General features: G+C 43.0%; 1 protein-coding gene across 1 annotated transcript; it reads right to left on the bottom strand.

Annotated features, from left to right (window-relative positions):
• Positions 1 to 6299: 6299 nt before the first annotated feature.
• Positions 6300 to 59873, bottom strand: LOC137095572 (TLE family member 5-like). Its single transcript, XM_067462353.1, has 7 exons — positions 59802 to 59873; positions 56410 to 56507; positions 44748 to 44811; positions 31326 to 31370; positions 30474 to 30536; positions 9142 to 9216; positions 6300 to 6522 (listed from the first exon to the last, which is right to left on the bottom strand). Exons 1-7 carry the CDS (start codon positions 59871 to 59873, stop codon positions 6301 to 6303), a joined length of 639 nt encoding a protein of 212 aa, XP_067318454.1. The 3' UTR covers position 6300.
• Between the last annotated feature and the right edge of the window lie 12216 nt (positions 59874 to 72089).

The following is a 72089-nucleotide window of genomic DNA, read 5'->3' on the forward strand; positions in this document are numbered from 1 at the left end:
TCATCTAATGACCGATCAAGACCGCACTTGGCACACAGAGCCCCATGACCCACTCTACATCCCGATGCTGTTTGGAGGATGATGGACAATGGATAATGGGACTTGCAGTACCTTCACTCACTTCCTGAAACCACAGTGACACTCATCTAAATACCAATAAAGACCAAACTTGACAGAGTGAGCCCCCATGGCCAACTGAACATTCTGGCGAGGTTTGGCGGAGAACAGACTATGGATGATGGGACTTCAAGTACCTCCACTCACTTCCCAAGACTGTTGCAACACTCATCTAATGACCAATCTAGACCAATCACAGAGCCCCCTTGACCCACTCTATATCTTGCTGCTGTTTAGAGGAGGGTGGATCATGGATGATGGGACTTCAAGTGCCTTCACTCACTTCCTGAAAACAATGCAACCATCATCTAATGACCAATAAAGACCAAATTTGGCATACAGAACCACCACTACCCACTTTCCCTAATAACCCGGGTAGCGCTGGGTCCCCAAGCTAGTATATAATAAAAATCAGTGTTTGTATGATTGTGGGTATGTGGCAGCTTTGATTGGCTGCCACTTTCACAGACATTGTGACCAGCACAGGTGATGGACCTGGACCAAATTTGGCACACATAAGCCCCATCGCTTCCTTTGCATCCTGGTGCCATTTGGGAGAGGATGGACAATGGATTATGTGATTTGCAGTATTTTCAAACGCTTTGGTTCCCACAGACCACAGTGATGCCAACCAATCACAGATCTGGACCAAACCTGGCACACAGAGCCCCCATGAGCCACTGTACATTCTGGTGTGGTTTGGAGGAATATGAACTACGGATGATGGGACTTGCAGTACCTTTAATCATTTTGTGAGACCCTTGCGACCAGTATGAATGAAGGACTTGGACCAAATTTGACACACATAACCCCCACAACCCACCTCACACCCTGGTGAGGTTTAGAGGAGGATGGACCATGGATGATAGGATTTGCAGTACCTTCATGCGATTTGCTTCTCACAGAACACTGTGGCTGCCACAAATCACAGACCAGGACTGAACTTACCACACAGATGCCCCATGACCCACTTTATGTCCTGGTGCAGTTCGGGGGAGGATGCACTATGGATGATGGGACATGTAGTACCTTCACTCATATCCTGGCACCACTGTGACCTCCAGTAATGACAGATCAGCCCCAAACTTGGCACATTAAGCCCCCATGAGCCACTACATCATACTGCAATTTGACATTGGATGGACTATGAATGATGGGATTTACAGTACCTTCATACACTTCCCGGGATCACTGTGATTCTCACCAATAATTGATCAAGACCAAACTTGGTACACAGAGCCCCCATGACTAACGACATCCTGGACCATGGATGATGGGACTTGCAGTACATTCACTCATTTCTTGAGACCACTGTGACCCAAACCAATGATGGATAATAATAATAATAGTCCATCCCCCTCGATGGACTGTCACCTTGTCGTGGTGAGGGGGCTTGCGTGTTCCGATGAACCCGTGGGCACAACAACTGGAGTCCTGCACTCCCAGGAGTGGCCGTGGGGGAGGTCCCAGACCAAGCACAGTCTGAAGACCCAAAGACCTCAACGGCGGAGCAGGCGGAGGATAACATGGCACATGTTACAATGGCTGCAAAGGCAGAAGAAGGCTGCAACAGACTGAGAAGCCATGGTCATTGTGTTAAACTACATCACCAGTGGAACCTCACTCTGTGAAGACTGTGTGTTGATCAGTTGTGCACTGACCTCCACACATTAAAAAAACCCACGCACAGGCGTCTTCCAGAGAAAATAAAAAACAAACCAACAAAAGTCCCATGGCGATCAGTGAGTGGCGACGGGGGCAGGACTGAAATCTGGAAGCCCCTAGTCACAGACTGGCACATGGGTGGTGGGTACGGACTCATTCGTTCTACCTCAAGGTCCGAGGCAGTTGAGTAGTTCGGCAGCTGTATCCGCGACTGAACAGTCCTTTTTAGGACCCACTCTGCTCATCCCACATGGGGAGGGGGCTAGAAAAGGTGCCCTAAACATAATCTGCCTCTCTTATCCCTGACTGGACTGCCGCGTCCAGTGGGGTCACCATCCTGCGGCCAAAAAAGAAAAATGAACTTCGGTACGTGGAACGAATGGACACTGATGGACAACAGTGACAGTGAATGCTCCAAACGCAGAACTGCCATCATTGCAAGGGAGAAAAAGATCTATGCTAGTGCAAAAGCTGAGGTCCAAAGAAGAACAAGAGAACTCAAGAACATCTGGTGGACAAAGAAGGCTGAAGAAATCCAACACCTGGCAGATACCCATAATGCTCAAGGATTTTTCAAAGCCACAAAGGTCATCTATGGACCAAGAAACCATGGCATACAGCCTCTATGCTCATCAGACGGAACAAAACTCCTGAAGGACCAAAAGTCAATTGCACTACGTTGGAAAGAACACTACCAAAGCCTCCTAAACCACAGCTCCAATGTGGCCGAAGAGGTCCTCTCACAAATCCCGCAACAACAAACCAGGGATGAGCTTGCAGCACTGCCTAGTTTGGAAGAAGTCAGCAATGACATCAGCCAACAAAAGAATAAGAAAGCCAGCGGACTGGATGGAATCCCTGCTGAAATCTTTAAAGAGGGAGGACCTGAGCTGACACAACAACTCACCAGCTCATAGAAAAAGTGTGGGTGACCGAGAAAATCCCAGCAGACTTCAAGGATGCCACCATCATCACCCTCTTCAAAAAAGGGGAAAGAACAGACTGCGGAAACTATCAAGGTATCTCCCTTCTAACCTCTGCTGGGAAAATCCTCGCAAGAATCCTTGCAAACCGCCTTCTGCCCCTCTCAGAAGACACCCTCCCAGAATCCCAGAATGGCTTCCGCCCCTCCAGAGGAACAGTGGACATGATCTTCACTGCACGACAGCTCCAAGAAAAATGCAGAGAACAAAATCAACCTCTGTACATGGCATTCATTGACCTTGCAAAGGCATTTGACACAGTGAACCGCAGCGCTTTCTGGACCATCCTCCAAAAAATTGGGTGCCCAAGCAAATTTGTGAACATACTGCGGCTCCTCCATGATGACATGATGGCAACAGTCTTGGACAGCAATGGCTCCCAAAATGACCCATTTAAGGTGGAATCGGGTGTCAAACAGGTATGTGTTATTGCCCCAACTTTATTCTCCATCTTCATTGCTATGATACTTCACCTTGTTGACGGGAAGCTTCCCACCGGAGTGGAAATCATCTATCGGACAGATGGCAAGCTGTTTAACCTCAGCAGACTGAAAGCCAAAACCAAAGTTACAACAACATCTGTTATAGAACTCCAGTATGCTGATGACAATGTCGTCTGTGCGCATACAGAAGAAGATCTGCAAGCCACTCTCAACACCTTTGCAGAAGCATACACGAAGCTTGGCCTGTCATTGAACATCGAGAAAACCAAAGTGCTGTTCCAGCAGTCACCAGCCATCCCCTCCCCAATGCCAGAGATACAGCTTAATAGTGTAACATTAGAAAATGTTGACCATTTCCGCTACCTTGGCAGCCACCTCTCCACCAAAGTCAACATCGACGCCGAAATACAACACCGCCTGAGCTCTGCAAGTGCAGCATTTTCCTGAAAGAAGCAGAGAGTGTTTGAGGACCGGGACATCCGTAGAGATACCAAGGTGCTTGTCTATAAAGCTATTGTCCTCCCAACCCTGCTCTATGCCTGTGAAACGTGGACTGTCTACAGACGTCACATGCAACTCCTGAAACGTTTCCATCAGCGCTGCCTCTGGAAAATCCTGCAAATCTCCTGGGAAGACAAGCGGACAAACGTCAGTGTGCTGGAAGAAGCAAAGACCACCAGCATTGAAGCGATGGTCCTCCAACATCAACTCCGCTGGGCCGGCCACGTTGTCCGGATGCCTAACCACCATCTCCCAAAGCAGCTGCTCTACTCTGAACTTAAGAACGGAAAATGGAACGTTGGTGGACAGGAAAAGAGATTTAAAGATGGCCTCAAAGCCAACCTTAAAAATTCTGGCATAGACACTGAGAACTGGGAGGCCCTGGCCCTTGAGTGCTCCAGCTGGAGATCGGCTGTGACCAGCAGTGCTGCAGAATTCGAGGAGGCACGAGTGGAGGGTGAAAGAGAGAAACGTGCCAGGAGGAAGGCATGTCAAGCCAACCCCAACCGGGACTGCCTTCCACCTGGAAACCAATGCCCACACTGCGGAAGAAGATGCAGAGCAAGAATAGGACTCCACAGCCACATACGAACCCACAAGGAAACCCATGATGGAAGACCATCTTACTCGTCCAACGAGGGATCGCCTAAGTAAGTAAGTAAGTAAGTAATAATAATAATAATAATAATAATCCTTTATTTGTACTCCGCTACCATCTCCCGAAGGACTCGGTGCGGCTTACAAGAGGCCGAGCCCAAATACAACAATAAACACAGCAGCAGCAACAACACAATAACTCAAAAAACAAAATAATAGCAAAGAATAACAGTACATTAACAACACCTAATGACGCAATTAAAAACAATGGCCGGGCCAAATGTAATAATTAAAATTAAAAATTAAAAGTGCTGGGCATGACAAGGTGGGGTGTTTGGAGGGGGATGGGCATGCAGATATCCTGAATCTCTGATAAAGTGCGTTGGGACATAATGCTAGGAGTTTCCTTATTCTGGAAAGGCACACTGGAACAACCACGTTTTCAAGTTCCTCCTAAAGATTGCTAGCGATGGAGCCTGCCTGACATCCTTAGGGAGGAAGTTCCAGAGTCAAGGGGCCACCACCGAGAAGGCCCTATCCCTCGTCCCCACCAATCGTGCTTGCGATACCGGTGGGATCGTTAGCAGAACCTCTCCAGATGAATGAAGAGATCGTGTGGGTTCGTACCACATGATCGAATGAAACTTGGCACACCGAGCTCCCATGACCCACTTTACATCCCGGTGTGTTTTGGGGGTTGACGGGCCATGAATGATGGGATTTGCAGTATTTTCACTCACTTGCAGATACAACTGTGACCCACATCACTGACTGATCAAAACCAAACTGGGCACACATGATCCTCATGATCCAATCTAAAATCCTGGTGCAGTTTTGAGCAGGATGGACCATGGATGGGGGGACTTGCAGTACCTTCACTCACTTCCTGAAATCACTGTGACCCTCACCAATGACTGATCAAGACGGAAATTGGCACTCAGAGCCCCCATGACCAACTCTACATCTTGGTGTGGTTTGGAGGTGGACGGATCATGGATGATGCAACATGCAGTACCTTCCCTCATTTCCTGAGACTACTGTGACACAAATCAATGAGAGATCAGGACCAAACTTGGCACACAGAGACCCCATGCAGTTTGGGGGATGACAGACCATGGACAATGGGACTTGCAGTACCTTCACTCACTGTCAGAGGCCACCCACACCAATGACTGATCAAGACAAAACTTGGCAATGTCCCCATTACCCACTATACATCCTAGTGTAGTTTGGAGAATGGGCCATGGATGATGGGACTCCCATTAAGGAGTTCTAGTTCACCCACACCCACTAAACCCAGCTGACATTGAATCTAGACTAAATTTGGAGCACAGAAAAAAACACCTTTCTCAGATAACCTGGGCACTGCCAAGTCCCCAAGCTAGTATACACAGACACACACACAAAACTATTCATATATATATATATATATATATATGAATAGTGTGTGTGTATGTATATGTGTGTGTTTGTGTGTGTATGATATAGATATATAGATATTTGTATATTCATATACATATATATTTCAATACAGTCCAGGTAAAAAGAAGCATATAGTATTGACATACAGAAACCTAACGCTTACTGTTCCAAGGGAATCATTGCTATGATATTGACACCCATAATCAAACATTAATCTGAAAAGAGGGAGGTCAGGGGCAAACTAGGAGGAAGCGATTCCTCACCCTGCTCCCTACGAAAGAAAGAAAAAACCCATATAAATATATATGACAACTTGCAGTGCAATGGGATATTCTGGAGGTTAACGCTTGTGCAGGCTATGAAATGGTGATGGTGGTGAACAGGGTAGGGCGGGAGCACGGGGCCCAAAGATTATTGCTGCAATGACAAGCAGGGTGAGGCTTGTCCTCACCCCTTCTCCACCCCTCCAAAGAGCCTCCGCAGTTCCACCAGAGTGAATCCCGCAGATTGTGCACCTCCCTTCCCCACCCAGATCTCATGTCCCCCACATCGCCCTGTCCCCATCCCCATCTCTAGTCAGACTTCTCCCCGTCGTCCTCTGGATGGGTATCTCTGTCGTGGCTGTTCTTGTCCTCCTTGGCAAGGTGGCCTTGGAAGCCCAAGGCGGAGAGGGACAGGAATCCTGTGCTGGTGCTGATGGTCAGGAGGAAAGGGGGCTGCAAGCCCATTGGCAGCGGGGTCAAGGGCAGGGCCAGTGCTTGGAGCTGGGAGAGCTGGTGGGCCTGGAGCTGCTTCTGTAAGGAAACCAAGAGAGAATCCATCAACAAAAGGGAGATCATTCCAGCTGGAGGAGGGGAAGTGGAGAAATCAATTGGTTGCATTTCAGATGGCTATGCTCACAGAGCAAGAATGGAGCAGGTGATGCAGCAAGGGAAATGAAGTACAGTATAGGCACAGAGGTAGCACAGGAATATCTGGCAACTCAGAATGAGGTAATGGAGGAAAGGAAATGCAGCACAGCTGTGGTAAAGAACCAGTACAGGAATATCTTGTCAGGATTATTGAAAGTATGTATGTTTGTTTTTCAATGTGTTTCAATATGTATAACAATATGTGTTCATATGTATTCAAAATGGATTCAGTTATGTTCAACTGTATGCTAGAATTGTGGTCACTAGAGGCAGAGAGAGTAAAGACCCTGGCAGAAGTTAGATAAGAAAGTTTCCTTTGCTGGGAAGAAAAAGGGAGAATTCAGCCAAGGCTGATAAGCAAATGAAACTGGAAACTGTTTGTGTGCTGTGTGCTTTGTAGTTTTGTCTTCAAGATGTAGCCTGTTTGGAACTAGACGTGTAGAGATGTGCTCAGTAAAGACTTCGTTATTTTGAAACTGGAAAACTGTAGTTTATCCTAATTTGCGTCTGTGTGATCTGGTAACCTCAATTCTGCTGTGCAAAGGCCCCAAGGGTCTCACTCTGACATATCTGGCAACTCAAAATGAATTCAAATGCTAGGTAAAGCCACCCCACAGTGTAGGTCCAGGCTTTAGCACAACATTTTGAATAGCCAGTTGCAATAAATCTTGCCAACAAAAGTGACAGCTCAAAACCCAGGTTGGGATGAGCTCCTGGCCTTTAGCCCAGCTTCTGCCTACCTAACAGTTCAAAAGGAAAATGTGAGCAGATAAATAGGTACCATTTAAAAGTGGGGGGATATTTAAAGCACCCATAAGGAAATGCCAGAAAAATGCCACTGATTCAATCAAGGAGAAAATTTTCTTTGGCAGGGAAGATAGAGCAACAGCATGCCTCACATGGCCAGAACCAATCACAAGCCTCCAAGTTGCTGAAGACGGAAAAAACACCTACGTACAATTGTCTGTCTTGTCTGTGTATAAACGGCATTGAGTGTTTGCCGGATATGTGTTCTGTGATCCACCCTGAGTCCCCTTCGGTGTGGGAAGGGCAGAATATCAATATTGCAAATAAATAAATAAATAAATAAATAAGGAGGCAGTACAGGAATATCTGGCTACTAGGCCTGGGTAACAACGGAAAAATTTGTTTCTAAACTCATTTCTTTTTTAGGGGGTCCATTGCGTTTCGTTTTTTAAAAGAATTCTGAATTTTTCTTTTAAAAAAAATTCGTTATTTACGAAATTTCGTAAATTTCGAATTGATTTGTTAATGGCGGACGCGATTACGCAATACGCTAAAAAAACCTCCAAATGGGACAGGGGGGACTTCTGAAGCTTCCCTCTCCCTCTGTTGTTGACTGTTGGTGTGATAATTTATTTTTTTATCACTGATAAAACAAACAACTATAAAACTTGCACCAGACATATGGAAATAATAATGAAACAATTTCGAAACGATTTCAAAACTATTTTGAACCAATTACGAAACAATTACGAAATAAATTGAAAAATTGGTTTCGATTTTTAATTGCTCCTGCATGGCTCAATATCGGATAGTAAGCTAATTTAAATATGAATTAATAACGAATTATGAAATTAACGAACGAAACCGCCCAAGCCTACTGGCTACTCAAAATAAATTCAAGTCTCTTAAGGCCAGATAATGGGACAGAGGAAAGGAAGCACAGTATAGGTAAAGAGGCATAAGGCAGTACAGGAATATCTGGCAATTCAAAATGAATTAAAATGCCAAGTAATGGAGCAGAGGAAATGCAGCACAGTAAGGTAAAGAATGAGTACAACAATATCCGGCTACTAAAAATGAATTTAAGCCTCTTAAGACCAGATAATGGAGCAGAGGAAAGGCAGCATGCTATAGGTAAAGAACCAATACAGGAATATCTGGCTACTCAAAATGAATTCAAGACTCTTAAGCTTGTTGTGGAAACAAGGATTGGTGATAAAGCTTTAGTGGACACCCATTTTCCCCCATGATAATAACTCTCACTTCCTGCTGCCTCACCACTGTTCTTAACTATAAATCATTTGTAAGTTAGTGCATGGCTACTCAAAAGAAATTCAAAGTCCAGATAATGGAGCAGAAGAAATGCAGCTCAGTACAGGTAAATAGGCAGGACAGGGATATCTGGCTACTCAAAATGAATTCAAGTCTCTGAAGGTCAGATAATGAAGCAGAGAATGTACAGCACGGATAAAGAGGCAGTACAGGAATAAAGTACAGGCTCCATGTTTTAAACAGAGGAGGCCATCATGGTGAAGGCTACACTTACAGTGACATGATTTGATTCTCGAACTGCTCAGAATTTATACAGAAATTTATTGAATTTGGAAACAATTCCCTTTGGGGTCCAATGGCCGACAGATTATGTGAGAGCGGTGTTTGCAAGAAAAGGGACTTCCACAAGCTTTTGGGGCAACCATTTCTAATGATACTGTACACCACAGTCAATACCCAATTCCCATAAGGAGGGCTACTGACCTGGATGATGGAGTTGAGCTCCAGAGCAGTCACTTGCTTGGCTCGCTCGATGGCTCCCAAAACCTGTTGCTGGTGCTGCAAAAAGAGAGAGAAAACAACACTGAGTGGCATACACCCTGCAGGAAAAGGAAAGCATATAGGATTTAATAAACAAGGATGGATTTTGATATATTTATTGCTAGTATATTTTCCCAGTTTCTATTATGTCTTTGTGTTGGGGGCGCAGGATGTTCACAAAATTGTCAGGGCATCTGATTTTTTGGAGGATGGTCCAGAGGGCACTGCGATTCACTGTGTTGAATGCCCCTTCTTGTGCTGTTAACAGTGTAGGGTGAGATAATTTTAATTTTAAATATTTGCACGTGGAGGATTAGTAGAGACTTGTGTGAGTTAACTGGGGGATGTTAGTGGGTTTTTTATAGGATATAGGAAGTAATCACATAGGAAATTAGGGTAGGAATTCCATCTTTTCCGCAAGAGTTCCCTGAGTTTAATTGCTTGGTTTTGAATGTGTGAGAATGTGTTGATGGTTTGTGTAGGTTCTTGGAATATAATTGATGGTTTATGTATGTAGAATTGTGAAAGATCTATAAGCAAGTGTTTAAGAAGCTTGTTTGGTTGTAATAGGAAATAAGAATACTGTGATGGCTGCATAGGAATTATGAAGGATTTGAGTGGTTACAATAGGAAGGTTTTTGTAGTGATAAGAATGAGTTTGATGGAAACTCAGGACAATGAACTCTCTCGCCTATGCGAACTCCTGGGGAATTCGTTCAGCCTCGTTTTACATCAGGTTGAGACCCTGAACAAGAAAATTGACTACCTGTTCAAAGGAATTTCCCTAATTGTTAAAAATCCCACACCTGATGATTTTTTGGAAATTGAACACACTACTCCCAATAATCTTATTGAGGAACAAACCATTACAGAAGGACAGGAGAGGAATAGGTTAGAGGGGCAGAGGCTAGATGAGGAATTAGAATTTAGAGCTTTGGGGGGAGGGGAGAGGTTGCCTTTTTTCCAGAGGGGACAGGGGAGGGTGGGGCTGTATACGGTAAACTGTGCTTTGAACAAAAGAGACAACAGTCCTACCTTGGAGTCCGCTGAACAACTTTTGGACATTCCACGCCATTGTGATAATTTGTTGCGAACAAATAACCTGGCTGTGGAAATTTCGGACTCGCTGTGGAACAGAGGCAGGTGGACATCAAAGAGAACAGTTCTGACCTCTCTTTCACAAATTTTATCTACACACCGGTCAGAAGTGAAGATTAAGACAATTGACTGGTTGTATAGAAACTATCCATTGTGGGACTCTTCCACATGTCTTTGATGACCCCCCAGGTCACAGAATCTCCCGCCTTCAAGTTGGTTTGAAGCGCAGCAGGGAGTTCCGCAGTTCCGTGGAGCAAAGTTGGGTCCGACTGATGGAATGCGCCCCAGCCAGCAGCTCAAGGCCAAGGACTGCACGAAGTCTTCCTTTCTTTCACTTTCCCCTCTCCCTCTCTTTGTAACAAATCCCTTAATAAAACACTTAAGTTTTGAAACTTTAAATCCTTTCCGCTTGATACTTTGTGCCCTTTTACTGACTGCAACTTTTCTAACCCACAATAAACCTTTTCCTGGGCTCCGGGGAACCGCGAGCTCACTGGGGACGCCTCCCTGGCCTCCCCAGGCCTCTGAATTTGCGTTAGTTCAAATCGCGAATACGGAGGTTTTCCTATTGGCCCCCCTTATCCGCCAGAACAACAACATGGCGGATCGGGCCCGTTCAAATTTCATAATTTTCTTTTTTTTTTTGAATAGTTTTTTATTAAGGTATTTATCAAATACAACGAAAGAGGGGGAACAATTAAAGAGGATAGAAAAGTAGGAAAAGATATAAAAAAGAGAGAGAAAAAGAAAAAGGAAAAAAGGAAAAAAAGGAAAAAAATATATTAAAAAAATCAAAAAGATCAAAAAAGTCCATAAAAAAGTAAAAAAGGTTTGACTTCCATCTCCTCATCAGGTGTTGTGTCTCTAATAATGTTTCTGTCGGTTTCCCTTAAAGTTGTCTCTTATTTACTTTTTTTTTCTTCTTTCTCGTAATCATCAAAGAGTGTCCAATCTGTCTTCTTTATTGGATTTCCGGTATTTTTTTTCAACAAAAAGGTCAATTCGTCCATCTCCCTTATTTCTCTAATTTTCCCTATCCATTCCTCCTTAGTAGGAGTACTCTCCTGTTTCCAAACTTTAGCTAAAGCAATTCTCGCTACCGTCGTCATATAAGTAAAAAGTTTGTCCTTGTTTTCCTGTAATTGTAGTTCCAAATCTGTAAAGCCCAATAGATAGTATTCAGGTTTTTTCTTAAATACTCTTTTCAAAATTTTTTGTAGCTCTTTATGAATCATAGACCAAAATTTCACTATTTCTTTGCATGTCCACCACATATGATAAAAGGTACCTGTCTGTTGACAACCTTTCCAACATTTGTCAGAAGAATTTTTGTTTATTAAAGATAATTTCTTAGGAGTGGTATACCATCTGTGGAACATTTTTATCCAGTTTTCCTTTAAGTCTGTTGCATATACATATTTTAGCTTCTTGTTCCACATCTGTTCCCACTCCTTAAATTGAATTGGTCTTCTTATGTTTTCTGCCCACTTTATCATGCATGGTTTAACTTGTTCCCTTTCCGTTAGCCACGTTAAGAGTGTATTATAGATAACTGAAATAACTTTTTTCTTTACTTTCAAGATTTTATCCCAGGTTGAACCTTCCCAGGCAAAGCCTATTTTATTATCTTGTTTAATATAGTCTTTCATTTGTAAATAATGTAGCCATGTCAAATTCGTATTTTTTTCCTTTAATTGCTCATAAGCCTTAATCTCCCCTGTATTCTCTTTTAAAATGTCCTTATATGTTGGCCACGCTCTCCAGCCTAACAATCTTCTTTGGTATGCCTCCATTGGAGAAACCCAAAGTGGCGTTTTGTTATAAAAATAGTTCTTATACTTCGTCCACACTCTCAACAAAGATGCTCTAATGAAGTGATTTCCAAAGTTTTTTTCCTTTTTTTCTCTATCATACCACGTGTAGGCATGCCAGCCCACACGTAGATCATGACCTTCTAAATTCAAGCCTTTTTCGTTTTCTAACAACATCCAATCCCTAATCCACAAGAGAGCACTTGCATCATGATAAGCTTTTAGGTCTGGGAAACCTAGACCGCCTCTTGTTTTTTTATCAATTAAATTTAAATATTTAATTCTGGGTCTTTTTCCAACCCAAACAAATTTCAATAGTTCTTTATTCCAATTTTTAAACATTATTTGGTTTCTAATTACGGGAATATTTTGAAATAAAAACAATAATTTCGGTAATATGTTCATTTTAATTAATGCTATTCTTCCTAACAAAGATAGTTTCAATGTTTTCCAATTTTTGAGGTCCTTCTGTATCTTGCTCCAGGCCGACTCATAGTTATTCTTCAGTAATTGACCATTCTTTGTAGATATCCAAATTCCTAGATATTTCAGTTTTTTAACTATTTCCATTCCTGTAGTAGATGCTATCTTCTCCTGATTTTCTTTTTTTACATTTTTAGTTAGAATTTTCGTTTTTCCTTTATTCACTTTAAAACCTGCCACTCTTCCATACTCCTGCATTTTCATTATCCATTTCTGGAGGTTATTTGTAGGATCTTCCACAATCCCTAATAGGTCGTCCGCAAAAGCTTTAATCTTATATTCATATTTCCCAATTTTAACACCCTTAATATTTGCATCTTCTCTTATTTTCCTCATCAATGTCTCCAAGGCCATAATGAAAATCAAGGGGGATAGCGGACAACCTTGTCTTGTTCCTTTCGTAATTATGAACTCTTCGGATTGATGACCATTTATCCGAATCCTTGCTCTTTGTACGTCGTAAATAGCTTTAATTGCATTAGTAAACTGTACCCTCATATCCAATTCCTGGATCAGTATCTTAAAAAAATCCCAATTTAGATTATCAAATGCTTTCTCTGCGTCAACTGATAGAATGGCGGCTTCCTTCTGGTGGTTCACTTCAAAGTATTCTATCAGGTCTAAAACCGTTCGTATGTTATCCTTCATATACCTGGGAGGAACCCTGTTTGGTCCTCCCCTATCCAGTCCGTCAAGAATTCTTTTAATCTTGTCGCCAATATATTCGTAAATATTTTATAGTCTACGTTCAGTAAGGAAATAGGTCTGTAATTTTTAATATCCTCTGGTGGTGAACCTTCTTTATGTATCATTACTATTTCGGCCTGATTCCAAGATTCTGGTATTATTTGAAACAGTAATGCCTCATTTAGGACCTTTTTCAATTTTGGTAAAACAGTTCTCTTCATTGATTTATAAAAGCCTGCTGTAAATCCATCAGGGCCTGGGGCCTTATCTGCATCCATTTTATTCAAAGCTTTATCAATTTCTTCTTCCGTAATCTCTTTGTTCAACTTTTCCCGTATCTCCTCCGATATTTTTTGCAATTTCAATTGACTTATATATTCAGTAATTTCCTCCTTCTTTATTCCATCACTGGTATATAATTTGCTATAAAATTTTCTGAATTCTTCCATGATCTCCTTGTCCGTCGTAAATACTCTATCTCCTTCAATTATTTTCGTTACTTGTGTAGCTTGCTTCTTCTTACGAACCTGTCTTGCTAACCATTTCCCAGATCTATTCGCATTCTCAAACGATTGCTGTTTCAAAAATTTGAGCTCTCTTGCTTGTCTTTCCGTCTCTAAGCGGGACTTCTCTTGTTTAAGTCTCGCTAATTCCTTATTCAATATTTTACTATCCGGTTTCTTTTTTAACTCTGTCTCTTTATCTCCAATTTTGGTCATCACTTCCTTCATTTGTCTATTTCTTTCTTTATTTTTCCTAGCTCCATGTTGAATGAAGCATCCCCTTAAAACGGCTTTCAGCGCATCCCACGTTACTTGTATTTTTGTCTCTTCAATATCGTTAATTTCTAAATAATCTTTAATAATTTTATTATAATGCGTTCTATCTTCCTCTGTCTTAATCAGATTTTCGTTCAGTCTCCATTTTCTTTGGTAGATCTTGTGATTTATTTCTATTTCCAATGGGCAGTGGTCTGAGATGTCTCTAGGTAGTATTTCCATTTGTACTACCTTAGTAGCTAACTTTTTTGAAATCCACGCCAAATCTATCCTTGACCATGTTTGATGTCGATAGGAATAAAAGGTGTAATCCTGTTTCTTTTCGTTCCTGACTCTCCAAGTGTCTTCCAAATCGAATTCCTTTTGGAGATCAAAATCTTTTTGTGGCAATAGCCCCCCTCCATCTCCATTCCTTTTTGTCTTCTTCTTGTCTTTTTGCTTATCCATCACTCCATTAAAATCCCCAATCAGTAAGAGTTCATCAAATTCTGTTTCTCTTAGTTTTGTAGATAAGAATTGAATGAATTTGGTCTTTGGGCCATTTGGTGCATATATATTGCATACTAAAATTTTCAAGGTTCCCATCAGAATTTTAACTGCTACACATCTTCCTTCAACGTCCTTAAACGCCAATTCTGGAGTCAGGTTTTCTTTTATATATGTTACTACTCCTCTTTTCTTCTTTTCGTATGATAAGTAAAATGTCTTACCTAATCTTTTATTTTCCAAATGTGCCACATGTTTGTGGCAGATATGTGTTTCTTGTAGTAGAAAAATGTCCATATTTGCCTTTTGTAGTTTACTAAATAATTTTTTCCGTTTCTGGGGCGAATTCATACCATTAATATTGTTCGAGAAGCATTTAATTTGTCTTTCTGCCATTTTATCCAAGTAAATCTGTATCCTGTCCTATATCGCCCAAGTTCAGTTCCGAAATTCCTTGCGCTGTTATGTCCGGTCCATAGGCTCCTTCTCCTAAGTCTTCTGATATTGGTACACCACTCCCTTGACTTTTACTGAATCGTCTATATTCCTCTGGGGTTTCAATTCTTGGCTTTTTTTTCTCTTTGCCGTTTCCATTTCCATTTCCCGGTGTCAATGCCTTTTTATCGCCTTTCCTTCCTTCGGGTTTTTCTTCTTCTGTTTCCTTCATTAAATTCTCATAGAAGGACTTAGCCTTTTGTTCCGATGTCAACCAATATCTCTCTTCTTTATACGTTACCATGATACCTTCAATTCTCTCCCATCGGAATCTAATTGATCTTTTCTTAAGTTCATCTGTAAGGAAGTAGTACTTTCTTCTTCTACTTAACGTCGATTGTGGAAATTCTTTCAGAACTGCAATCTTGGTTTCTTTGTAGTAAATTGGGTTCTTATTGCTTCTGTATAGAACTTCATCTCTAGTTTTTTTTCGTGTAAATTGGACTATCACATCTTGTGGTGTCTTATTTTTCCTGGAATAAAATGAAGATACTCGATAGATTTGATCTAGCTCCATCTCCAATTCATCTTCTTCACATTCCAGACATTTTGCTATCAAATTTGTTATCAACTGGCCAATATCTTCCTCTTTATCTTCTTGAATATTCTTGAATCTTAAATAATAATCCATTTGTTTTTGTAGTAACTTTTCTTGCTCCATTTCAATCTTTTCCTTTTGTCTATCTATGCCTTTAATTCTCTTCAACATATGGGATTGTGTTTCCTCCATCTTCTCCTTGCTAGTTTTCAGTTCCTTTTCTTCTCCATATAGGTGGGAAATATCTTTTTTTATATGCCCAAATTCCTCTTCCATCTTCTTTTTCATTCCTTGAAACTCCTCCGTCATTTTCTTATAATTCTTTTCTTTTTTATTGAAGAACTCTTCTTGTTTATCTGCCATATCCTTTTTTAATGCATCTTGTTTTTCAGACAGTTTTTTTATTTCCTTCAAAATGTTCTCCATATTGAGGCTAGTGTCCAAAGAACCTCTTCTTATCTGAACCTTCTCCTTCTCTTGCTTCCCTTTTAATGACATCTATTCTTTATTATTTTCATCAACAATTTCTAATCAATTTATATATTCTAATTCATTGAATTTTTCTGTAATTATTTCCAAATATTTAATTATCTATAATAATTTTCTTAATATATTAATTATGGATATAATTAATATAATTAATTTATCTTCTTCAATTTTAAATCTATTTCCTTTAATATAATATTCTATAAATTTCTATAAATTTAATTTAATTGCAATTATTTATTTATTTATTTATTTATTTTTATATTTAATTCATCAATTCATCAATTATCTTATCTTATCCAATTAATCCTCCAATCTTCCTCAATCTTCTCCCCAATTTCGTCTGCTTCTCTTCCTGGTTCTCGTCTTCTTCTCGTCCTAGTTCCTGTAGTTCTCGTCTACTTCTCTTCCTCGTGGCTCGTCTTCTTCTCGTCCTCGCTACCTCCCCCGTCTGCTTCTCGTCCTCGAAATATTTATTTCCTCTTACTTATGTCCATCTATGTCTCTTTACTTCTGAAAATCAGTTTCTGTCAATTTCCGCCGCCTTCCGCCGCTCCGTATTGCTCTTTCTCTATGATTCTTCCTGCTTCTCTATAGTTCCGCCCTTCTCCCAAGTTCTCTTCCGCCCTTCTTATTTATCTCTCCTCACCCTTTAAACGTCACTTCCCTTTCCTCTCCTCTCTTCGTCTCTTCGTCACTTCCTGTATTTTCTTTACAGATTTGTTTATGAAGAAGGAGCCCACTAGCCATAACAATATGGCGCCCAAGGTCAATATTCTACTTTTCTTCTTCACCAAACTGGAAAGCGGGAAGGGGGAAGGGGGAAAAAAAGAGAAGGGGCGGACGGGCGGTCGCTTATTCTTCTCCAATCCAGTTCCCGGCTTTTAGATTAGATTATTTATCTCTCCGAACTTCTCCTCAAATGCGGCAGTTAAGGTATAATTAATGCATGCTTCCAAATTATTTCCAAATTATTTAAATTATTTAAATTGTCCCTTTCTTTAATTTCCGGATCGCCGTTTTGATTAGCGTTCTCGCTCTTTCACAAATTTTCCTTACTTTCTCTTGAATTCTCTATACGATTCTTTGATTCCTTAATTTTTACTTTCCGCTTTCCTGCTCAAATTGTTGTTATTCTTTACCTGACGATGAGATCTTCTCGTTTTTCTCCACTGAGATTCTTATTTCTTTCTTCTTTCTTTTGTGCGGGCTGGCTGCGGTTAGGACGGGCTTTCGCCCGATCCCAGCGGGGCGCTTGCTATCCCACCGGCCCGGACCCACTCGACCCCCCTCCTTGAGGGAAAGGGGTTCTTGGGGTTCTACGGGCCTCTGCGGGTCCACTATACCTTTGCCTTCGATCCGGCAAAGGTGGGGGAGCAATAGCTCACCCAAAAGCGCCTCTACGCCGGTCCCTCGTCGGAGCTCCCTCTCAACGAGGTTTGCCCGTCGCCATCACCCACCGGAAGTGCAAATTTCATAATTTTCTACACTAACTTCTAAGACTAACTGCTATCTTGGTTTTCTCATTTTGGACTCCTGCACTCGGGAAATAATTGTTTTTGTTTAAGCATTAAATTCGGCCGAGTCACCAGCTGATTGTCAAAATTTCGCCGGCTTCTGCCGCCTGCTTCATTCCACTCGCTGCCACTCGCTCCAGCATGGCTCCAGCCGCCTGGAATCCACCGCCGATTGCCCAAGAAGAAGCCTCGGAAGTGGGGATTGGGCAGGGAGGCCCGATCCCCGGTTGGGAGCACTAGTTCCACCAAGGACAGGACGGTGGAACCTGGCTCTCCTTCAACTCCCGTTCCTGTTTTATGAAATGGACTGGTCTTTCTCTGGCCAGCCTGATGCATGGAATGGCCCCTGCACCCAAAACCCCTCCGTCCAGACTTTGGGACTTCTACTTCTTTCCTCTTTCTTTTTATGAAATGAATAAAATATTTTCTTATTACTGTGGATTGGGGTTGGGATGGGTGGTGAGTTGTGATATATGAAATGCCTGTATATTGGTGATGCCTGTGGTCTATGAATATGAAATATGTAACCCCTATGAACTCCCCTGTATCTTCTCCTCTTGAGCCTTAACCCAAAAACCGGCGTGACCAGGAACTGCCTGGGGACAGAGCCCAAGCCTCTTTCCCCCAAATCACCCATTGATTAACTCATTTTGCATGGACAATGCTGCTGGCCCCCCCAATTTCGTCATCGGAGCAAGGCCAACGAAAGAGGAAGGGTCAACAAAGCCCCGGAAAGAAAGAACTGATTAACTCGACCAGATGCTGTTGATCCCTCGGGCGGTCCGGCATCGATCCAGCTATTCAAATTCCCTGCCAGACTCATCAAGGACAGGAAAACCCTTTGTTTGTCAAACATCACCCTCTTCCCGCCTTGGACAATGGCCCGCATTCCAGCGGGCAGGAAAGCCCAAATCCCATCATCTTTCCCCCATTGTCCGCGGCCGTCACGCCTCCTCGCTCCTGATTGGCCAGAACCCAGGAAGCAAGCGGAGGGCGCCCATTGGCCCTCCCGAGGCGGGGAAACACTCCCATTGGCTCCTGACGGAGGCGGGCTGCCAAACCTCCTCCCAGCTGTTCCAGCCTCAGCCAATCAGCGTGAAGCCGGCTGCCAGGGGGCGGGCGGGATTTTCAAACTGTTTTTCCTTTGTTCTGACTGTATAAAAATGCTGGAAAATCTTTATGCTGCATGCTTGCAGTGGAACGATTCCTGTAACGCATCCATTCAGCTGAATTGCAAATAAACGCCTCTATCCTGGACTCCTTTCGCCTCTGGTGAGCTTATTTGATTTTAAATACTTTTGGCGCTCTTGGATTGGCTTCCGGAAAAATCTCACCAAGGTATCCAGGACCCTTTTTGGTGCGGTCCTTGGGCCTTCCTCCCTGGAGGGGCCCCCTAAAAGAGCTCGATATCATCTTGTTATTTCGTTGGAAGATAGATTACTGGTGGAGGAATTGCTCTCACATGGGCCTCAAGTGAAGCACTGGGGAATTGTGTTGAAGAAGGTGTATGTGGATCTTTTGATCCTCCCCTTAGTCACCGGGCTGAAATCACACCTGCAGACTCCAAAAAGCCTTAATATTAGAGTGGAAAGTCCATCTGTTTTGCTCCCTCCCCCCCCCCCCCCAAGTTAGAGACATGTTGTGAGACTCTTTGCGAGACTCCTCCTCTAGCCTCGATACCTACTTCTTCCAACCGCCAATTTCGATCACGCATGCTCCCACTGTTCAGCCCCCTCACTAGATCATATGATTTTTTTCCCTTTCCCCTGTGGAGATTTTCTCCTCCCCCAGTAAAATAAACTCATTAGGTGGCTCTCCAGTTTTGAAGAGCTGACTAATTCCTTTAAAATATAGTTCTAATCAGTTCTGCCACTGGGGGGTGGGGGTGGGGATTCGATTGGGTCAGGCACCATTGAAGTTGTGTGGGGCAGGAGAAAGAACGGTCACTCTCAACCCAGCGAGCGCACCAGAGTTCTTGCGACTCTGGAGAAGGTTAGGTGTGGTAGTCTCCATGACCCCGGACTCAAGATCCTGCTGCTAAATGCCAGATCCGTTAATGGCAAAACATCTATAATTCAGGACTTGATCCTGGATGAGGCAGCGGATCTGGCATACATCACCGAGACCTGGCTGGACGAGCTAGGGGGGGTAAACTTCACCCAGCTGTGTCCTCCAGGTTTCGGGATGCATCAGCAGGCTAGCTGCGTGTGCAAGTGCGATACACCTCCCACAGCCGACCCAAGAAGTACACTCACATGAGGTTTGGGATGAACAATGGCCACAACTCATTTATTGATAACAGGAACAAGGGTTGGCAGCCAAGCATGGGTCCTGGATCATGATCGGGCAGCCTAATACTGCCCGATCCCGCACACTCACCAGGGTGCCGCCGGCACAATACCAGGCAAACGCAACCCGGCACCCCTGGGACCACTGGGCGTCCCCCCCTAACCGCTAGAGGGGGATACCAAACCGGATCCAGGGCCCATGCCCCATGCCAACAAGGAGTTGTGACAAAGAGCATAACACAAACAAGTAACTGTTAACAAGCAACCACGACAAGGTAAACACAACCCAGGTTAACATCCAATAAAATTGAACTACATGCAGGGTGGGTGGGATGGATCAGCTGTTGCAGGCTGAGTGCCTGCTGGGAAGCCCAGGGCAGCCTTATGAAGGCTGGCCACAAGGAGGGAGAGGCCAGCTCAGGCCTCACCTGCGGTGGGCGTGGTCACTCGGCCATTGGCCCCTTGACCCGCCGGCGGGAAGCCTTCCCACCATCAGAGGGGGCTTCTGGGAGGAAGAAGCCCCCCTTAGGCAAGAATGGCGGTGGGGAACGCCCTGCACCGCAACTTCTTTGGCCCAGTAAGTCTGGCCATGCCTTGTCTGGGGGGCGGGGAGGAGGGGTTGCGGTGATCAAACCATCACCCTGATCAGATGCACTGTTCCGCAATCTCCGAGGTTTGAGTGTGTCTACCTGAAAGTGGGAACCCGAGACAGCCTGGGGATCCTGCTGGCGTACCTTCCACCTTGCAGCCTGGCAGTTTCCCTGTCTGATCTAGCGGAGGTGGTCTCAAATTCGGCCCTGGCCTCCCAACAACTTTTAGTTTTGGGAGATTTCAACATCCATGCCGAGACCACATTGACAGGCGCAGCTCAGGATTTCATGGTTGCCATGATGACCATGGGGTTGACTCAAGTAATATCTGGCCCCACACATCAGGCGAGACACTCGCTGGACTTTGTTTTCATTGTGGACAGTGGAACAGTCAGAGTGGAAGAACAAAACATCCTTCCATTGTCATGATCTGAGCATCATCTGATCAGTTTAAGATTAACTGCACCCGCTAACCTCTGCAGGGGTGGTGGACCCATTAAGATGGTCCGCCCCAGGAGGCTTATGGATCCAGAAGGACTCCTGAGGTCTCTTGGTGATCTTCCTGTCCTGGAGACTGACGATCCTGTTGACATCCTTGTTGATTGCTATAATAGCGAGATGTCTAGGGCGATTGACACGATCGCTCCCGAACGACCCCTCTCTTTGCGCAGAACCACACTGACTCCTTGGTTTACCAAGGAGCTGACTGTGATGAAGCGCTGGAGGAGGGACCCAGAGAGCATCTGGAGGAAATCTCGGGATGTGTCTGACCAAGCATGGGCTAAAGCTGCTATTCTGTGGCTTTGCCAGCAGCCAGGAAAGTTTTCTCGACTGCCCACATAGCATCTGCAGCAAATAGACCATCGGAGTTGTTCCGGGTTGCTGGGGAGCTTCTGCGGCCTCCTGAGGTTGGGGAGCTGCCTGACAACTCGGCAACTCGGTGCAGCGATTTTGCGCACCATTTTGCAGGCAAAGTTGCTCAGATATGTCTTGAGCTGGACTCCAGCTTGAATACAGTGCCAGATGAGGTAATCGAGGCACCTGTCTGTCCAATTTTGTGGGATTCTTTCCAGCTTGTTCTACCTGATGACGTGGAGAGGGTTCTTGGGACTGTGAGGGCAACCACTTACACTCTGGATCCTTGTCCTTCTTGGCTAGTGAAGCTGGCCAGAGATGGGTGTTTGGAGATGGGTTGTGGAAATAATAAATGCCTCACTGGGCCAGGGTAAATTCCCGACCTGCCTTAAGCAGGTAGTGGTAAAACCTTTGATAAAGAAGACCTCCCTTGACCCAACCGTATGCAACAACTACAGACCAATCTCCATCCTCCCATTTTTGGGCAAGGTTCTGGAGTGGGTAGTTGCCTCGCAGCTTCAGGGATTCCTTGATGACACCGATTTTCTGGATTGCTCGCAATCTGGCATTAGGCCTGGGCACAGTACTGAGACGGTGTTGGTTGCCTTGGTGGATGACCTCCGAAGAGAGCTTGACAGGGGAGTGTGACCCTGCTGGTTCTCTTGGATATCTCAGCAGCTTTTGATACCATCGACCATGGTATCATTCTGGGGAGGCTTGCTGGGATGGGACTCGGGGGCACGGTTTTACTGTGGCTCCAGTCCTTCCTGGAGGGTCGTTCCCAGAGGGTGAAGCTGGGGGACTCCTGCTCGGACCCCTGGCCATTGACCTGTGGGGTCCCAAAAGGTTCTATTCTGTCCACCATGCTATTTAACATCTACATGAAACTGCTGGGAGAGGTCATCCAGCGTTTTGGAGTACAGTGTCATCTTTACGCAGATGACACCCAACTCCACTACTCTTTTCCATCTGACTCCAAGGAAGCCCTGGCTGCTGTGGTGACCTGAATGAGGAACAAGCTGAGGATCAATCCTGACAAGACAGAAGTCCTCCAGGTCAGTCGTTCGGCTGACTGGGGTATTGGGTGGCAACTTGTGCTGGACAGGGTTGCACTCCCCCTGAAATCACAGGTCCGCAGTTTGGAGATCCTCCTAGACTCAGCGCTGACACTTGAGGGCCATCGCACAGTTAAAACTTGTGCGCCCGCTGTGACCTTACCTCGTGAAGTCTGACTTGACCATGGTGGTCCATGCCTTAGTTACCTCTGGATTGGATTACTGTAATGCTCTCTACGTGGGGCTACCCTTGAAGAAATTACAACTTGTCCAACGTTCAGCAACCACACTAATAACTGAGGCAACTTACAGGGAGCGGTCTATAATAATAATAAACCTTTATTTGTACCCCGCTACCATCTCCCGAAGGACTCGGTGAGGCTTACAAGAGGCCGAGCCCAAATACAACTGTGACGATGTATGTTTTTATTCATATAGTTATGTGTTGTTTGAACAGTGGTTGATAAATGGTAGGTATGTAGGGTGGTGTTTTGTTAGAGATCGCGGCAGGCTTGGCTTGGGATAAGTTGCCATAGCAACAGGGGCGGAGCCAACTGCCAACTGCCTCTTCACGGGGTAGCTGTTTGAAAGTGGCAGTCTGTGACCAAAGAGGTACAGAAGAGGTAGTTGATCCTGTGGTGTGTGGAAACCAGCAGGAATCCTATAGTTAGAGAACTATAGGAAAGACTGATTCTTTAATATTAAGAATCAGGGTTTGGCTGTGAGCCAATTTAGTTAGATAAGCCAGGTGGCTTATTTGTAGTAAAGGAACACTTGTTGAAGAAATATATATCTACTCAAAGAAATCTCTTAAAGTCTGTACCTGAAGTTACTCATGAAACCTTACTAATGTAATCAATCAAGATTTGTGCCTCTAGAGAAGAAACATCAAATCTGTTATATCTTGCTTGTTCCAATAAACTTGTTACTGTTTTCCTCAAGCCTTGCCTGATACAGTTTCTCCTACAGTTTCTCATACAGTTTCTCCTGTATCTTGCCTGATACAGTTTCGCAGCCTGCATAAGAAATAAAGTCAAACCAGGGATTGTAAATGCTACACTATCAAATGAATAAAGCCTTCTGTAAATAATAGTCCCTTTATAAACCAGCTCCTAAGCTGATATTGATCATTGCCCGGCTTTCCTCACAAATTTGGTGGCAGTAATTATACCTTCCTTCACAAATTGGTGGCAGACGACGGGATAACATCTGATTTAGTGCCTAAGATTGCCTAAAAGAAAAATCCTGAGGTAAAAGTTGAAGCCAAAAGATGGCTGCTAAAAAGCAAAACAAAGAAAAATTTACCTCATAAGCAGCCAACATGGCGGTTACCAAAGCCGAAGAGACAGCTTTAGGGACAATTAGAGAGTTGCAGCCAAAAGTAGAAAGGAAAGGAAATATAGAAACCATTGAAGCAGCACGTTTAAGGCATGAGGAAAGAATTCAGGTAGAACAAAAGGAGGCTGAGAAAGAAAGCATGGCTGAATTCAAGAGTGAATATGAGAATACAAAAGTTGGATCGAGGCCATGTACATGAAACATACATGATTTTAAAAGATACAGAGGGGCTGAGGAGTGACTCAAATCTATTTTTGTCCATGGCGACATGTTTGAGGCGCAGAGGAGATTCAGACAGTGCCATAGAAGTCGTGGCACAGGCTGTGGAATAGCATCAGGAATTTCAGCCAGGAACTCCAGGCCATTTGTCTCTCATCAGGAGAGCCGCGGTGCTCATGGAAGTAGCCAGGAAGGTGGCTCAGGTGGATGAGGAAGACAAAGATGGCGGAGCTGACCCTAAGCTGGAGGGCATGGCCAGAGGAGTGGTACAGAAAGTTACCAAGGGGCCCGTCATGGTTGCCAGAGAAGCCAAAGAACCAGTGACCAAAAAGATGGTCAAGAAAGTCTCCAGAAAGCCAGTTGTATGTTCCAGAGGAGCCAGGAATGCAGCGGTCAGAAATGCAAACAGGTCTAAAATCACCTCAGCGTCGCAGAAGAAAGTGCAGGAGAGAGAGGGAAAGAGAAAGGCAGCGGCCAGCGGCCTGAAGAGGACTAAAATCACATAAGCGTTCGAAAAAGAAAAACTGCAGGAGGGAGACAGGAAGGTGGAGAAGACTCGTGGTCATCTCGTGAGGAGGGAGGTCGTCCCTTGAAGACGAGATTGGAGGACAGCGGAGAAGAAGCAGAGAGGGGAAAAGGAGAAGAATCCCTTGCACCACCAAAAAGGGACAGTGGTCTGGACATTTGGTCCAATAGAAGCCAGACTGAGTTTAAACTGTGGGACATTGTGTTTAAACAGTTGGACATTGCCCAAAAGAACACTTGTGTCAAGAGAAGAATGTGGAACTGTGTGGGGTGTATTGGCCTGTTGTAATTTGAGACTGGGTATCAGGGAAAGGAGAATTGGATTTGGGTAAAAGAAAAAAGCAAAAACCTTATTCTCTACAAGGGCCAGACCAAATAACACATTGCGTAATAAAAGTGTTAATGTAGAAAGGTAATGTATGTGTAATGTAGTGTAATATTTTAAAAATGGTTAACCTGTTTTATTACAGACTTATAAAATGCATGGTGTCATTACAAACTGTATATGTTTCATACAACAAATATAAGGTATAAATATATTATATTGAAGTGTGTTAGGTATGTAAGTTTTGCAATAGGCGATGAATATTTACAAAGTCACTGTATGAATATAGAAATGTTTAGATAAATTGTTTATAAAAAAATGTGATATTTGGTATTGCATACCTGGATGATATTGGATAACTGATCAGTATATGGTTTGTATATAGGTATATGATATTGATATCACCCAAATTATTTTTGACCATTCTAGTTGGTAGAAAAGTCAAAAATAATCCCTATTGGTTGGGAGGTGTGATGATGTGTGTTTTTATTCATATGGTTATGTGTTGTTTGAACAGTGGTTGATAAATGGTAGGTATGTAGGATGGTATTTTGTTAGATATCGTGGCAGGCTTGGCTTGGGATGAGTTGCCATAGCAACAGGGGCGGAGCCAACTGCCAACTGCCTCTTCACGGGGCAGCTGTTTGAAAGTGGCAGTCTGTGACCAAAGAGTTACAGGAGAGGTAGTTGATCCTGTGGTGTGTGGAAAACCAGCAGGAATCCTATAGTTAGAGAACTATAGGAAAGACTGATTCTTTAATATTAAGAATCAGGGTTTGGCTGTGAGCCAATATAGTTAGATATGCCAGGTGTCTTATTTGTAGTAAAAGAACACTTTTTGAAGAAAGATATATCTACTCAAAGAAATCTCTTAAAGTCTGTACCTAAAGTTACTCATGAAACCTTACTAATGTAACCAATCAAGATTTGTGCCTCTAGAGAAGAAACATCAAATCTGTTATACCTTGCTTGTTCCATAAACTTGTTACTGTTTTCCTCAAGCCTTGCCTGATACAGTTTCTTCTAAGTCAAACAGCCTGCATAAGAAATAAAGTCAAACCAGGGACAGTAAACGCTATGCTATCAAATGAATAAAGCCTTCTGTAAATAATAGACCCTTTATAAACCAGCTACTAAGCTGATATTGATTATTGCCTGGCTTTCCTCACAAATTTGGTGGCAGTAATTTTACCCTCCTTTACAACAACAATAAAAACAACAGCAACAATAACAACACAATAACTCAAAAAACAAAGCAATAACATTAACAACACCCAATGACGCAATTAAAAACAATGGCCGGGCCAAATGTAATAATTAAAATTTTAAAAAGTGCAGGGCATGACAAGGTGGGGTGTTTGGAGGGCGGTGGGCATGCAGATATTCTAGATCTCTTATAAAGTGCGTTGGGACATAATGCTAGGAGTTTCCTTATTCTGGAAAGGCACACTGGAACAGCCAAGTTTTCAAGCTCCTCCTAAAGATTGCTAGTCAACCCCCCTGTTTAAGGAGCTCCACTGGCTGCCATTTATTTTCCGGTCCCAATTCAAGGTGCAGGTTATCACCTATAAAGCCCTAAATGGTTTGGGACCTGCCTACCTTCGTGACTGTATTTCTCTCCATGAACCATCTCGGGTCCTCCGTTCTTCTGGGGAGGCCCTTCTTTTGCCCCGCCAGTCTCCCAGACTCGCTTGGTGAGTACAAGGGAGATAGCTTTTTCCCCGGTGGCTCCCCGACTCTCCCTGGGGAGATTAGGAAAGCCCCTACCCTAGAAAGCTTTAAAAAGAACATCAAAACCTGGCTCTTTCGCTGTGCATTTGATGAGTAGATCTACATCCTCATACTAGTGTTTAGTTTAACGGTTTTTGTTATTGGAATGCATTCCCCCCATAGGAAAGTTTGCTCCACGACCTCCACTAAAACGAGCTCTCCTCCGCAAATAATCTGTCCTTGTTTATCTCGTGTTTATCTCACCTGAGTTTTAAATCTGTTTCTACCCATTTTTTTTATCCATTACATGTAGCTCACCCATGTTATCATGATTGTGTTTATTGTGTTTATTGTAATTTTATATTGCTATGTTGGCTTTTGTTTTATGTAATTACATTATTATTGCTTATTATTTGCATTTTTGGTTTTGTTTTATTTCATGTAATTGCTGTTTTGGGCTTGGCCTCATGTAAGCCACACCGAGTCCCCATTGGGGAGATGGAGCGGGGTACAAATACAGATTATTATTATTATTATTATTATTATTATTATTATTATTTGCAAAGTCAATGAATGCCATGTACAGAGGCAAGGATTCTTGAGAGGATTTTCCCAGCAGAGGTTAGAAGGGAGATACCTCAATAATTTCTGCAGTCTGTTCTTTCCCTTTTTGAAAAGGGTGATGATAGTAGTATCCTTGAAGTCTGCTGGGATTTTCTCAGTCACCCACACTTTTTCAATAAGCTGGTGGAGTTGTGTCAGCTCAGGTCTACTCTCTTTAAAGACTTCTGGTGACTTTGTTATTTTTGTTGGCTGATGGCATTGTAGATGGCCACCAGCCAACACCAGAGTGGAAACAATCTATTGGACAGATGGCAAACTATTTAACCCCAGCAGACCAAGGTCACAACAATATTTGTTATAGAACTCCAATATGCTGATGAAAACATAATCTGTGCACATTCAGAAGAAAACCTACAAGCCACTCTAACACCTTTACAGAATAATTCAAGAAGCTCAGCCTCTCACTGAACATTAAAAAAACCCCAGAGTGCTCTTCAAGGAGGCACTAGTCAATCTGCATGGCCAGAAATACAGCTTAATGGTGTATGAACATGTTGATCATTTCTGCTCCCTTGGCAACCACTTCTCCACAAATGCCAACATTGAGGTTAAAATACAACACTGCCAGAGTTCTGCAAGGGCAGCATTCTTCTAAATGAATCAGAGTTTTAGAGGTCCAGGACATCTGTAGGGAGAACAAAGTTCTTGTTGATAAAGTCATTGTTCTCCCAACCCTGCTATATGCCTGCAAAATATCAACAGTCTACAGATGTCACACTCAACTCCTGGAATGATTCTGAAGTCGATACTGACTTTAGGAGGGTCTTCCCAGTAGGAGAGACCCCTAGGACCGCACCAAAGAGGGCCCACTACTTTGGCGAGACAGGGATTTCAGCAGATTTATAAGTTATTAAAAATAAATATCCTCACCAAAGCGGAAGAAGCGGTGACCGAGGCTTTTATTGGAGCAATTCAGCTGAAGCGGATGCAATGTAGTGATAGCTCACATACAAGCATACCGGTAGAGTTTGGAAGTATTTTTATAGCAAAAACAAGTACAGAGATTTCAAAATTCCCATCCTCCCTTCCCCGCCCAGCTTGATGGTGATTGGCTGATCGCTGGACAGCTGGGAGGAGGCTTGGCAGCCCGCCCCCGGTCTGAGCCAATCACAAGACTCCTCCGCTACGAGGGAGCCTATCAAGGAGCTTTCCCCGCTTCAAGGATTTGGCGAATCAGGGGAGAGGAGGCGGGATGAAAAGAGACAATGGGGGATGAAAGGATTATGACATTCCTGAAACTTATGTGTCTCTGTGTCCGGAAAATCGGCCAGCTGAGGGATTGGCTTATTGTTTTGGTAATGGGAGGGTGATTAAATTAAGCCAGGTTTTCCTGTCCTGATCTGATAAGATGTGTGTGTTTGTGATGGGTTTTGGGTGGAACAAACGGAGCTGGGCAGAAAATCCCCTGTGGACAGTCTCGCCCTTATTGTTTTCTATCAATCAAAACTGGCCGGAGGAAATACCTATCAGCCTAACTCTGAAAATAAATAGGAATTTCATTTACTATTATCCATGCAAAGGTTTTGTGTAATGGTTGTTTTTGTGAGGGCAATTGACCCTTTCAGGCAGCTGGTTGCTTCCTGGTTGCCACTTCAAGGGTGGGCAGGGGGCCGAGGGCTTGGCAAAGTCAAAAGGGCAAAGAAAAATTCATAAAGGAAGATACATACATATAAATCATAAGTATTTCATGGCAGCAAACCCCATCGCTGTCACACCCTCCAAGGATATTTAATAAAAATTAATTTCATAAGGGAACTTTGAGTTCAGAGCTTTTGAAGAGAGTTCATGGGGGGAGGGGGGGGGGAATGGTGCTTTTCGAAGTCCAAAACATGCAGCAGAAAGTCCATGATCTTTGGGAGGGTTGGCTGGTATCCCTGGAGCTCGTGGATGGAGCCTCAGCAGCGCTGCAATTGATCCAACCTTCAGTCCTTGGGAAACTAGAATTCCCTTCCTAAGGTCCAAGGCCGTAAGGCCAGGCTCTTCCCCGAATTCCCATGGGTGAACCACATCGAGTCTCCAGATCAGGAGCTTGGCAGGGGCGAGGGGGTGGCAAGGCACAATGGAGCAGCAGCAGTGGAACCGGCTCTTTTGACAATCAGCTGTTCCTGGCTAAAATATTCTTAAAGCTTGAGAGGTTATTTCCTGAGCATTGAGACCCATAACAAGAAAAACGAGATGGCAGATAGGGTTAGAATTAAGCATAAAAAAATAAGTCATCAAAATGGAGGCGATCTGCCATCTTGTGGATACAGAGATCCAAAGGGGGAGATTCTGTATCCATGTTTAAAGCGATGCAGTTCCGGCCTCCCTGGAACGCCAGGGAGGCATTCCAGGCAGGCTCGCAGTTTCCCGCTAGGAAAAGTTTGAATTCATGCATTTGGATAGTTCAGACAAGAAGTGACACAAAGTATCAGGCTAGAGAGTTAAAAAGTTGCAATCTCAAGTAACTTTAATTGGGGAATTGTTACAAAGTTAGCGCTTGGGGAAAGTAAAGGAAAGGCAAAGAGTATGTGTTTAGTCCCTGGCTGAGCTGGCTGTTGGGGGCACTTTTCATCAGTTTGTCCCAATAGTGGCTTCCAGGAACTGCGTAACTCCCCACTGCGTATCAGACCAACTTGAAAGCAGGGGTCTCCGATGCCCTCAATGACAATTCCATCACTGTTCCCTCCAAAAAATACTGTAAATTTCTTGGGTAGACAGGCAGACAAATGTCCCTGTGCTGGAAGAAGCAAAGCTCACCAGTATTTATTTATTTATTTTATTTACAGTATTTTTACCCCACCCTTCTCAACCCCCGGGTGGGGGTGCTACTACACAAACAACTCAGTTGGACTGAATGCCATATTGTCTGAATGCCCAATCACTGTCTCCCAAAGCAGTTACTAAATTCCCAACTCAAGTATGGAAAATGGCACTTTAGTGGACAGGAAATGAAATGGAAAGATGGGCTTAAAGCTAGCCTTAAAAACTGTATCATAGCGACCAAGAGAGAACTGGGAAGCCCTGGCCCTTGAGGGCTCATGTGATCAGCAGTGCTGTGGAATTTGAAGAAGCATGAATGGAGAGAGAAAGGGAGAAATTTGCCAAGAGGAAGGCACGTCAAACCAACCCTGACCGGGACTGCCTTCCATCAGGAAAACCATACCCTCACTGTGGAAGAACACCACCTACGTATCTACCACCAAGACACTACACTTGGAAGGCCTTCATACTCTGACAAGGGATCACCTAAGTAAATAAGTAAGTAAGTATGTTCCCAATGTTGCCCAGGTGCCATTGCTTGAGTAAAGAAAGCAACTGTCTTGCAGATCCCCAAACCCATAATATTTTCAAACATGGAGCAAAACAACAACACAAATAGATTACCTCTTGGGAAAGGTAGCGCAAAACCTGAGCACAGATACAATTTAACCACTTGACAATTTCAGCCTGGGAAAAGGGAAGAGAGAAAACATAGTGCTTTAATTATATTATTATATTGATGTATATGTCGCTGTGAGTCTCTCTTTAGAGAGAAAAAGTGGGGTATAAATAATAGTAGTAACCCACTTTTTCTCTCTCAAAAGAGTCTCCAATGAGCTATTTGGAGGGCCGGGCTTTAGCGCAGCAGGTTAGCCACCAGTTACAGTAAATCTTGCCAATTGAAAGGTTGACAGTTCGAAGCCCGGGTCAGGGTGAGCTTCTGGCCTTTAGCCCAGCTTCTGATTACTTAGCAGTTCGAATGCAAATGTAAATACATAAATTGGTGCTGCTTTAAAAGCAGGGAGGTATTTAAGGCTCGCATAAGGATATGCCAGAAAAATGCCAGTGATTTGATCAAGGAGGAAGTTTACAAAAAAAGGTCTTCACCAGGGAAGTTGGAGCGACAGCACACAACCCCCCCCCCCCCCCACCACCACCACCACCCCCACCACCAATGGCCGGAACCGAGCACAAGACTCTAAGATGCCAAAGATGCAAAAAGGCTATATATATACCTCTATCTATGTAGGGTGGAATATTAATACTGTAGGTAAATAAATAAATAAATATCTGAAAGACCACACAAGCCTTGTGGCAGTTGGCAGGATTTTCACTGGGTAGTCCCGCTAATATGGGAGCTCTAAGCCGTAGTTGCAAAGAGCAATAATGTCCTTTTTTAAACTCTGCTGGGAAAAAAGATGATGGGGTTGAGTGACAGCGGCCTACAAACCAGAAACCCATCAAGATGAAGCTCACCTGTTTGTGCATCTCGATGTTGAGCCCATAGGACATCTCATAGTACTAGAAAAGGAGGGATTTAGAAGAAGAAGGAAAGAAGGGGGATCATCATAGTAGGATCATGACATCAGATCTACTCGCTTGCCTTATTTTAATATCAAAACATTATATAACATATATATAGGAAATAATGTATACATCATAACTGGTGTCCAATACAATAGCATGATACAAAGTATATAGAGGACCCCTTTGTGACTTCTGGCCCACCGTGTATCCATGTAAGTGTGTGTGTGTGTGTATGTGTATGTACACACACACAGAGAGAGAGACAGACATATAATATACAATATGTGTATGGTGGCACAACTAAGCTGCTGAACTTGCTGACCAAAAGGTCAGCAGTTCAAATGTGAGGAATAGGGTTAGCCCTAGTTCCTGGTAACCTACCAGTTTAAAAACATGAACATACGAGTAGATCAATAGGTCTCACTCTAGCGGAAATGTAACGGAGCTCCATACAGTCATGCCGGTCACGACCTTGGAGGTGTCTATGGACAACGCCGGCTCTTAGGCTTAGAAATTGATATTAGCACCAACACCTACAGTCAGACATGCCTAAACTTAATGTCAGGGAAAACCTTTACTTTTACCTTTTATACACACACACACACACGTATATACACATATATTATATATACACACATATACACAAATATATACACTCACATATCTATATATATAAATCTGTTAGGTTGGTTCAATGGGACAGCAAAACTCTAAAAAAACCCCAACGAAACTACACCAAAATTGCCATGCCCCAAGGACAACCCACTCGGTACAAACTAATCCATTCAAAATTGAAAACAACAAAACCACACACTGAAAAAACGGCAAAACAACTGAGCATGCGCACTGGCGCAAAGTCCCCAGCGCGTGCACACACATGGCCGAACGGCCAACGCACTCTCCGCACTTCCCTCCCTCCCTCGCCCCGCCCAGCACGAACACGTCACCGCCCACACACAAACACATACACACACACAAACAACGCAACTTCCCCACCCCCTTCCCTCCACCCCCTCCTTCATCTTACACCTCCCATGCTGTCTCCAAGCCCCGTCCTGACAAAACCATCCCTCCTCCCCCTCCCTGACTCACTCCTTCACTCCTCCCACCCCCACCAGAAATACACGCCCCCTCCCTTCACCTCACCCCTTCCCTAGGTGACTTACTCCTTCCCTCATCCCACCACCTCTGGAAATACACGCCCCCTCCCTTCGCCCCACCCCTTCCCTCCGTGATTCACTCCTGGAGGGAAAGGGGTGGGGCGAAGGGAGGGGGCGTGTCTTTCTGGAGGGGGAGGGAGGAGGGAAGGAGTGAGTCACGGAAGGAAGGGGTGGGGCGAAGGGAGGGGGCATGTCTTCTTCTTCCTCTCCAAACCTCGCCACCTCCCTTCGCCCCACCCCTTCCCTCCGTGACTTATTCCTTCCCTCCTCCCATCCCCTCCAGAAAGACACGCCCCCTCCCTTCGCCCCCACCCCTTTCCTCCGTGATTCACTCTTGGAGGGAAAGGGGTGGGGTGAAGGGAGGGGGCGTGTCTAACCGGAGGGGGAGGGAGGAGAGAAGGAGTGAGTCATGGAGGGAAGGGGTGGGGTGAAGGGAGGGGGCGTGTCTTCAAAGTCGCCCCCTCCCTTCGCCCCCACCCATTCCCTCCCTGACTCACTCCTTCCCTCCTCCCTCCCCCTCCAGAAAGACACGCCCCCTCCCCTCGCCCCCACCCCTTTTCTCCATGACTCACTCCTGGAGGGAAAGGGGTGGGGCGAAGGGAGGAGGTGTGTCTAACCGGAGGGGGTGGGAGGAGGGTAGGAGTGAGTCACGGAGGGAAGGGGTAGGGCAAAGGGAGGGGCGACTTTGAAGACACGCCCCTCCCTTTGCCCCACCCCTTCCCTCCTCCATGACTCACTCCTTCCCTCCTCCCACCCCCTCCGGAAAGACGCCCCCTCCCTTTGCCCCACCCCTTCCCTCCGTGACCTTGAGTATGGGAGTTGTAGTTAACCGACATCCAGACAGCACTATGGACTCAAACAATGATGTATCCGGACCAAACTTGGCATAAGATTCAATACGCCCAAATATGAACACAGATGGAGTTTGAGGGAAATAGACCTTGACATTTGGGAGTTGTAGTCACTGGGATTCAGAGTTCACCAACACTCAAAGAGCATCCTGAACCCCACCAACGACAGAATTGGGGCAAACATGCCACACTGAACCCCCATGACCAACAGAAAATACGCAAGTTTACACACAAGCATAAAGAAGGGGGAGGAAGGAGGGATGCCAGAGAGAGAAACAGAGAGAGAGAGAGAAAGAGGGGAAAGGAAGGAGTGTGAGAGAGAGAAAGAGGGAAAGAGAGCGAGGGAAGGAAGGAAGGAAGAGAGGCCAGGCAGAGACTTCAAAATTCTTACTAAAGGCCACAGCAACGTGTGGCAGGGCACAGCTAGTTATATATACACACATACATGCATTAAATATATACACACATAAATGTATTGGCTTAAACTGTGATTGGCCCAAGAGTCACCCAAATCACAGCAGAGATTAAACAGATAGAGGAGAAGGCATCTCTTTCCCATGAGGTGTTTCTCCTTTTTTCAAAAAAGAGAAACTGGCACTTTCCTGGGAGATATAGGAGTCATTAATTTCTCTCCTGGCCCTTATCTCCTCTCTCCAGGGGAGGCCTGCCTCACTGTAGCAGGAAGGATTTTCTTGTGTTGGCACTAATGACTCCTTGATGGCAGAAAATAAAAACCCATTAAGCTGGAGCTCTGGGCCATGGCAAAGGCAACTGCTGCCAGTGGCACTGACCTCAGGCGGGATGTTCTAAGGAGACAGCAGCATGCTTCTTTTCGCTCTGAAGAGTGGCCGCATTATGCTCATTGGGCTTGAGGCAAACCAGGCCACAGCACTGGAGCCAGGACTGGGCAAGCCAAGGTAGCAAGTCTCAGCTCTCTTGTATAGAACCAAACCATTTTGCAAAAATTCAGACATCGATAACACCTTAGCCATGGAATTTCCTCCTCCTCCTCTCCTTCTCCTTTATTTCCTCTCTTTCTCCTCCTCCATCTCCTTTGTCTCCTCCTCCTTTCTTCCTCCTTCATCTTCTTCCTCTCCTCCTTTCCTTCCCCACTTCATTTTCCTTCTCTTACTGCTTCCCCCTCTTTCTCTTTCCCTTCCTTCATCTCCTTCATCTTATAGTCTTTTTTGCTCTTTTCTTTCTCCTGCTCCGTCATCTCCTTCTTATTTCCTTCCCTACTTCCTGCTTTTTCTTCTCTTCCTGCTTTCTCTCATTTCTTTTCCAGCTACTTCATATCTTTCATCTCATCATCTTTTTCCTTCTTCATCTCCTTCCTTTCCTCCGCTTCTCCCTTTCCTTCTCCTCCTTCTCTTCCCATTTTTTTCTTTTTTCTCCTGCTTCATTTCCTTTTCCACTTTTCCTTTTTCTTTCTCCTCCTGTTTCCTCTCCTCTTTCTCCTTCCTTTCCTTCATATCTTTCATCTCATTATCATCCTTTTCCAGGCATGTAGCCCCCAAAATTCTCAGAGTAGTCTGAGAGAAGGCCTTACTGTTACATAGCACAGTGGTGTCCTTGTCTGCACCTGGGCCCAGGGCACACTATCTTTCCTTTTCAGTGCCCCTATTTCAGCCTTTGGTGCTGGAGAGGAAGGGGAGTGCGCCAACAGCCCAGGCGCCAAAGAGGATGCCACCTCACAACAGACCATTCAGAGGCCATAAGCCCATGCACTTGGCAAGCCTCTGCGCCTGTGCATTGAAGTCTTGCTGGTTGTGGAGTGCATGGAGCCACTCTGTTGCCTTCTGGTCTCTCTGGATCCAGGTAAAAATAGCTCCCATTTGAAAAGGGGCATTAATTCCCCAATACCTGCCTCTATGCACAATTGGCCATATTGGCTCTATGTGCCAAGTTTAGTCCAGATCCAGCGTTGGCTTGGTTCAATACCCCCTGCAACTCTCAGATCCAAGATCAATCACCCCCAATCCCCGCCTGTCCTGTATGCACAGTTGGCCATGTTTGGTCCAGATACGATTTCTGGATCCAGGTAAATAACAACTACCATTTGAAAAGGGCAATAATTCCCCAATCCCTGCCTGTATGCACTGTTGGGAACATTAGCTCTATGTGCCAAATTTGGTCCAGATTCAGTGTTGGCTTGGTTCAATAACCTGTTTATTATTATTATTATTATTATTATTATTATTATTATTACAGTTCTTCTACATTAAAATGAATTTAGTTATGCTACCAATATGCTGCCTCCAAACTCCAAAGGCAGAATATGTAATTTAGAGCCTATATCTTTAAGAGTAGGAGAGCGGTAAGGAGTCCTAGCCTTAGAACTCTGGGATTTGGTTGTTTGGGGATTTCTGTTTAGTTTAAGATTAGAATTGAAAGGAAAACAACAACTAACATGAAACGAAGCCAAAAGAGCATAACTTTATTCTTTTAAAAGCCCAAAGAGAAAGACATTTCATCTAAAGTTAAAGATAATTTAAGTTTTATTCAGAATAACACTAAATTAACTATATATCATACATTGCTTGTTCAATCCTTTTTCTTTTAAAACTTGCACGTATCCTGATTTTGATCCATCTTTTTAAATATTATAATAGCATTTAGATCTATTAGGCTAGTACAAAACAATGAACTTCAATCTTCAGGTGGAATCTCCTTTCTTGTAGTTTGAAGCCATTGTTCCGCATCCTAGTCTCCAGGGAAGCAGAAAACAAGCTTACTCCCTCCTCCCTATGACATATTTATACATGGCTATCATATCTCCTCTCTCCTCTCTTGTGCAGGCTAAACATGCCCAGCTCTTTAAGCCGCTCCTCATAGGACTTGTTCTCCAGATCCTTGATCATTTTAGTTGCCCTCCTCTGGACACATTCCAGCTTGTCAATATCTCTCTTCAGTTGTGGTGCCCAGATTTGGATACAATATTCCAGGTGTGGTCTAACCAAGGCAGAATAGAGGGGTAGCATGACTTCTAGCTCACACAGACAAGAGTTCTTTCTCCCATCCTGGACTTACTCAGATATATAAGCCTCACTTGTCCTAGTTTCCAACAGGCCTCAAACCTCTGAGGATGCCCTCCACAGATGTGGGTGAAATGTCAGGAGAGAAATCTTCTGGAACATGGCCATACAGCCTGGAAAACTCAAAGCAACCCAGTAAACAATAAAATGTCTGCAGTAACAGATTCATTCCAAAAAAGTAGTATTATTTTTTTTCAGATGTGGATGATATTGTTCCTTCTTTGAGCAGTACCACATCAGCTGCCCATTGCTCTAGCCAACAAACTGGTCATACTCCTGAAGCTGACAAAATATCAGAACTTTCAAAAGCATGTTTTTATAACTGGCATACAGAGTCTTTTGACATCGGAGACATTCAACAAGAGAAGATCGATGACAACACAAACAAAAACATTCTTCAATCAGTTTTCCTCCCAAAACAGCCTTACACTTTTCCTTTAACCAAAAGTAAAATTGTCTTTACTAATAATATAATATACTATATTGTATATACATAGAATATTTATAATATTATAATGTAATACAATATAATACTAGTAATTTATTTATTTATTTATTTATTTATTTATTTGGTATGCTTGTATACCGCTAATATCTCAGCCTGTGCGGCGACTCATTGCGGTTTACAACATGTTAAAATATACAATTCACTTAAGCATATAAAATTAAAATTAAGAATACATACAAAAAACATACACAGTATTGGGCCACCAATACAGATCGGGACATCTCATAGTTAAAATCGCCATCCAATTCGTTATCTTGATTGCTAATCCATGGTCAGATAAAACATCACATCGAAGGTCAATTGAAGACTTGCTCAAACATCCAGGATATATTTAATTACATGTAATATTACTAATAATATTACAATATAATTGTATAGTGCAATATAGTAATATATACTGATATTGTACTATGCTAATAATATAATATATTGTATGAAAATATACAATATGAGTCCCCTTCGGGGTGAGAAGGGCGGCATATAAGTGCTGTAAATAAATAAATAAATAAATAAATAATAAATAAATAAAAATCAAAAGAGAAAATTTCAAGAAAAATGGATTACAGACCCCACCCCAGGATTTCCTTTCTTGGCCTATTCTAAAAAAAAAGATGCAGTTTATTGCAAACCATGTTTTTTGTTTTATCATGATGGTATAGAAAAAGGAAGTCACGAGGCTCCTGGAAAGTTGGTTACGCATGGTTTTAGAGACTGGGAGAAAGCCAAAGAGATATTTTCCAAACACTCTGCTACAGAATACCACAAGGCTTGTGTTGCACATTCAGACAATTTCATCAAGATAATGTCAGGAAAACAAAAAGATATTTGCTCTCAAATAGACACACAACTTGAAAGGGAGAGGGAGGAAAACAGAGCTGCTCTAATCCCTATTATTGAAACAATTCTCTTTTGTGCAGAGGAAGAGTTGCCTCTTAGAGGAGATGGAGATAGTGGTCCTCTCTCCTTGGAAAAACCTTCCAAAAAAGATGGGAAATTTCAAGCCTTACTACAATTTAGAGCATGCTCTGGAGGTGAAAATCTAAGAAGACATGTTATTAACTGTAGCAAAAATGCTACATACTAGGCCTGGGTAACAACGCAAAAATTTGTTTCTAAAATCGATTTGTATTTGGGGTTTTTTTTTTTGTTTCAATATTTAAAATAATTACAAAATTTTCCCTTAAAAAAGTTCGGTATTTACGAAATTTCATTAATATTTACAAAACATTTTGTAAAGATGGCGCCCTTTTTTTTCAATATTTTTAAAATATTTTTTTAATTTAATTATTAATTTAGTAGAATAGGGAGGAGAAATTATTATTGAGGGAAGGCAGGCACTCACTCTGGCGGGCCCTCTCGCTCGCCTCTCGCTCGCCGCTCGCCCTCTCGCTCGCCCTCTCGCACTCTCGCTAGGATGGGTTCCTTCCAGGAGGGGCTCTTTTTCCCAGGCTGCCAAACTACAACTCCCAGGATGCTACAGCATTGAGCCAATGTGGTGCCAAACCTCATCCAGGCTGCAGTGTACATGGCTGCAGGATGGAGGGGTTTCCTGCCTCGAATTGAGAGAGAGAGAGAGAGAGAGAGAGAGAGAAGAGGAAGCAAGTGAGACGTTTCCAAGGCTCTGCTGATCTGCTTCTGCCATGGCTGAGAAAGAAGGGCACAATGGGGGCTGCCTTTCCAACCAGGAGGGAAAGAAAGGGGAGCCTTCTTTGGAAGAGAGCTCAGAACCCCCCTGCGAAAGGTGAGAGAGAGAGAAAGAAGAGAAAAGGAAAGAAAGAGAAGGAGACCTCCCTCTCGCCCTCTCGCTCGCCTTCTCGCTCGCCGCTCACCCTCTCACTCGCCGCTCTCACTCTCACTCGCCGCTCACCCTCTCGCTCGCCCTCTCGCTCGCCGCTCGCCCTCTCGCTCGCCCTCTCGCTCACCGCTCGCCCTCTCCCTCGTCCTCTCGCTCGCCGCTCGCCCTGTCGCTCGCCCTGTCGCTCGCCGCTCGCCCTCTCGCTTGTCCTCTCGCTTGCCGCTCGCCCTCTCGCTCGCCCTCTCGCTCGCTTGCTCAGCCGGCGCCGAGAGAGGAGAGCTCCCAGCAAGCATCGCCAGGCGGCCATCTTACGTATTTCCGAAATGGACGGAAATACAAAATTTTTTGGCGCCTGCCGTTTTGATATTTAAAAACACTTCCAGGTTTAAAAATAAGTTTTGTAATCGTTTTGTAATTCAAAAATTAACGAATTTTTAACAAATTACGAATTAACGAAACGAATTGCCCAGCCCTACTACATACATAAGTCCCGAAATACAGAATGAGATAATTTCAATCAGTTCCAGTTTAGTGACAGAAGAGATTGTTGCTAGAGTCAACAATTCTGATTGCTTCTCCATTCTGGCTGATGAAACTTTGGATGTATTGGCAACAGAGCAGCTTTCATGATGTCTTCGTTATGTAGATTTAAATGAAAACTTACCCGAGAAGATTTTGTAGGATTTATACCCATATGTGACCAATCGGCAGAAAATGTCACTAAAGTTATCCTAGAAACATGCAACATGTTGAAATTGGACATGAATAAGTGTGTAGGGCAGGGCTATGATGGAGTTGCCACCATGGCTGGCCATCTAAGTGGAGTTCAAACAAGAATTCGAGAAACATACCCCAAAGCAAGATATTTTCATTGTGCAAGTCATCGACTGAACCTTGCATTGAGTCATCGACTGAACCTTGCATTTTCAAACTCTTCTGTCAGAAATTGTCTTGGAACAATAAAAGAAATAACACATTTCTTCAGAAACAGTTCAAGTGCTAACAATATTTTGCAGATTAATATTAGTGTTCATGTGCCAGAAACAAACAAAAAAAAGACTGACACGTTTATGTGAGACTCATTTCATTCAGAGGCATTATCATGCCTCTCAATGAAACGAGCCTCACATAAACGAGTCTCATATAAACGTGTATTGACATTCGTTGAACTATTTAAGCCGATTGTAGTTGCCTTAGAAGAAATCACAGAGAAAAAAATGGAAAATCTCTTCTTCAGCTCCTAACTTTTTGACTGCAATTGAAAAAAGTGATTTCATTGTTAGCCTGTTTGTTTGTGAACAACTCTTCAGCCTTACTTTGCCCCTATCAATTTTTCTTCAGGAAAAAAGTCTTGATATGGCATCTGCCATAAACCACGCTAGGTCACTGTTAAAATCTTTAGAAGTTTTGAGAGCAGATGCAAAATATCATTTTGTAAAACTCTTTGACTTAGCAAGAACAACATCTGAAAAAATATTTCAAAGCAACTTGACTATTCCAAGGCAAAGTTCAAGACAGATGCATCAGGCAAATCCAGGGAATAATTCTGTAGAAGATTATTTCAGAGTTGCGGTGTTCATACCATGTGTCTATTCACTCATATAGAACATTACTGAAAGGTTCATGTCAAATGAATATATTTTAACCAGTTTTCAGGTTCTCCTCCTTGGGTTTTCAGGTCTAGACAAAGTTCACCAAATGGAACAACTTTCAGAATACTTTGAAAATGACGCAGCACTTGTTCCATCAAGGCTGAGTACATAATGTGGTGTAATATTACACCATCAATTAAGAAAGATACTGAGGTACTTAAAGTGTTGGAACTGTGTGACAAAACCTACTATCGGTCAATAAATTTCCTTTTGACTGTGTTAGCTACTCTACCAGTAACAACATGCAGTGTGGAAAGATCATTTTCAACCATGAAGAGAGTGAAAAGTGTATCTAGAAGTTTAATGACAGACCAGAGACTTATTGGACTAGCAATGTTTTCCATCCATTGGGACATTACTACCACACCAGAAAAAGTAATTGACAAAATGGCCGGGGAGAAGAAAAGAAGACTGTTGCTGTAAAGTAAAAAAAAAAAAAGTCAAAAAGTATTCTAAAAAAATTGTTAATGAAAGTTAATAAATAACATTTAATATTTAAACTGTTATGTTTATTCATATCATGATCTGATCACCATGCTCAATATATCCCATATGCATGGGGGTATTGGGATAACGATACAAAAGGTTTGCTAGGGTAAATCCTCTCTCACTCAGACTCAGCCCCCCCCCCCCCGAAACGAAATCCTGGCTACGGGCCTGTCCTTTTCCTTCTCCTCCTCTTTTATGTCCTTCTCCTTTTCTTCCCTACTTCCTCCTTTTCTTTCTCCCTCTCCCTCTTCATCTCCTTATCCATTTTCTCATTTTCCTTGCGAAGACGCAGTAATTATCACTGCCACCAAATTTGAGAAGTAGTCAGCAGAGGAGTAGCTAAATTACAAGTGCTGTTGTGTAACAGGAGAGTAGAGGGAGATTTATTATTTATTTCTCTGTATTTCTGCCACCAACTTGAGGTAAGATGTATTATTGTGAGAAATGGCACACGGCGCAGAATTGATGTAGATGAGGCAGTCTTCAAAACAAAAGTTAACAAATGTATTGAGCACAAAGCGTGTGGTTGCAAGTTGTAACTTTTCTTATAGAACTCAGAATAATACTTGGTTAGTTGAACGTTTCACTCTTTCAGGTTACACAGTATATTCCTGAGGTGTAGCACTTATTACTAAACAAAGTTTCAATACAGGGATATCTCCCTTATCTGATCCTCCCTTGATCATATACTTAATAAGCTTATTCTTTAGCCTTTCCTTAGACTAAAAGAATACGGGCTATGTTTCCCTTATCAGCCTCTCTAGCCTAAGAAACTTCCAGTAGCTTAATCTGGCTTTCCAAAGCCTTGAAACTTTGCTTCACAATTCACTCTCTTTCAGCTACAACCTCCTAATCTTTCCTCTACCAACTGCTCATCCTCAAAAAATCTTAACTGTCTGTTTTCAAAACTCTCCCCTCTAGGCTCCTCCCACTTCTCTCTCTGTCGGCTTGCCTTGGTTTCCATGGCAACGCAGATGGAGGATTCCTTTGAAATAGGCCGCTTCAGAGTTACTGCAGCCAACACAAACCCATAAATACAGTTTAAATCATGCGAATTATTATTAACTTCCTCACATTCCTCTTTCTCCTTCCCTTCCTTTATCCCTTTCATCTCCTTATAGTCATTTCCTTCCCCTCCTCCTTCATCTCCTTCCTCTTCTCTTTCCCTTCTCCACTGCCTCCTTTTCTTTATCCCCCTTCTCTTCCCACTTTTCCTTCTCTTTCTCCTTCTTTATCCCCTTTCCCCTTCCTCCTTCTCTTTCTGCTTCCTCTCCTCCTCCTCCTCCTCCTCCTCCTCCTCCTCCTCCTCCTCCTCCTCCATCTCTTTCATTTCCTTATCTTCTTCGTTTTCCTTCTCCCGCTACTCCTATTTTTGAGTGCTTTTCTTTTTTAAAAAAATAATTTTTATTGAGGTATATTTTTAGAGATATATAGGTAAAAATTGGGGGGGTTGGGAATGTTAGGGTTGTGGGTAGGAGAAAAGGGGGTTGGATAGTTTGGATTGGGGTGTGTGTGGTTGGGTTAGGAAGAAAGGGTATGGGAAGTATATGGGATCTGGGGTGGAGAAGAAGGTGTGGTAGGGGGTGTGTGTGATAAGGGTCTTCTGACTTCCTTAATCTCCTCTCTGGTACCGTCTTTTTATTTTCTTCCTTCATCTAAAAAACTCATTCTTCCTCTTCTTTTATGTCTTTCCTATTTTGGTCATCTGATATATATTCCTCAAATAGCTTCCAATCCGTTTTTCTCATTGGTCTTCCATATGACTCTTTTAGTGCAAAGGTCAGTTTATCCATGTCCTTGATTTCCTTCACCTTGCTTATCCATTCATCCTTTGTGGCTACTTCTCTCTGTTTCCATTTTTTTGCCAATACTATTCTTGCAGCTGTGATACAATAATTAAACAAGATATCCTTATTCTGGTCTAATTCCAATTCTTCATCTATTATTCCCAGTAAAAAGTATTCTGGTTTCGTCTGAATCTTTGTTTTAGAATCTTCTCACATTCTTGTTTTATCATTTTCCAATATGCACTGATTACGGGGCACGTCCACCATACATGATAAAAAGTTCCAATCTGTGATTCACATTTCCAGCATTTATTTCTAACATTATCATACATTATGCCTAATTTTTGTGGCGTCATGTACCACCTATAGAAAATTTTTAGCCAGTTTTCCTGCAAATCAGTCGAATAAGTATATCTAATCTTTTTTGTCCAAATTTGTTCCCATTCTTTATATTGTATCTCTCTTCCAATATTCTTAGCCCACTTAATCATACATTCTTTTATTACTTCTTATTCCGTGGCCCACTCTAATAATTTATTGTAGATTATTGTTATATATATTTTTCTTCTTTCCTAGGATTTGGTCCCATATGTCTTCCTTTGTCATGAAGCCTAATTTTTTGTCTAAGTTGTAATATTCTTTGAGTTGTAAGTATTGAAACCATGATACGTTTGCAAATTGGGTATTTATCTCTTCTCTTGTCTTTAGTTGTAGTTCATTATCTTTTTTCCTTAGTACGTCTTTATATGTCAGCCAATTGGTCCATCCTAACTGTCTTCTTTGCTTTGCTTCTAGTGGTGATGCCCATCGTGGTGATTTTGGGTACATTCTCGTTTTGTATTTATTCCAGATCTTTATTAGTGCTGCCCTAATAAAGTGGTTATTAAAGTTTTTTTCTTTTGATGTTTGATTGTACCACAGGTACGAGTGCCACCCGAATCTCAAATCAAAGGCCTCTATTGTTAGTGTTTTTTCTTTTTTAAGTGAGATCCAATCTTTCACCCAAGAGAGTCCGCTTGCCTCATAGTATACTTTTAGATCAGGTAAACCCATTCCTCCTCTATTCCTTTGATCTATCATATTTATATACTTAATCCTTGGCTTCTTACCATTCCAGATAAATTTTGAGATTTCCTTGTTCCAATTGTCAAGTAATTTATTATTTCTAATTATGGGTATGTTCTGGAAAAGATATAACATTTTCGGAAGGACATTCATTTTTATTGTAGCAATTTTCCCCAAAATTGATAAGTTTAGACGTTTCCAATTATTTAACTCCTTCTTTATCTCTGTACATTTTGCTTCATAATTATTCTTTAATAGTTGTGAATTTTTTTGCGGTTATCGATACTCTTTTTATTTTTGTACAAATTTGAATTCCTGACATTTCCTAGAGTGTCTTTTGATTTTCTTTTGACATATTTTTTGTTAGTATCTTCGTCTTCATTTTATTCATTTAAAAACCCGCCATCTTCCCGAATCCATCAATAACTTTCAGCCAATTTAAGCAATTTTCTCTTGGGTCTTCCATTATGCATATCTGCATATGCTCTGTATTTGTATCTTTGTTTTCCGACGTTCAGTCCCTGAAGCTGTTTATTTTCTTTAATGTTTCTCAATAATATTTCTAGTGACATGATAAAGATAAAAATAAGGGGTGTGTGCTTTTCAAGTCATTCCCAACATATGGAAATAACTTGAGAGATCATTTGGCAATGGTGAAATCTTTGGGGGGGGGGGGGGAAGTATGCGTGTTTGCCACTGTCTTCCCTGAAACTGAGAGAGTGTGACTTCCCCAAGGTCACCAAGTGGGTATTGATTAGCCAAGCGGGGACACAAATCCTGGTCCCCAAAGTCATAGTCTGGCATTCAAACCAAGGGATTGTTCTATTATCTTACTGTATTTATTTCTCAGCTTGGGACTGAAGGCATCCAGAGATCTCCAAGCTATGGCTCATGGCCCTGTTGTGGCCCTCGAAGTTCACTCACCTGGTTCCTGCCTTAAACTTGAGACTGTGCCTCAAGTGTCATCCACAGGTCCTTCCCCATTATTCTCCCTGATCGCTCTCTCCTCTTTCCAAGCGTGAGGCTTACCATCACATAATGGTGCTGCATTTCTGACTTCTCGCTCACAAGTTTATTGCATTCCAGCTTCAGGCTGCAAGGGAGAGAAAAAGAGTCTGGCCATTTGTGAAGATGTGTCTCGCCTTCCCTTTCCATCACAAGAGGGAATGCCTCTCCATTGTGTCAGGAATTCCTGGTGCTGGGAGGTGATGCAGGCCTAGTTTAAAATAACTATCATTGGAGAAGAGGCATTCCTTCATAGGAAGGAATGCCTCTTCGAATATATAACCTGCATTGAGTCTCTTTTCAAAGAAAAAAGGCATTATTATTATTATTATTATTATTATTATTATTATTATTATTACAACAGAGAAACAAACAAGGACATCTAATCACCTCTCAACAAAAGTTTTCTCCAGGCACTGTCAGGCCATTATATGCTTATCAAGGTGGTCAGTTGAAACATTCACACCTAGCTCCAGCAGACAAGAGTCCTTTATCCCACCCTGGTCATTCCACAGATATATAAACCCTTTTTCGTAGTTCCAACAGACCTCACTACCCCTGAGGATGCTTGCCAAAGATGCAGGCGAAACGTCAGGAGAGAATGCCTCTAGACCATGGCCATATAGCCCGAAAAAACCTACAACAACCCAATAATAATAATATTAATATGCCTCACAACCAGTATCTTCCCCTAAACAAAAGGCTTATATTGAATAGTAACTCTCAAGCAACCAGAAACTACATTTATGCGGTATCTACCAATTACTTGGAGTGCCATGGGTTAACTGAGAATATATTCTATTATTATTATTATTATTATTATTATTGACATAAAAGCACGGTATGTCACAGCAAACGAGATCTATATGCTGGATTTCGTATCACAAAATCACAGGTCGGACACTTCCCAAGCATCTAGGACTGTGTGATGTATTTTCGAATGATGCACGCAGATCCAAGTAAGGTGGCCTTTTGCAATTGACAGATCATGATTTTGTCAATGTTTATTGTTTCCAAATGCTGGCTGAGATCTTTTGGCATAGCACCCAGTGGCCAATGACCACTGGGACCACCTGTACTGGTTTATGCCAGAGCCTTTACAGTTCGATTTTGAGGTCTTTATAGCGGATGAGTTTTTCCTGTTGCTTTTCCTCAATGCAGCTGTCACCTGGTATGGCGACATCAATAATCCAGACTTTTTTCTTTTCCACAATCGTGATGTCTGGTGTATTGTGTTCCAAAACTTTGTCAGTCTGGATTTGAAAGTTCCACAGTATTTTGTATCTTCATTTTACACTACCTTTGCAGGTTTATGATCCCACCAATTATTTACTGCTGGCAGGTGGTACTTGTGACATAAATTCCAGTCAATCATCTGAGCCACAGAGTTATGTCTTTGTTTGTAGTTTGTCTGTGAGATTTTCTTGTAACAGATGAGGAGATGGTCCATAGTTTCATCAGCTTCCTTGCACAGTTTGCATTTTGGGTCATACGCTGATTTTTCAATCCTGGCCTTAATTGCATTTGTTCTGATGGCTTGCTCCTGGGCTGCAAGAACCAGGCCTTCTGTCTCCTTCTTCAAGGTTCCATTCATGAGCCATAACCAGGTCTTCTCCTTGTCTACTTTTCCTTCAGTCTTACTACTACTACTACTACTACTACTACTACTAGCCATCCCTTGCCATGCATTGCTGTGGCCCAGTCACATCTGGAAAATAAAGTAATGAGAACGTGTTGGTTTCTAATATATTTAATGTCTTTATGCTTGTGGGTAAACAGTACTTCTTGTTGTTTGTTTGTCAGTGTTGATGTAGAGATTATCTGGTTTGCCTATTATTGTCCTTCTTTAGAGGTCCCTTTCAAATCTATGATATTATATCTGTCATATACATGTATGTGTGTGTATGTGAATCATATATATCTATCTATATCTATGGCTGGATGGTTCTTTGTCAGGAGGACTTCGATTATGTTTTTTTACCCTGGTGAAGGAAGTTGGACTGGATGACCTTAAGGCATGCATTTCTTAAACTGGGGGTCAGTACAGGGAAGGGGGTCATGAGGGGTTGTCAGAAGGGTCACCAAAGACCACTGGAAAATACAGTATTTTCTGTTGGTCATGAGTGTTCTGTGTGGGAGGTTTGGCCCAATTCTATTGTTGGTTGGGTTTAGAATGCTCTTTGATTGTAGGTAAACGATAAATCCCAGTAACTACAACTTTCAAATGTCAAGGTGTCCCCCCCTCCACACACACACACACACACACACACACACACACACACTCCATCTGGGCATATGGAGTATTCGTGCCAAGTTTGGTCCAGATCCAACATTGTTTGAATCCACAGTGCTCTCTGAATGTAGTTGAACTACAACTCCCAAACTCAAGGTCAATGCCCACCAACCTCTTCTAAAGTTTTCTGCTGGTCATGAGAGTCCTGTGTGCCACATTTGGTTCAATTCCATCATTGGTAGAGTTCAGAATGCTCTTTGATTTTAGATGAACTATAAATCCCAGCAGCTACAACTCCCAAATGACAAAATCAATTTTTTTGAGTGATGGTCACTTCTTAGGTTAGTAGGTGTATTGTGTCCAAATTTGGTGGCAATACGTCCAGTGGTTTTTTAGGTTTGTTAAACCCACAAACAAATATTACATTTTTATTTATATAGACTAGCTGTCCCCACCACAAGTTGCTGTAGCCCAGTCTGTTTATATGTGTTTTGTGTGTATATATGTGTGTATACGCATGGGTATATTTATGTATATGTATATATATGTGTGTTTGCATATATGTGTGTGTGTGTGTTTTTGTGCATGCGTTGTAATGCATTTTTGTTTTTTGGCTTTTTAAGTCTCTTCTGCTGTATTTTTCAATGTTTTTATGAGTGATGATTACTCGTTAGCCTGATAGGTGATTTGGGTCCAAATATGGTGTCCATTTGTCCAGTGGTTTTTGAGTTATGTTAATCTCACAAATGAACATCGCATTTTTATTTATATAGATTATAATTATTAATAACTAGCCTTCCCCTGCCAGCCGTTGCTGTAGCTTAGTCTGGTGATCTGGAAAACAAAGTAATGAGAAATTGTTGGTTTCTAATATATGTGTGAAAGTGTAAAAGTAAAATTCCTGCCATTAATTTGTAAATGTTTGTAAAGGAGCCACCACTTTGTGAGGGTTTATTTAATTGATAGCTAATAATATTGATTTGGTCTTTCTTTTGTGTAGTGTGACTTAACTTGGAAAGGAAATGTAACAGGGACAAGGCTTTAGGAAAAACAGTAACAAGTTATTTATTTATCGTGTCATCAGCAACCATACCATTGTGTTACAATTCTAACAGAACAAAACAAACACACAAATTAAAAAGAAAAGGAAAAGGAAAAAAAACACAGATTTTGCAAACTTGGTAGTTGGTTAAATGTCCTTTGACCAGTATCTGGCCACTTGGAGTGCCTCTGGTGTTGCCGCAAGAAGGTCCTCCCTTGTGCATGTGGCAGGGCTCAGGTTGCATTGCAGCAGGTGGTCTGGTTTGTTCTTCTCCGCACCCGCATGCCGAGGATTCCACCCTGTAGCCCCATTTCTTAAAATTGGCTCTGCATCTCGTGGTGCCAGAGCGCAGTCTGTTCAGCGCCTTCCAAGTCACCCAGTCTTCTGCGTGCCCAGGGGGGAGTCTCTCATCTGGTATCACCCATGGATTGAGGTGCTGGGTTTGGGCCTGCCACTTTTGGACTCTCGCTTGCTGGGGTGTTCCAGCGAGTGTCTCTGTAGATCTAAGAAAACTGTGTCTTGATTTAAGTCATTGACGTGCTGGCTGATACCCAAACAGGGGATGAGCTGGAGACGTCTCTGCCTTGGTCCTTTCACTATTGGCTGCTACTTCCCGGCGGATGTCAGGTGGTGCAATACCGGCTAAACAGTGTAATTTCTCCAGTGGTGTGGGGAGCAGACACCCTGTGATAATGCAGCATGTCTCATTAAGGACCACATCTACTGTAACAAGTTTATTGAAATGTAGAAGAAGCGTGATGGTTTCAAAGTTTCTCTTGTCTTAGAGGTACAATTCTTTAATGGTTACGTTCATAACAATTCTTAACTCTTAAATAACGCTTAGGAGGCCTAATTCTTCTTAGAAACAGGTCTCAAACTTAGTTCCTTTAAAAAGAGACGTTTCTTTCTTTAACTGGTTGTTTCAGGCACACGCTTATCCTTTCTTTATGATGTTTTTGTTACAATAGAGACCCTCAACACTATTAATAAAAATAAGTCAACTCGACTTGTTTAAATTACTCAGGCTAAAAGCCCAAACTTCCCTGATTCTTACTAAGTAGAATCAGTCCTTTCCCTGTAGTTTTTAAACTACAGATCCCTTCTGGTTCTCTCTACTCAACAGAACAGCCTCTCCTACAGTTTACAGACTGTAGACTATTTCCCTGATTCTCCTCCTAGAGAATCGGTCTTCTCCTGTAGCTCTCCGACTACAGACTAACTGTTTAAAATGGTTGCCCTGCCAAGTGGCAGTTGGCTCCGCCCCTGTTTCCATGGTAACCCAGCTCAACATAAGCTGAGCTGGCTGCCATCTCCCTTGGTTATGCAACACTATATACTTACTATTACAAACCCTTTAAACATCTGTCTATAATTATACATAACATCTATAACTACACATAACTGCAAGTTAAAAATTTACACTTCACCACAATATGTAATTTCTTTATGCTTGTGGGTAAACAGTATTTCTTGCTGTTTCTTTGTCAGTGTTGATGTGGAGATTGTCTGGTTTGCCTACTCTGGGACATGCAATATGTAATTGTCTTTTTTTTAGAGGTCCCTCTCAAATCTATGGTACTCTATCTCTCTGTGTGTGAATCATATCTCTTTATGTCTATGGCTGGATGGCTCTTTGCCAGGAGGGTTTTTTTTTTTTTTTGCTCTGCTGAAGGGAGTTGGACTGGGTGGCCTTAGGTATTTTCTGTTGGTTACGGGGGTTCTGTGTGGGAAGTCTACCCCCAATTCTGTCATTGGTGGATTTCAGAATGTTCTTTGATTGTAGGTGAACTATAAATCCCAGCAACTACAACTCCCAAATGTCAAGGTCTATTTCCCCCAAACTCCATCTGTGTTCACATTTGGGCATATTGAGTATTCGAGCCAAGTTTGGCCCAGATCCAACATTGTTTGAATCCATAGTACTTTCTGAATGTAGGTGAACTGCAACTCCCAAACTCAAGGTCAATGCCCACCAACCTCTTCTAATGTTTTCTGCTGGTCATGGGAGTCCTGTGTGCCACATTTGGTTCAATTCCATCATTGGTGTTCAGAATGCTCTTTGATTGTAGGTGCAACTACAACTCCAAAATGACAAAATCAATTTTTTTAGTGATAGTCGCTCCTTGGGTTTGTCTTGTGGCCAAATTTGTCAGCAATTGTGGTTTTTTAGGTTATGTTAATCCCACAAACAAACATTACATTTTTATTTATATAGATAATAACAGAATAGACTCTCAGTTAACCCATGGGGATTGGTAGATTATTATTAATGATAGTTATTGATAATAATAATTTAGAGTAGACTCTCAATTAACCTATAACAGAGAATCTAATAATGATGATGATGATGATAAGAGTAGACTCTCAGGTAACCCATGGGGATTGGTGGATTATGATTAATAATATTTATTATTATAATACTTATAGTTATTGTTATTATTAATAATATTTATGATTATTGCGGGGGCCCGGTGGCGTAGTGGGTTAAACTGCTGAGCTGCTGAACTTGCTGACTGAAAGGTCAGTGGTTTGAATTCGGGGAGTGGGGTGTGCTCCCACTGTCAGCCCCAGCTTCTGCCAAACTAGTAGTTCAAAAACATGCAAATGTGAGAAGATCAATAAGTATCGCTTTGGTGGGAAGGTAAATAGTGCTCCATGCAGTCATGCCAGCCACATGACCTAGGAGGTGTCTACGGACAATGCTGGCTCTTTAACACCATCCTCCAGACTGACACGAGTAGACTTAATGTGAAGAAAAAATCTTTATCTTTTATCATTATAATTAATAGCTAACAACAATAACAACAATAAAAGACTCCCAGGTAATCCATAACTGAGAGTCTAATAATAATAATTAGAATAGGTTCTCAGTTAATTTATGGAGACTGGGAGATTATTAATAAAAGATTAATATAAGGCGCATCTGGTGGGGACACGAGACAGGGCCTTTTCTGTGGTGGCCCCCCGACCCTGGAACACCCTCCCCAAAGATCTTAGACAGGCCCCTACGTTGGCAGTCTTTAGGAAGAACTTGAAGACCTGGCTGTTCCGATGTGCCTTTCCAGAATAGGAAAACTCCAACTACAAGTCCCATAAGCACTTTATTAGAATTAAGATTGCTGGCACACTGCACTTACCCTATAATCCCACATATCACCTGTCACATCAGCACTTTTATTCTGTACCCATTACTCTGGCCTGGACCAGTTTTATTGTGTCTTGGTGTATTGTTTTATTGCTGTTGTTTTAATATTGCTTTAACTGTTTTTAATTTGCTTTAGGTTGTGTACTGTTATGTTGTGTTTTGAGGCCTTGGCCTTTGTAAGCTGCATCGAGTCCTTCGGGAGATGCTAGTGGGGTACAAATAAAGATAATAATAATAACAATTATTATTATTATTATTATTATTATTATTATTGACTCTCAGTTAACCCATAACTGTAGGCTGTAGAACCTGTAGAAAGAACTACCTTCAGGGCATTACTCCTGAAACAGCTGCCTTGTTGGAAAACTATTACAGGCTCCACAATGAAGACTTATTTAAATAGAATCAAATAGAATCAAATAGAATCAAAGAGTTGGAAGAGACCTCGTGGGCCATCCAGTCCAACCCCCTGCCAAGAAGCAGGAATATTGCATTCAAATCACCCCTGACAAATGGCCATCCAGCCTCTGCTTAAAAGCTTCCAAAGAAGGAGCCTCCACCACACTCCGGGGCAGAGAGTTCCACTGCTGAACGGCTCTCACAGTCAGGAAGTTCTTCCTAATGTTCAGATGGAATCTCCTCTCTTGTAGTTTGAAGCCATTTAGTGAGCAAACCCTTCAGGCAGGGCAGAGCATTGTGTCCTCCATCTCTGAAGCCAAGAAAGAACAGTGGATAAAGCTGATTACAGAGGTCAACATGGGCGGGAGCAGCCAGAAGGCATGGAGGCTGCTAAGACGGCTGAGCAATGACCCCTCACAAATTAATACCCATGCCAACATAAAGACAGAACAGATACTCTTGAAGAATGGGAAACCTAACCCTGGCACCAAAGTAGAAAAGAAACTAATAGCCAGACAACCAGAGATTGAGAGCAACAACCTTCATGAACTCTTTACATCTACTGAATTGGACATGACTCTCAATAAATGTAAAAATGGCAAAGCAGCTGGCCTGGATGATCTACGGATGGAACAAATCAAGAACTTTGTCCAAAAGAAGGCGCTGGCTGCTGGAGCTGATGAACAACTGCACTGCATCCTGTCAGATCCCCAAAATCTGGAGGAAAGCAAGAGTCATCGCCATCTTGAAGCCAGGCAGAGACTGTAATGACCCAAAAAGCTCCCTGTTGTGCCACCTCTACAAAGTTCTGGAGATACTTATTTTGCATAGAATTACGGAAAAAATAGACCCATGTCTGATCCCACAGCAAGCTGGCTTCAGGAAAGGCAAAAGCTGCACATTGCAAGTGCTGAACCTGACTCAGCACATAGAAGATGGCTTTGAAAGGCAGCAGATTACAGGAGCTGTCTTCATAGACCTGTCAGCAGCTTATGATACTTTGAACCATCACCTCCTCCTGAGAAAAATATCACAAAGGACTACCACCTCACCCGCCTCATAGGAAACCTGCTACAAAACAGGAGCTTTTTTGTTGAGTTCCAGGGCCAGAGAAGCAGATGGCGGAAACAGAAGATTAGCCTGCCTCAGGGGAGCGTGCTTGCTTCATCAATGTTCAACACCTACACAAATGACCAGCCACTGCCAGAAGGGACAGAGAGCTTCATCTATGCTGATGATCATGCCATTACTGCTCAAGTAGGGAGCTTTGAGATGGCTGAACAGAAGCTCTCTGAAGCACTAGGTGCCATTACTGCCTATTACAGGGAAAACCAGCTGATCCCTAACCCATCTAAAACACAGACATATGCTTTTCATCTCAAGAACAGACAAGCATCCCGAGCTCTGAGGATCACCTGGGAAGGAATCCCACTGGAGCATTGCAGCGCACCCAAATACCTGGGTGTCACTCTGGATCATGCTCTTACCTACAGGAAGCACTGCCTGAACATCAAGCAAAAAGTGGGTGCTAGAAACAATATCATATGCAAGCTGACTGGCACAACCTGGGGATCACAACCAGACACAGTTAAGACACCTGCCCTTGCGCTATGCTACTCTGCTGCTGAGTATGCATGCCCGGTGTGGAACACATCTCACCATACTAAAACAGTGGGTGTGGCTCTTAATGAGACATGCCGCATTATCACGGGGTGTCTGCACCCTACACCACTGGAGAAATTACACTGTTTAGCCGGTATTGCATCACCTGACATCTGCCGGGAAGTAGCAGCCAATAGTGAAAGGGCCAAGGCAGAGACATCTCCAGCTCATCCCTTGTGTGGGTATCAGCCAGCACGTCAATGACTTAAATCAAGAAATAGTTTTCTAAGATCTACAGAGACACTTGCTGGAACACCACAGCAAGCGAGAGTCCAAAAGTGGCAGGCTCAAACCCAGAACCTTAATCAATGGCTGATACCAAATGAAAGACTCCCTCCTGGGCACACAGAAAACTGGGCGACTTGGAAGGCGCTGAACAGACCGCTCTGGCACCACGAGCCAACCTCAAGAAATGGGGCTACAAAGTTGAATCCACAACATCCAAGTGTGGAGAAGAGCAAACCACAGACCACCTGCTGCAATGCAACCTGAGCCCCACCACATGCACATGGAGGACCTTCTTGCAGCAACACCAGAGGTACTCCAAATGGTCAGCTACTGGTCAAAGGACATTTAATCAACTACCAAGCTTGCCTGTTTTGTCTGTTAAAAATTTGTTTAAAATGTAATACAATTGTCTGGTTGATACCGACACGATAAATAAATAAATAAATAAATACCCATAACTGAAGGTCTAATAATAATGATGATTAGATGAAATGCTCAGTTAACCCTTGGGGACTGTTAGATTACTACTCCTACTGCTGCTGCTACTAATAATAATAACTTTTCATCATTGCCATGATTCCTCTGTCAACAATCTTACAAAAAAAAAAAAAAACCTCGGCTACCAAATGTCTCAGAGATCTCACAAAATTTCCCATCTGCTGTACATGGATGACCTGAAGCTGTATGGGAAAACCAAAATTGAAATCCAGTCTCTGACTAACACTGTCCAAATCTTTAGCACTGATAGCAACATGAAGTTTGTTTTGTATAAATGTTTGACAGTGGCACAGAAGAAGGGAAAAATCATTGAAAGTGAGGTCATAAATATGCCCAATGGCCAAGCAATCAAGTGTCACCAGCCAGAGGCCTATAAATCTCTGGGCATACTACAGCTGGACAACATCAAACATGAACATGTGAAAACTGTGGTCAGCAAAGAATACATTCAAAGGGTCAGAAAAATTCTCAAAAGCAAGCTCAATGGAGGCAATACCATCAAGGCCATAAACACCTGGGCCATACCTGTCATAACATATACTGCTGGCATCATAAACTGGACGCAGGCAGAACTGGACAATTTGGACAGAAAAACAAGAAAACTAATGACCATTCATAATTCACTACATCCTCACAGTGATGTTGACCGCTCTATCTGCCTAGAAAGTCTGGTGGCAGAGGACTTTTAGAAGTAAAACAAGCAATCAAAGAAGAAAAACACACCCTGGCAGAATTTGTCAGGGAAAGCCAAGAACCTGCTTCAATTAATAATCAGAAACTTCTCAAAGCACAGCAGATAAAGAACCAGTACAAGAAAACTGCACTATGAACCAGAGCTAACACCTGGCACAATAAAGAATTGCATGGGCAGTTCCTTGACAAAATTGTCAAGGAACTGACAAAATTGTTCCTTGATGTTGTTGTAATTGCCTCTTTGTAAATTGCCTTTTTATATGTGTTGTACACCGCCATGAGTCGCCCTAAAGGGCTGAGAATGGCGGTTAATAAATGCATCAAATAATAAATAAATAAATAAATAAATAAAATTGAAGGAAAAGTTGACAAGGAGAAGACCTGGTTATGGCTCACGAATGGAACCTTGAAGAAGAAGGCAGAAGGTCTGATTCTTGCAGCCCAGGAGCAAGACATCAGAACAAATGCAATTAAGGCCAAGATCGAAAAATCAATGGATCACCCAAAATGCAGACTGTGCAAGGAAGCTGATGAAACCATGGACCATCTGCTCAGCTGTTGCAAGAAAATCACACAGATGGACTACAAACAAAAGATACAACACTGTGGCCCAAATGATTCACTGGAACTTATGTCACAAGTATGGCCAGTCAGCAGTAAAGAATTGGTGGGATCATAAACCCGCAAAGATCATGGAAAATGAACACGCAAAAGTACTGTGGGACTTTCTAATCCAGACTGACAACGTTTTGGAACAGAATACACCAGACATCACGACTATGGAAAAGAAAAAAGTCTGAATTATTGATGTCGCCATATCGGGTGACAGTTGCATTGAGGAAAAACAACAAGAAAAACTCAGCCGCTATCAAGACCTCAAAATTGAACTGCAAAGGCTCTGACATAAACCAGAACAGGTGGTCCCAGTGGTCATTGGCCACTGGGTGCTATGCCAAAAGATCTCAGCCGACATTTGAAAACAATAAACATTGACAAAATCATGATCTGTCAACTGCAAAAGGCCATCTTACTTGGATCTGCATGCATCATTCGAAAATACATCACACGGTCTTAGACGCTTGGGAAGTGTTTGACTTGTTATTTTTTGATACGAAATTCAGCATATAGATCTTGTTTACTGAGCCATGCTGTGCTTTTGTGTCAGTAAAATACAATGATAATACCAATTTGCAGCGATGGTTAAGCGGCTTAATGGGATATCTGGGCAAGTAGTGGGGAAACACTGGTTTAAATAATAATGCAAAGTTATAATAATGACCTAGATCAGGCATGGGCAAACTTTTTAACTTTGGGGCCGCATGCTAGCACTCCCTACTAAGAGGTGATGAAAGGAAGGGAAGGAGGAATGAAAGGGAGAAGGAAGGATAAAAGGAGGATGGATGGAAGGAGAAAGAGGGAGAGAGAGAAGAAGGGAAGAAAAAGGGAAGGTCTAAAGGGAGGAAGGAGAAAGAGGAAAGGAGGAAAGAGGGGAGGATGAAAGTGAGGAAGGGAAGGATGGAAGGAGAAAGAGGGAAAGAGGGAAGGAGGGAGGAAAGAGGGAAGGAAGGGAGGGAGGGAGGGAGGGGGGAAGGAAGGAGAAATAGGGAGGAAAGAAAGGGAGGGAATGAAGGAGGAAGGGAGTAGGATAGGATGCTGAGAGAGAAAAGGAGCTGATAAAATAGTCCAAGAGGCCGCATCTGACCCCTTGTTCTGAGTTTGCCTGACCTAGAAGAAGAACAAGGAAGGAAAAGAGGTTGGGGAAAAGGGTACAGCAAGGGAAACCTGCCTGTGATACTGGTCTTGAAGCAGCTGGAACTCATCTTTGATCTGGTCACAGGAATCTGATGATGTGAACTTCAGCTGTTGAGGCAGATGAGAGGAACCCTAAAGCAGAAGAAACCAAAAGGTTTAGCTGAAGACAACACAATCCGATCCTCCCCAACAGATGGCTCTCCAGCCAAACTTCAGAAAAGGGAACTTTCATGGTATTCGAGGAAGCATATTCCATCGTCACACTGCTCTTTGGATGTTCTTCCTAATGTTTAGCTGATTTTTCCCCTCTTTCCTCGCTTACAGTTCAGACTAAAACTTGGAATGGGTTTACGCACAAAGAAGCCCTAAGGTATGGGTGGGATTACCTGTTAAACTAAGTTTGCTGTGTGCCTTTCAACTTACTTTCAATGTACATTGATCCTAAGGTGACTCTATCATGAAGTTTTCTTGGAAAAGATTTGGGGGAGGTTTGCAGTTGCCTTCCTTTGAGGTCTGAGCAAGAGGACACTTCCTTTATTATTTCAAACATGGAACAATTTCAGTGTCATGTTTATAAGACATATCCCTAAAAAGAGCCATGCTGGATATATTTTCCATTTAACCTTCTTCTATGGAGGCCACACTTTAGTACATTCGCGTGCAACCCCTCCCCCTTCAGAATCCTTATCTATGGATTCAACCATTTATATCAATGGTTCCCAACCTTTTTTTGACCAGGGACCATTTTTATTTTTTGTTGTTAGCAGGGAGCACAAAGTTTAAGAAAAATAAACTGTGTGAATCTAAAAATAAAAATTAATCAAAACTTTTAACATAGTCATTAAACTTAATAGTAACATGAATTAAGAGTTCTATCTATCTATCTATCTTCTATACACATAACAAAAGTGTAAATATGCATGCATGTGTGTATGTGTGTGTGGCTGTAGTGTCCACTTACACAGACAAGCTCTTACTGCCACAAACAGCTATTGCTCTTACTACTTTTACTATTGCTCTTACTACCAATGGCCCTCCCTCCATTGACATTGCAGGTTATAGAACATGTACAAGAGCCCTGCCAATGTTCTCCACAAACAAAATTCTACGCACCAACCAAGTGAAAGCTTTCATTCAGGGACAATTCCATCCTATATTTTCTGTTTTTCCTCCATCACAGACATCCCAGTGTTTCTAATTCTCCCCATTGGTGTGGAATTTGCATTACCCTTCCTTAACCCTTTCCTGCTTTCTTCTATGGCACACTGCAAACAGAGGAATTGATCAGCAACTGAACATACTAGAGAGGTTTAGGGATATTTGCCATGATTTATAGGAGTTGTAGTTACTAGAATGTATCGTTCACCTGCAATCTAAGCACACTCTAAACTCCACCAACAATGGACCTAAATCTCACTTGGCACACAGACCAACAAAAAATATGGGAGGTCTTTGGAGGGATTTAAACTAGATCTTCTGGGGGAGGGGGACAACAGCCTTTTGAACAATACTTTATCCACAATGTCAGGGAACCGCCAGAAGGCTAAATGGAGGATTGCACTAACACAACAAGGGCCAAGTATCGCAACACAATAGTCCCAAATAAACAGCTCAGGGGAAGATCTCAGGGGCTCACATGTCTTTACACTAATTCACAAGGTATGGGAAATAAAAAAGACAAACTCCAACTTTTAGCACAACACCACAATTATGATGTCATCGGCATCACTGAAACCTGGTTCGATGACTCCTATTGCTGGAATGTAGACATTGAAGGCTATAACCTATTTCACAGAAACCGAACAAGGGGGAGAGGAGGTGGGGTAGCCTTATATGTCCCAAACTGTTATGCTACAGAAGAGATGCAAGACTGCAATCTGAGAAACCAGCTTCAAGGCATCTGGATAAGAATAAAAGGAACTGGGACTCAAAAAGATCTCGCTGTATGCCTCAACTACAGATCTCCTAGCTAGGATAAAGAACTTGATGAAGCCTTCTGCCAACATTTGACCAAACAGGCACAAAGAAGAGATATATTAGTCATGGGTGATTTCAACTATCCCAATATTTGCTGGAAAACAAACTCTGCCAGGAGTACAATGTCTAAGAAATTCCCCGTGAGCCTTGCAGACAATTTCATGGTCAGAAGGTAGAAGAGGCAACAAGGGGATCAGCTACTCTCAATCTCATCCTAACAAATGCAGAGGACCTGATTGATACAGTTGAAGTGGTCGGATCCTTAGAGGCAAGTGACCATGTGCTCCTGCAGATGAAGGTACAAAGGAAGGCTGAAACTAAGACAAGTCAAACCTGCATTTTGGACTTTAGGAGAGCTAACTTCCAAAAAATGAAGGAAATATTGAAAAGCATTCCATGGACACAGATACTAAAAGACAAGGGAGTTATGGATGGATGGGAGTTTTTCAAGAGTGAAATACTCAAGGTGCAATTGCAAATCGTGCCAACAAAGAGAAAAAATAGCACAAGTGTAAAGAAGCCAGAATGAATGTCCAAAGAACTTCTAACTGTGCTAAGATCCAAAAGAGATATGCACAAGAAGTGGAAAAATGGGAGAAATCACCAAAGAAGAATTGTAAGCCAACTCCTGTAGGGAAAAGGTTTGTAAGGCTAAAGCACAAAATGAGTTCAGGCTTGCCAAGGACATTAAAAACAATAAAAAGGGCTTCTTTTCTTATGTCAGTAATAAAAGGAAGAGCAAGGAGGCAGTAGGGCCTCTTTGAGGAGGAGATGAACCAATACTGACAGGGATAGGGAAAAGGCAGAGCTACTTAATACCTTCTTTGCCTTGATCATCTTCAACCTCAGCAAGATGGAGTGGATGAGGGATTAGAGGACATCCAATCCAAAAATGGGAAGCAAGTCGTCCAGGAATACCTGGCCACTCTAAATGAGTTCCAAGTCTCCGGGGCCAGATCAACTACACCCAAGAGTATTGAAGGAACTAGCGGAAGTCATCTTGGAACCATTGGCAATCATCTTTGAGAGTTCTTGGAGAACTGGAGAAATTCCAGCAGACTGGAGAAGGGCCAATGTGGTCCCAATCTTCAAGAAATGAAAAAAGGATGATCCAAACAATTATCGTCAGGTCAGCCTCACATCAATACCAGACAAGATTCTGGAAAAGATTGTTAAGGAAGTGGTCTGCAAACACTTAGAAACAAATGCGGTCATTGCTAATAGTCAACAGGTATTTATCAAAAACAAGTCATGCCAGACTAATCTGATCTCTTTTATTGATAGAGTTACAAGCTGGGAAGATGTGGGGAATGCCGTGGATGTAGCGTATCTGGACTTCAGTAAGGCCTTCAATAAGGTCCCCCATTACCTTCTGGCAAACAAATTAGTCAAATGTGGGCTAGGCAAAACTACAGTTAGGTGGATCTGTAATTGGTTAAGCGGACAAACCCAGAGGGTGCTCACTAATGCTTCCTCTTCATCCTGGAAAGAAGTGATGAGCAGAGTGCCGCAAGATTCCATCCTGGGACCGGCCCTGTTCAACATATTTATTAATGACTTAGATGAAGGCTTAGAAGGCATGATCATCAAGTTTGCAGTTTATATCAAATTGGGAGGGATAGCCAATACTTCAGAAAACAGGAGCAGAATTCAAAACGATATTAACAGATTAGAGAAATGGGCCAAAACTAATAAAATGAAGTTCCACAGGTGACAAATGCAAGATACTCCACTTAGGCAGAAAAAATGAAATGCAAAGATACAGAATGGGGGAATGTGTGGCTCGAGAGAAGTATGTGTGAAAAAGATCTTGGAATCATCGTGGACAACAAGTTAAACATGAGCCAACAATGTGATGTGGTGGCAAAAAAAGTCAATAGGATTTTGGCCTGCATCAATAGGAGTATAGTGTCTAGATCCAGGGAAGTCATGCTACCCCTCTATTCTGCCTTGCTTAGACCACATCTGGAATACTGTCTCCAATACTGTGAATAAAGTACTGTGAAATCTGGAAGCCCCTAGTCGCACATGGGCGGTGGGTACAGACTCAGTTATTCTACCTCAAGGTCTGAGGCAGTTGATTAGTTCGGCAGCTGTATCCATGACTGAGCAGCCGTTTTCAGGACCCACTCTGTTCACCCCACATGGGGAAGGGGCTAGAAAAGGTGCGCTAAACATAATCTGCCTCTCTTATCCCTGACTGGACTGCCTGTCTAGTGGGGTCACCACCCTGCGGCCAAAAAAGAAAAATAAACTTCAGTACATGGAATGTAAGGACACTGATGGACAACACTGACAGTGAACACTCCGAACGCAGAAGTGCTATCATTGTGAGGGAGCTGGGACTGTGCTGTCGCACGCTGGGCCTGTGCATAAGACTGTAGACAGGACATAAATTCTGTGTGCCCAACGGGGACGCCGGGGCTGCCTCAGATTAAAGGCCTTTGGATTTCCTTAAAACAGTCTTTAGATTGCTTAAAGGTTCAACAAAGTTCTTTATTATTGAAAACAAACAGGTACTTTAAGGCTTTCTTAATAGTCTATTGGCTCTCTCTCAATCTTGTCCACAGGGAACAGGCACTGTCTTCATAAATGATCATTTATTATTATATACATCAATTTGGGGTGTTTTCTACATGTCTATTTTTAGTATTGTATATGCTAGTTCAACTGTACTGCTTAGTATACTAGTAATTTTCCTTTATATTTTTATATGTACAAGAAGGAATAAGAAGGCAGAGCCAAGCAGAACAGGGAGACTACCTGAAGAAGTATCGAAACTGGCCTGTACCCAGGAAACCAGTTGTACTCACTAGGCCTGTCCGTTTTCGTTCATTAATTCGTTATTTCATAATTTAATCGTTATTTTTAGCATATCCGACGCGATATCAAAACATATTTTCAAACCCGGAAGGGTTTGAAAATATAGAAACAGCAGCCCCATTTTTTTTACGAGCTTCAGCTCGTGTCGTTAATGGGATGGAGGCTGCTGTGCTGTCTGAGTGCTGCTGCTGGTGCCTGGGAGCCAATCCGGCGCTCCCAAGCACCCAGCAGTGCACCGTGGCTGCTTTTGATTGGCCGGGAAGGCCTTTAAAAGGAGCTCCGCGCGGCCGCGGAGCTCATTTCTAGCGCGGAGGCGAGGGAGGAGAGGTGTGTGGGAGGGTTGTGCTGCAGTGCTTGGTGCTTGTTGCTTGCGTTGGTGTGGCTTCTTGGCTTGGAGCAAAGAGTAGTTACTTGGACTCTTCTGTTGGTGTGTGCTATTTTTTTGGGTGTTTTGTGTTAGATCGTTTGCCCTGACTCCTGCCTGTGTTAGCTCAGGGCCAGCTCCATTTTTGAATATTTTCTAATACCTTTCTTTTATTCTTTAAAAAAAACTCAAAAAAATTCAAAAATATTCTAAAACTCTTCTGTGGCTGTGTGCTGTAGTTGGTCCCTGTTTCTGGCTGTGTTTCGTCCACAGCAGGGCCATTTTCAGCTTTATTTTCCATTTCTGACTATTTTTAAAAAATACCTTTAGTGTATTTTATTCTTTAAAAAAAACTCAAAAAAATTCAAAAATATTCTAAAACTCTTCTGTGGCTGTGTGCTGTAGTTGGTCCCTGTTTGTGGCTGTGTTTCGTCCACAGCAGGGCCATTTTCTGCTTTATTTTCCATTTCTGACTATTTTTAAAAAATACCTTTAGTGTATTTTATTCTTAAAAAAAAACTCCAAAAAATTCGAAAATATTCTAAAACTCTTCTGTGGCTGTGTGCTGTAGTTGGTCCCTGTTTGTGGCTGTGTTTCGTCCACAGCAGGGCCATTTTCTGCTTTATTTTCCATTTCTGACTATTTTTAAAAAAATACCTTTAGTGTATTTTATTCTTAAAAAAACTCAAAAATATTCAAAAATATTCTAAAACTCTTCTGTGGCTGTGTGCTGTAGTTGGTCCCTGTTTGTGGCTGTGTTTCATCCACAGCAGGGCCATTTTCTGCTTTATTTTCCATTTCTGACTATTTTTAAAAAATACCTTTAGTGTATTTTATTCTTTAAAAAAAACTCAAAAAAATTCAAAAATATTCTAAAACTCTTCTGTGGCCGTGTGCTTTAGTTGGTCCCTGTTTGTGGCTGTGTTTCGTCCACAGCAGGGCCATTTTCTGCTTTATTTTCCATTTCTGACTATTTTTAAAAAATACCTTTAGTGTATTTTATTCTTAAAAAAAACTCAAAAAATTCAAAAATATTCTAAAACTCTTCTGTGGCTGTGTGCTGTAGTTGGTCCCTGTTTGTGGCTGTGTTTCGTCCACAGCAGGGCCATTTTCTGCTTTATTTTCCATTTCTGACTATTTTTAAAAAATACCTTTAGTGTATTTTATTCTTTAAAAAAAACTCAAAAAAATTCAAAAATATTCTAAAACTCTTCTGTGGCTGTGTGCTGTAGTTGGTCCCTGTTTGTGGCTGTGTTTCGTCCACAGCAGGGCCATTTTCTGCTTTATTTTCCATTTCTGACTATTTTTAAAAAATACCTTTAGTGTATTTTATTCTTAAAAAAAACTCAAAAATATTCAAAAATATTCTAAAACTCTTCTGTGGCTGTGTGCTGTAGTTGGTCCCTGTTTGTGGCTGTGTTTCATCCACAGCAGGGCCATTTTCTGCTTTATTTTCCATTTCTGACTATTTTTTAAAAATACCTTTAGTGTATTTTATTCTTTAAAAAAACTCCAAAAAATTCGAAAATATTCTAAAACTCTTCTGTGGCTGTGTGCTGTAGTTGGTCCCTGTTTGTGGCTGTGTTTCATCCACAGCAGGGCCATTTTCTGCTTTATTTTCCATTTCTGACTATTTTTAAAAAATACCTTTAGTGTATTTTATTCTTAAAAAAAACTCAAAAAAATTCAAAAATATTCTAAAACTCTTCTGTGGCTGTGTGCTGTAGTTGGTCCCTGTTTGTGGCTGTGTTTCGTCCACAGCAGGGCCATTTTCTGCTTTATTTTCCATTTCTGACTATTTTTAAAAAATACCTTTAGTGTATTTTATTCTTAAAAAAAAACTCCAAAAAATTCGAAAATATTCTAAAACGCTTCTGTGGCTGTGTGCTGTAGTTGGTCCCTGTTTGTGGCTGTGTTTCGTCCACAGCAGGGCCATTTTCTGCTTTATTTTCCATTTCTGACTATTTTTAAAAAATACCTTTAGTGTATTTTATTCTTTAATAAAAACTCAAAAAAACTCAAAAATATTCTAAAACTCTTCTGTGGCTGTGTGCTCTAGTTGCCAACTCAAAGTCATACAATACAGTGCTTGATCGCTCATTTGTGTACTTCCAACCACTGCGCTCCTTTTGCCAACTCAAAGTCATACAATACAGTGCTTGATCGCTCATTTGTGTACTTCCAACCTGTGTAACCCTTTTGCTAACACAAAGTCATACAATACAGTGCTTGATCGCTCATTTGTGTACTTCCAACCTGTGTAACCCTTTTGCCAACACAGTCATACAATACAGTGCTTGATCGCTCATTTGTGTACTTCCAACCTGTGTAACCCTTTTGCTAACACAAAGTCATACAATACAGTGCTTGATCGCTCATTTGTGTACTTCCAACCTGTGTAACCCTTTTGCCAACACAGTCATACAATACAGTGCTTGATCGCTCATTTGTGTACTTCCAACCTGTGTAACCCTTTTGCCAACACAGTCATACAATACAGTGCTTGATCGCTCATTTGTGTACTTCCAACCTGTGTAACCCTTTTGCTAACACAAAGTCATACAATACAGTGCTTGATCGCTCATTTGTGTACTTCCAACCTGTGTGATGAAACGCTTCCTTCCCGGCTTTTCTAGTCGCAAGGGCCAAGTGCTATCGCGAATACCAAAGAAAGGCAGGGGACTGCAGATGGACACATTGACAAGAAGGGAACATTCAACCGACGAGATGGTTATTGAAACACCCACAGATGCTTCAACCAGCAGTGAGATGGGAGGACCTCCTCCTTATTCCTCAGTTCGAAAGACTCTACATTCAGATCCTGATGTCCTTCCAAGTACCTCTCATACTAGTACTTGTTATGAAGAGGAGGGCGAGGAGGCGGACGTGTCTGAGGAATGGGAGGAAGGAGACAATATGGAATCTGCTTCCACCACAGGAATTAGTGATCAAGAGGACTGCTTGGTGCTGGAGGGCGAGCCACAGAAACAACCAACAACAATCCCTTTTACAAACACCAACAATCCAAACACGAGCATGAGTAGTACATCTCAAGTGCGTGATAGGGGTAGGCCGAGATCGCTCCTATGGGATCATTACGACGTCCATAAGGACAAGGCCACTTTGGCAGTTTGCAGGCATTGCGGTGCAAACGTCAGCAGAGGAAAAGATACGAGGCATCTTGCCACAACAGGGCTAAGGATGCACATGAGGAGACACCACCCAACTGTGAAGTTGGACGTAGTTGAAGTCGCCAGCACATGCAGCAGCACTCCAAACACACCAACAGGCCCCGTACAGAAAACCTTCGATGCTTGGGGCCTGCAAGTTACAAGGGTGAGATCTGGAGTTAAGCCGCCATCAGTGAAGGAAATAACACGTCGCCTGGGAGAGATGATGGCTCTGGACCACCAGCCCTTCCGTATGGTGGAACGGGAAGGTTTTCGCTGATTTGTTCACCTCCTGGCACCATGGTACAAGATCCCAAGTCGCATAACTTTCTCTCAAACAGTCATTCCCGCTTTGTTTGAGGGATGCAAGCAACGTCTCAGGAACCTTTTGAGCAAGTCACAACCCATCCATGTACATTTCACCTCAGACATCTGGACGAGCACGGGAGGAGGGCATTCCTATTTGACCGCTCACTGGTGGGAGATGGAGGGTTGCCAAGACTCGAGTCATCGTTGGGCACTCCTGTCGCTTGAGGTGATCGATACGGATCACAGGGCCGACACCATTTCTGAGTACTTGCGAGAGATGATGAGAGACTGGATGCGGCATACTCATTCTGGTGGTACTAACTCGGGATTCATGGTCACAGACGCAGGAAGGAACATGATCCGGGCGGTCGAAACTGCCGGCTTCACAAACGTAACATGCATGGCGCACTTGCTGCATAACTGCGTAAAAGATGGGTTCAAGGGGACCGATGAGAACAGCGCCACCGCCGTCTCTCAACTCATTGAGCGTTGCCACAGAATCTCGGGCTTCTTCCACCGTAGCTCTAAGTCTGCAAAACTGCTGCGTGACAGGCAAATCCTGGAGCGCCTCCCACAACACCTGTTACTGCAGGATGTCCCCACCCGCTGGAACTCCACCTACATCATGTTGGAGCGCATGGTGGAGCAACAGAGGGCAGTCCACGCTGTCTCGCTGTCAATTGCGGCTCCGATAAACAAGCTGGTCCCCAACAACCAGGAGTGGATGACCATCACTCAGCTGGTTGAGATCCTAGAACCGTTCAAACTGGCCACCGAAAAACTTTCAGGAGACAAAGCACTACTCAGCCATGTGCTCCCAGTCATCTCGCGTTTGAAGAGCCATTTGGAGTCGCTGGGTGGACAAAGTACATTGCAGTGTACGGCTGGGCCCTTTACTCCACAGGCCCAGGAGGTGGTCAGAAAGTTGAATTTGTCCCTCCATAAACGTCTTCTACCGTTGACAGAGAGTAAGACTCATGTTTTGGCAGCACTCTGCGACCCTTCCATCAAGGACACTGTCTGCTCCAAAGAACTGCCAAAGTGGAAGGCCGAACTTATCTCGCTCGTGAGAGAAGAATACTCTCGGAGGGTGGGGGAACGCTCAGAGCAAATTCCTTCTGCCGTTACTCCCCAAAACACCAGCGGTTACGGCAGCACTGATAACATCAGTCCCACCTTGCCACCTATCAGGGATGAAGCAAGAGCACTGCAGCTGAAAAAGAGGAGAGCGGAGCGTTTCATACCCGACAGTATCGCTTTGATGGCAGGGCAAGGAACATCTTCGTCGGCCTGGGCAGCAAAGATGGACTCGGCAGAGTTCTCTGTCAATCGGTACTTTGACGAGCCTCAGGAGGATGTAGACACCGATCCATTGGCGTACTGGTCCTCAAAAAGGAGTACATGGCCTGACCTGTCAACCGTAGCCCGCAAGTTTCTCAGCTGCCCACCAACTAGCGTGCAGAGTGAGAGGGTCTTCAGCCTGGCAGGAGATGTGGTCACCCTCCAACGTACCTCACTCAACCCCCTTTCGGTGGAAAAGCTGGTGTTCTTAAAGGCCAACTTGCCACTTTTGGGCTACCCGGAGATAGATTTCGACACCAACCCTTGCTCCGTGCGGTAGATCACCTTAGTTGCTTTGTGCTTTGTGCTGCCTTACATTTCCACTGCCTGCTCAACGCGGGAACATTGCCCTGATGCGTACTTTTGTGCTTTGTGTTGCCTTACGTTACCACTGCCTGCTCAACGCGGGAACATTGCCCTGATGCGTACTTTTGTGCTTTGTGTTGCCTTACGTTACCACTGCCTGCTCAACGCGGGAACATTGCCCTGATGCGTACTTTTGTGCTTTGTGCTTTGTGTTGCCTTACGTTACCACTGCCTGCTCAACGCGGGAACATTGCCCTGATGCGTACTTTTGTGCTTTGTGTTGCCTTACGTTACCACTGCCTGCTCAACGCGGGAACATTGCCCTGATGCGTACTTTTGTGCTTTGTGCTTTGTGTTGCCTTACGTTACCACTGCCTGCTCAACGCGGGAACATTGCCCTGATGCGTACTTTTGTGCTTTGTGTTGCCTTACGTTACCACTGCCTGCTCAACGCGGGAACATTGCCCAGATGCGTACTTTTGTGCTTTGTGTTGCCTTACGTTACCACTGCCTGCTCAACGCGGGAACATTGCCCTGATGCGTACTTTTGTGCTTCGTGCTTTGTGTTGCCCCCCCAAACTCCCTTTCATACACCCTTTCCCCAGTCGTCCCCTACCAGTCCCCTTTCAGCCTGTTGGGCATCGCCTCTGGGGTGCCAGGAGAAGAGGCACTCCTGTACTCCTGTGTACGCTCCCCCCCTCCCCCAACTCCCTTACCCATAAACAAACTACCTACCTCATAAAAAAACACCAAAAAACCACCAAAAAAAAGAAAAACCCATTAAAAATGAAGGTACTTATATTTTAATATTTATAAGTAGAACAGCTGCTATTATTCGTTGATTTAATTATTTTAAAAAGGAAAACAAAGATACTCACCAAAAAATGCTGCTATTATGTATTTATTTATATATTTCTTTAAGAGGCACTCCTGTAGTCCTGTGTACGCTTCACAACAGGGCGTTTGTCCTCTAGTTTGTCCTGTCTCGTGGCTGTGTTTGGTCCACAACAGGGCCATTTTTTTGTTAATTTTCAATTTCTGAATATTTCCTAAAAATACCTGTCTTTTATTCTTAAAAAAAACTAAATATTCGCTTTCACGAATCGATTCGTTATTAATCTCAATATCGAATCGAATCGTATTTAATAACGACGTTTCGGAAGTCGCTTTTGCGCATGCGTGATCGCGTCCGCCGTACTAACGAATCGATTCGTTATATCCTTAACGAATCGACCCCGCGCCAATAACGAAGCTTCGGGAGTGTATTTTAAGAGCCTCAGGAGAATTTATCCAGTGATCCATTGGTGTACTGGTCCTCCCGAAGCAATCATGGCAAATCAAAGAACAATCCCTTCCCAAGCTTCCTCTCCCATCCTTCCCTCTCAGGCAAGAAGCCCAACTGCCTATGCTCCAGTGTACGCTTCCCCCCCCCCCCCGTGACCCCGTAAAAACAGGGATTACTACAAAATGGGAAAGTTCAGAAAAGCAAAGGGGAAGCAAACTACAAGCTATCATTAGCTAAATATTTCTTTTATTCTTGATTAATGATTAATGATTGATTTAAATGGCGACTTGCTGTGTGCTCTCACTTGCCCTGTCTCGTGGCAGTGTTTGGTCCACATCAGGGCCAGTTTTTGGTAAAGTTTCCATTTTTGAATATTTTCTAAAAATACCTTTCTTTTATTCTTTAAAAAATACAAAAAATATTCTAAAAAAGAAAAGACTCTTCTGTTGGTGTGTGCTCTCATTTGTCCTGTCTCGTGGCTGCGTTTGGTCCACATCAGGGCCAGTTTTTGGTTCATTTTCCATTTCTGAGTATTTTTAAAAAATAGTGTCTTTTATTCTTTAAAGAAATACAAAAAAAATTCTAAAAAAATTTAAGACTCTTCTGTGGCTGTGTGCTCTAGTTGGTCCCTGTTTGTGGCTGTGTTTGGTCCACATCAGGGCCAGTTTTTGGTTCATTTTCCATTTCTGAATAAAAATAACGCCCGTGTCTACTTTACATGCATGCGTTTAAACCAACAATCCCTCCCACAAACACCGACACTCCGACAGTCCAAACAGGAGAATGAGTACACCTGAAGTGCGTAGGGGTAGGCCGAGATCGCTCCTATGGGATCATTACGATGTCTCCTGACATTTCGCCCACATCTATGGCAGGCATCCTCAGAGGTTGCGAGGTCTGTTGGAAACTAGTCAAGTGGGGTTTATATATCTGTAGAATAATGTCCAGGGTGGGAGAAAGAAGTCTTGTTTGCTTGAGGCAAGTGTGAATGTTGCTATTGGTCACTTTGATTAGCATTGAATAGCCTTGCAGCTTCAAAGCCTGGCTGTTTCCTGCCAGGGGGAATCCTTTGTTAGTAGGTGTTAGCTGGCCCTGATTGTTTACTATCTGTTTTCTGAGTATTGTTCTTTATTTACAGACCTGATTATAGAAGGTTTTTTTTTAAATTATCTGCTTTGAACTGGATTATATGTCAGCGTAGACACTTATAATCCAGTTTAAAGATGATGATGGGGATCATCAGCTTTGACATTCTGGATTATATGGCAGTATAGATCCAGCCTTAGAGTTAGTTACAGATTTCCCTTTATGAATGCATAGCCAGGAAAATTCTTTTGCAATATATATATATATATAAATTCAAATCAATCAAATCAAATCAATCAAATCAATCAATTTTGCTTTGCTTTACTTTTACATTGTCACTGCCTGCTGAACGCAGGAACATTGTCCTGATATTGAATACAAAACAGATCATAGAATCATACAGTTGGAAGAGACCTCATGGGCCATCCAGTCCAACCCCCTGCCAAGAAGCAGGAAAACCGCGTTCAAAGCACCCCTGACAGATGGCCATCTAACCTCTGTTTTTTTTTTAGGCCAGCTCGATCCCAAGATCAATCAAATCAAATCAATCAAATCAAATCAATCAAATCAAATCAATCAAATCAAATCAATCAAATCAAATCAAATCGGACCCAGGTTATCTAGAGCAACCAAAGCGGCCGGGCGAGCTTTTTGGTTAATTTCCCATTTTTGAATGGAAACCCTCCCCCCCAACTCCCCTTCATACACCAGGGTTCAGAGACGTTGCTCGCATCCCTCATACAAGGATGGAATCAAAAACCTCCGACTTTCGTTTCATTGGTACATTTGTGTAGTAACTTCCAACCAGTGCAGCCCATAAGCCTACACGAAGTGCTTTGAGCACACTAATTTTTTAAAAGTTAACGCTTCGCAACCCCGGGACTGGGAAATAAAGGCGGAAGAGGTCTCTGCCGCCCTCTCTACAATTTGGAGGAAGCACTTCTTTTTATTTATGATTTTAATGGCGACTTTAGGGCAAGTTTCTGTGTACGCCTCCCCCCCAAACTCCCTGTCATACAGACTCTGTCATACAGGTTATCTAGAGTAACCGAAGCGGCCGGGGAGCCCGGGTTGTTTTCGGACTGATAACGACCAAAGGAACCATAACAGATGCAAATCAACTGGGTTAAATAGCTTTTGTTTCACCAAAGAGAAATGCTCCAATAACTTCCTGTTATACTGTACATCCTTTCCCCGGTCATTCCCTGCCAGTCCCCTTTCAGCCTGTTGGGCATTGCCTCTGGGGTGCCCGGAGAAGAGGCACTCCTGTACTCCAGTGTACGCTTCCCCCCCCCCAACTCCCTTTCATACACCCTTTCCCCAGTCGTTTCCTGCCGGTCCCCTATCAGCCTATTGGGCATCGTCTCTGGGTGCCCGGAAAAGAGGCACTCCTGTGTGTACGCTTCCCCCCCCCAACTCATCACAACAGCTTCAGGATGGTCACCAAAATACTGTATATTTCAGGTTTGTGATTGATTACCAGTCTTGGAATTACTCTAAAGATTTTCTATCATATTTTCTGTCCCTCAGGGCCTTCAAAGCCATCTTTTATGGTGTTGTGGAGTAATTGCACCATACAACTAATGTTGGTATAGCCTGCGCTTTCCACTGCCCTTATCATATTCTTGCCAGCATCGGTGACCATGAACCCCATCTTCATGTTCTCCTTCCTGTGCTGCATCCACTCCCTCATCATGGCTTCCAAGTATTGACAGATGGTATCAGCGTTGTGGTCCTTGCCTACCACTTCCATTGCTTCCATTGCCCTTCCCCCCCCCAACTCCCTGTCATACAGCCGTTCCTCCGGTATCTGACCGTCTTCAAACCTCCGACTTTCGTTCTTGATTGATGCAAGCGGCCAGCTTTGACCGCACTAATTTTTTCAAAGTAAATGCTTCGGTCCTCCACATTTTCATAGAAGCACTTCTTTTTATTGATGATTTTAATGGCGACTTTATGGCAAGTTTCTGTGCCCTTCCTCTTGGCACTCCTGTGCCTTCCCCCCCAACTCCCCGTCATGCAGCCTTTGGCACTCCTGTGCCCTCCCCCCCCCAACTCCCTGTCATGCAGCCTTTGGAAAAACGAATGCGACTTTATTTTGTTATAAAAAATAGGGATTACTACAAAATGGGAAAGTTCAGAAAAGCAAAGGGGAAGCAAACTACAACTAGCTATCATTAGCTAAGTATTTCTTTTATTCTTGATTAATGATTAATGATTAATGATTGATTTTAATGGCGACTTTTAGTCAAGTTTATATACGGTCACCCTCTTTTTTTCGCCGTCACCCCATCACGAATGGGGTTCAACGGGTTACCGGCACCTGTCGGCGTAGGGTAGACACACACTGTAGTGCGCGTGCAGCCCCGGACATCTAAGGGCATCACAGGAACCCCAGGACACTTTTTATTGATTATTTTAAAGGCGACTTTAATACTGGAGACCTCGGTACACTCCTTCTTTACCTTGGACGTCGTCCTCTGCCACCAAGCGCCATCAAGCGGCGGAAGCCTTCCCGCTCTACCATATGGAAGGGTTGGTGGTCGAGAGCCATCATCTCTCCCACGCACTGGGTGATCTGCTTGGCTGTGGGTGACTTTTCCCCCGATCTCATCCTGCCCATGGGCAGACCCCAAACTTTCAGCGTGGACTGAGTCTGTCTCCCCGCTTTGGCAGTTGGCAAAGTGGGAGTATCCTTCCTGCGGCTGCAGGTGCTGCCAGTTTCTCTTACTCTCACCTTGATCATTGGGTGATGCCTCTTCATATGCATCTCCAACCCTGTGCTACCCAGATGCTTCAAGTCTCTGCCCCTGCTGATCTTCCTCCTGCAGTGCTTGCAAACTACCAGTGAGCGCACCTGGGGGTGGACATCAAAATGATCCCAGAGGAACGACCTGGGTCTTCCCAACATAACAGCGCCTGGGGACTTGTGTGTGGAGGTGGTGCAGGGGCCAGATGTTGGATCACCCTCCTCTGAATCCCTCTTCTCTGGATCGCTGACACCTGAGGGAGACGTGGGATGTTAGGAAAGAATTTCTATGGTTTCCTCCGCA

The sequence above is a fragment of the Anolis sagrei genome, chromosome Y (assembly GCF_037176765.1).
Source record: "Anolis sagrei isolate rAnoSag1 chromosome Y, rAnoSag1.mat, whole genome shotgun sequence".
NCBI classification, from domain to species: domain Eukaryota; kingdom Metazoa; phylum Chordata; class Lepidosauria; order Squamata; family Dactyloidae; genus Anolis; species Anolis sagrei.

Excerpts from the sequence above, each read along its gene's own strand:
- LOC137095572 (XM_067462353.1), bottom strand. The coding sequence starts at position 59,873 with ATGGAATCTTGCGGCACTCTGCTCATCACTTCTTTCCAGGATGAAGAG. Across the intron at positions 30,537-31,325 it reads ACATCGAGATGCACAAACAG|GCTGAAATTGTCAAGTGGTT; the intron begins GTGAGCTTCATC and ends CCCTTTTCCCAG. Across the intron at positions 6,523-9,141 it reads AGCTCAACTCCATCATCCAG|AAGCAGCTCCAGGCCCACCA; the intron begins GTCAGTAGCCCT and ends GTTTCCTTACAG.